At 37.9% G+C, this 72089-nt stretch overlaps 3 protein-coding genes across 4 annotated transcripts; all 3 read right to left on the bottom strand.

Annotated features, from left to right (window-relative positions):
• Nucleotides 1-24887: 24887 nt before the first annotated feature.
• Nucleotides 24888-26599, bottom strand: LOC113279619. Its single transcript, XM_026528297.1, has 3 exons — nucleotides 25567-26599; nucleotides 25308-25479; nucleotides 24888-25182 (listed from the first exon to the last, which is right to left on the bottom strand). The coding sequence occupies exons 1-3, from the start codon at nucleotides 26597-26599 to the stop codon at nucleotides 24888-24890; spliced, it is 1500 nt and encodes a 499-aa protein (XP_026384082.1).
• Nucleotides 26600-34300: 7701 nt separating this feature from the next.
• Nucleotides 34301-38288, bottom strand: LOC113282753 (bifunctional purple acid phosphatase 26-like). The gene is made up of 10 exons (XM_026531820.1): nucleotides 38080-38288; nucleotides 37762-37964; nucleotides 37406-37606; nucleotides 37159-37270; nucleotides 36676-36902; nucleotides 36460-36598; nucleotides 36096-36316; nucleotides 35842-35963; nucleotides 35542-35703; nucleotides 34301-34586 (listed from the first exon to the last, which is right to left on the bottom strand). Exons 2-10 carry the CDS (start codon nucleotides 37951-37953, stop codon nucleotides 34535-34537), a joined length of 1428 nt encoding a protein of 475 aa, XP_026387605.1. The 5' UTR covers nucleotides 37954-37964; nucleotides 38080-38288; the 3' UTR covers nucleotides 34301-34534.
• A 2824-nt stretch (nucleotides 38289-41112) lies between these two features.
• On the bottom strand, nucleotides 41113-45867 carry LOC113282752 (bifunctional purple acid phosphatase 26-like). 2 transcript variants are annotated; one of them, XM_026531819.1, is made up of 10 exons: nucleotides 45723-45867; nucleotides 45080-45282; nucleotides 44692-44892; nucleotides 44315-44426; nucleotides 43831-44057; nucleotides 43274-43412; nucleotides 42353-42573; nucleotides 41993-42114; nucleotides 41694-41855; nucleotides 41113-41590 (listed from the first exon to the last, which is right to left on the bottom strand). In XM_026531819.1, the coding sequence occupies exons 2-10, from the start codon at nucleotides 45269-45271 to the stop codon at nucleotides 41518-41520; spliced, it is 1449 nt and encodes a 482-aa protein (XP_026387604.1). In that variant the 5' UTR covers nucleotides 45272-45282; nucleotides 45723-45867; the 3' UTR covers nucleotides 41113-41517. The 2 variants fall into 2 exon arrangements, with proteins under 2 accessions (XP_026387604.1, XP_026387603.1); XM_026531818.1 differs by having other exon boundaries at nucleotides 45590-45733.
• Nucleotides 45868-72089: the final 26222 nt, after the last annotated feature.

The raw sequence follows: 72089 nt of genomic DNA, 5'->3' as shown, positions 1-72089 counted from the left end.
AACAGAAACGGTCCGTTGCAGGCAGTGGCTCAACTGAATCTCTTGGGTCGTGACACCAGTGAAGACAGGAAGTTGGAGCTCGAGCAGATGCATGAGATGTAACTAATGTGAGTTAAGGCGTTAGCTCGTGATGATGTTCGAAGGAGAAGAACTCGTGCTCGATGCTGAAAAGTATATGGAAGTATCGCTGGAAGAAGCTCGTCTTTGAGCTTGGCACTAGCTAGGGGAGTTCTGAATTGAAGATTGGCAGCGGCAAAGCCAGTTGTAATAGAAGAGACTTGAAGTTTGCACTGGCGAGAAGGTGATGGAGCTTATCGGAGTTCAGGTTGTTAGAACAAATTGGGTGTTCTCGGTTTGATCTGAAACTGGAACTTGAAGCAATGGCGTTGGATGAGAAGAAGAATGGGTGCTGGTTTCTTTTGATCTTGAGCAGAATTTGGTAGTAGGAGGTCGGAGAAGGCGATTACTGCAGCAACAATGAGCAGCTGATGTTGCAATCAGCGGAGATGGATTGTCTACAAGGAAGTGCTAGCTGTAGGGTTGTACTTTGAAGTTGGATTTCATTGCTGGCCAAGCTTGGACGAGTTGATACTGCCGGTCGAGAAGGTTCAGAATAGAAATGGGTGTTATGTGACGTTTTCAGTTGCAATGATGGTGGTTATGTGATAAAATTGCAGACGGACTGAAGATGAAACCAGGCTTGGAATCTAACTGGCGATGCTATATAGGAATTGGTGGCAAGAAGGACATAGATTAGTTCTGCGATCAATGAGTTGGGGTTGTCGTGGTTGAATGGAACTGCAGTTAGAGTTCACTATTTCTGGCCGGAGTTGGAGATGTTCAGTACTTTGGCTCGAGTCTGGAAGACGCGGATGGTGAAGATGGATTGCAGCGTGTGGAATTTGGGGTCTCTGAATATCGAGTGTAATGTGGAGATGTTGGACCTGAGGCTAGTTGGACCATGATGGACTGGGCCTAGGTAATTCTACTAGGTCTTAGTCGGACTCCTTCGCAGCACTAAATTATAAATGAATGAGAAGCAACAGAATGAGTGGCGGCTCCGCCGGTTTTGAGTGGCGGCTACAGAGCCGAAACCACATAAGAGAAAAAGAGATGACGTAGCAGCAGTTCGAACAGCCGTGAAGGCGAGAACGGAAGGACAAGAGATCGAAGGGGAAAGGAGACGATTCGGTGACAAGGGTTTAATCTTTTCCTCTATTTTCTGGACAAGAGATCGAAGGGGGAAGGAGACGATTCGGTGACAAGGGTTTAATCTTTTCCTCTATTTTCTTGTAATCATTTTATTTGGGTTTTTAAGAAACTCATAATCATGTGTTGCTAGATTTTCGTAACTAGGGTTTATGTTGAAACTACTTTGGGTATTAGGCTACTTTGATTGATTATATAGCAATAGACCATTATGATTTGAATAGATTGATTTTCGAATATTGTTTATTGATTTATTGAAAAAATGAGTTGTTGCTCTACCGGTCTAGTAATAACCTTTGTGCGTAATTGGATAGTTTTACAAATAGGTTTGGTCTCATTATTTCATAGTTCATGCTTGGGTTGAGTCCTTTTGTGGGTTATACTTAGAAGAGCCAGATGCAATTTGTGAATCAATAATTTAGTTTCGTATAACTTTCTCGCTAACACAATTTGATGGTGCTTGCTTGGGTTTAGTCTTTTGATGTGCCATGCTTAGGGTATCCCAGTGATATTTGCGACTCTAATACATATAATAGGTGGTGTCGATAGAACGAACAATGAACATATATTTGCAATCATGTTTCATTTCAGTAATTAAATAGAGATAGTAGTGGATACCATGAAATCCTGGTTGCCGACTTTTCCTTTGGATTTACTCTATTAGTTTAGTTTAATTTTATTATTTCATTCTTAATCCTAAAAATTCCAAAAGTATTGTTTTTCGATTAGAGATATATTAGTTATCGGTATTTTCACCGCTCCTTGTGGGTTCGACCCGTACTTGCCGTTGTCTACTAGTTGGACACCGTGCGATTGCGGTTATTATAATATAGGGTATTCCCATATCCTATCAATCAGTGTGTTCCAACCATTCGGAGAAGGAAGCTATCAGTTGATCAACTCAGGACTCATTTGGATCATACCCACGTGGATGGGAGTAGCTACTGGTTTCCTGGTTCTGATAGATTCGCCTATGTAACCCCAGGTTATGTAGAGTTCTGGGATCAACAACTTGGGCGTTTACGTGGCTTTGTAAGATTTCCCAGATCTCCATTCAAGGATCTTCCTTCGACTGAGATGATTTGCAGTCGACCAAGATTGAAGTATCTTTCTGGTGATAAACGAAATTCGTCTCCAGGATGCTCTCAGGTATGTTTTTTTTTCTTTATATAATCTTCCCGAAATTATAAGAACTGTATTCTGATTATATTACTGGATTTCACCACAGGACGGTCGTAATATACGATCTCGAATCGGTGTATATTTTTCAGAGACTGAGGCGGTTATTCATGGCAGAGAAGGAAGGCATAAAGGTTACAAGCTGTTACCTAACACCGTAAAGTCCCGAGTTGGTGCTTTGGTGAGTTCCCAATATTTCTCACCGTGACTTTCATTGCTATTAACATTAGAATCATGAAGCCAATGTTGTTAATTTTGTTGCAGAATTTTACTCCATCGAGTCTTGAAGGTCTTCAATTCTCTGCTACTGAACAAGCAATTGCTGATTTGAGTGACGAGGAAACTGTAAGTATTTCTTCACATGTTCAAATGTGGTGCTTCATGGATGGAAATATTGATTGTAAAGGACGTGTACAGGAGTATGTCGCCATGGATATGGAGAATTCTGTAACTCAATCATCCTCTGGGAAGGGGAATGGAGGTAATTCCCAAGATTCGGAACCGGATGGAAGTGATGTTCCTCTTGTCGTTGATGTGGACAATTCCAACCCTTGGACACTTTGGAGACTCCTCAAGTAAGTATATATCCTGTATATTCTTCATAGAAGTATAAAAGTGCTGACCTGTGAATGAATGAATGAGAACCCATGTGAATATATGAAAACTTAGTCGAACCTCGTCGTCAGAAAATTCAGAACCCAGCTTTTAGTAAAAACGCTGTAGAATCTTCGTCCAGAGTCGGATTTTGATGATCTGCATGTGCAAATTCAGGCCCGGAAAATTTCCAAGCTTTATCAAAGAAGCTTTTTAAGTTTTGAGCACGTTCAAAGCTTGAACAAGGCGAAATAGTAAACTTCCAGGAGACTTCCAGAACTTTTTCAGATTGCGCATCACTTGATATTTTAGCCACATCTACCCTCTCGTTCATCGGATTGTCATGAAATGTTTACACGTCATAGAGGACATCCATACGAAGAGAATGGCATATGACCCACCCTCATATTCCTTGTATATTTCTCCCAGTCCGTCTCTTAGTACAGGGCATAGTTCAGTTTCTTCAGACGGACTCATCGTAAACGTGTTTTCATGACTTTCATGCTATTTGCTCGTGTTTTGAATGTAGTATGACGAAATTTGATGATTTTTCCTTGCGGGTATACTGTGTTTCATAATCTCCTTTGGCTTCGTGACTCTAACCTCATGTAATCTTCGTATTAGGTGCTAAATACCGAAGTTGAGGATACTGGAGCCAATGATGATAACTCTAACCCTTCCGAAGTTATTGATGAAGAGACGGACATGCCTGCACGTCGAGGCCATGAGAAGGTCGCTGCTGATGTTATGGAAAACCAGATGGTTGTTGCCTCAGTGATAGAAGAAACCGAGATAGCAGCGGAGAATACCGAAGGGACTGTTGCTTTGGTCGTAGAAGCCGCTCCAGTGATTGAGAACCGTATAATAGTGTATGAATATCCAACTGCAGGGGTTGCTTTCGATCCTCCCTTTAACACTTCACTCACGTATCATGAACTGGTCAGTGGATTCAGCGTTCCCATTGGATATGCATGCTTGTACGAGACGATATGGAAGAAGTTCGGTCACATGATCGTTGACAGTAACCTTGGGCTTGCTTATGCTTTAACCATGCAAGTAGGCGTTATCTTGCGTGTCGTGAGTGATATGCATACGAGACCCAGGAATACCGTGACTCCATATATACTCTTTGATTTGGAGTTTAACTTGGAGAATTCAGAAAGACTTGGCCTCAACGTGAAATGGCTTCGTAAGCAAATAAACGTTATCAAGGATTCATGTGAGAAGAACATACCCTTTCCAAACGATGCTGTGAGGGAGAAGGAGGACAAGATTTCCAAGCTGACGAGGAGTTGAACAAGGACAAGGCGACTTTGCAAATCTTGAAGGATGCTAATGAGCGAAATCCTTTTCTTGTTGATCTCTTGAACTTCTGAACTTCTGAGAGATGTGAGGTTTATACTTGGGTTTTGATATTTAAATGGTTTTGGATTGACTGATGGTTAAGGATTTTCTTGTAGATTTGATTGAGATTTTCTTTTACGAAATCTGAACTGAATTTTGATAAATTGCTGAATTCAAATACTGATTGCAAGTATTGCAAATGTTTTGGAGGAATTGAAATACAAATGAAAGAAAATCCTAAATGTTAAATCACAACGCCATGAGTGCTTCAAACGCCCAATACCTTAAATATCCAATAATTTCAGATAAACTCCTTGAGCCAATTTTCGTGAATTACTAGTAGGGTTCTGCCATCTGTGTTGGTCAATTTTTAGTATCCTTCGTCCACGGACTCAGCGACCATGAATGGTCCTTCCCAATTGGAGTTCCTTGTAAAATGAAGACCGCGTTGAACTTCTTTGAGAACCAGGTCCCCTTCATGAAACTTTTTGGGCTTGGTCGATCGTGCCTTGAATATCTTTTGTTGATTCGGAATTCCTGTTTGATGGAATTCCACGATTGTGGCCCGTATGGACACTCGCGCGGAAGAGAGTATCCAACATAGTGTTGATCATGCTTAGCCAAGTCTTCAGCAATAAACCTCTCGATAGAGTGACCGATTTGAAGAAGTTCTGAACCCAACCATTGAGTGTAATATTGCTGAGGTGATGTTACCCACCCGTAGCTTTTGATGACTGCTAAATTATTCATGGGGAGAAGTCCCTGGACCATAGTAGCGTATTTGAACATTGGTAATATTGGAGCAAGAGGAGGAATAAGACTTTCCTGAGCTCGAAACCTTCTGAAAAAGGTGTGCGGATTATCTCCAAGTTCCTGCGTAAGTCCCATCAGAGTTTTTACTTCTTCCAGATTCTCAAACGGTGGTGCGTCCTCTGCTTCGTCTTCCGACTCGGAATCCTTGTCGATGATAGGATGTGTTGAAGGCATCGTTGTCCTTTCAGCATGAATCCAAGTTCTCCCAAGGACCATGTCGTATCCAGGGTCTTCCCGGAATATGAAAAACTTGGCCTCAGTGCAGATCGATCTTTCCATAACTTTGAGAGTGATGAAGCCGTATGCGTTTCTGGAGATTCCTTCGTGGTCCCTGATTGCTATGGGAGCGTGGGTGGCTTCCCGTCGAGTAATACCAGCAGCTCTGAGAGTTTTCAAAGGGATGATGTTGATGGCGGTACCAACATCGATGAACGCCCTCTTGAACTCATTTTCTTTAATGTGCACTATGGTGAGCAGTCCCCGTTCATACATTTATGTTTCGGTGGCTGAAGGTCCGGTGGTAGTCTCTTGGATCAGCGGACGTCTTCCGGACATGATGTGGTTCAGTGCAGCAAACATGTTTTTCCTTTGAGCTTTCGAAAGATACAACAGCTCGCAGACATGTTCGATCAGATATTGGACCGTTTCCTTGACAGGGGGTTCGGAGATGGTAAAAGTTCTGACTGGGAGGGGGTTTTTGTGCACCCCCTCAGTCCCCAGTTTGAGCTCTCCTGATTCGACCTTTTCTTTGAATATGCGCTTCAAATCTTTGCAATCACTCGTGGGATGGCTGACGTATCTATGGAAGCGACAATACCGAGGATTTTCCATGGCCTCTTCAGTTGGTTCCTTCTTGACATAAGGAAATTTGATTGCGCCGTCTTGAATCCAGGTATCGAGTAGTTCATTAACTTCTTCCATTGAACAGGGAAAATCAGGTGCTTCTGGATCTTCCGTATGCTGAGGAGGGATTTTAGAATTCTCCTTCTTGTGTGTCTTTGAAGGGGTGGAGGAAGTCTTCTTGTGTTGTGGTTATGCTTTTCGCTTACTCCCTTCCGCGACAACATTTGTTGAAGGTTGCAGGTTATACTGCTTGTTGATCAGACGCCTGCTTCCTCGAGTGTCTTTTGAATCTTCGGTCTTTGTAGACTTTGCTCTTTCCAAAAGAGCGGGTGCAGTGGTTGCCGACCTCTTCGTAGATTCGTGAAGCTCTGAGAAAGTCTTGAATCGAAGGTTTTCTATCAAGGCCCTGTATACCGGGAGCATGCCGTTGATGCACAAGTCCACCAGTTGTTGTTCCGTGACGTTTTGGTCATGACAATCCAGGGTTTGGACTCTGAACCTTTTCACATAATCATTGGGATTTTCACTGACCCTTTGAAACATTCTTCCAAGGTCGGAGAGGGTGACTTGTTCTGACACGAAGAAGTATTTCCTGTAAAATGCGTAAACCATTTCTCCCCAATTGTTGATGGTCCCTGGTGTGATGCTGTTATACCAGGTGTATGCCTTGACTTTCAGAGATTTTAAGAATTCCTTGAGACGGACGACATGATTATGTTCATGTTTTCCGAAGGCTTAGAGAAAACGAGAGACATGTTCCCGAGCATTGCCAGTTCCATCATACAAGGTGAAAGTTGGAGAAACGTAACCTTTGGGGAGTGGAATCCTCTGCGTAGCGGCAGGATAAGGAGGTTGATGACGATGGTCATGCGGTGTCTTGCATTTTCCATGGTTCTCTAAGAGGTGCTCCAGATCCTCGCGAGTGATGAAATTCGGTGATCCCTTCGCTGATGAGTTGTCTGCAGCAGTTTTGTGGACTTCGTCGTCTTCTACTGTATGGATTGGAATTACTTCAGGACCGTCGTCCGGGGATTTCTCCTTCTACTTTCCCTTCTCTTGAGTCTTCTCTGACATATTTTCAGTAAGAGTTTTAAGATAATTACACAGCTCCTTCTGTGTAGCAGCCATGTCAGTATGGTTCTTTGCAAGAGTCTCATGCGCTTTGATAAGATCAGCAATGGTAGGCGATGGACCTCCTCTAACTTCTTCAGGGTGTCGTCCGGACAGTGTATGACCTTCGGCGTGAGGAGGATTAGTGTCACCACCATCAGTGTTGGAGGTCGGAATTGTCTCCGGGATATTCTGATTGTTGTTGTTTCTAGTGCTAGCACGGTTTGTGTTAGGATTCGTAACTGAACCTGACCTGAGATCAACCATCTTGTGAAATTGTGATATTGCAACCGAGAGAATGATCTCCCACTGTGGTCGCCAATCTGTAGATGGGGCAAAATGATTTGCTGGTTTTTTAAGGAATTGAGGAGACGACCGTACAGAGGAGACTCCTCGAACCGAGCGAAATTTTAAACCTCACACAGATGCACCGCTGCAAAGGGGGTGCTTTAGATTCGATAGATCAATCTGTAGTACTCCGGCCTAAATCAAGACAATGACCGTTCCAGAGTAAATTCGGTCACAAGATAGGATGGGTTGATCTGTAGGAGGGAAGATGAGAAATGTGTGGAATCAATGGTAATCAAAGATTGTGGGTGTGTGTATTCTGAATACGATAAGCTCTGAATGATTGAAATTGCTCAATTGAGAGTAGTTGCTCAATTGATGAGTTGATGATCTCGTATTATCAGTTTGACGTGAGATTGATGATACTAATGATGATGATTCAATCATGATTCAGAGACTTATTTATATTGCTGGAATTGTAGACACCATGATTCCATGAAGTGTGACAGTTGATGGAATAAAGGAGTGGGGAAGTGGAGATCGTGTTTGAAACCAGTTGCTCAACGTGTGGAGATTTGGTCGATTTTCCACCCACTACCTCGTTAATTCCTTCAACTGATTGCACGACTTGCTCACATTCCATCGTGTGTTTGAACACACGTGTCGTAGACCGCCAGACCAAAACCCTAAGTGATATCCCCCCAAGTGACACGATTGACATCTCGTGGTTTGTTAGTCAATTGATGAATTCGTGGTTTGATGGGATGATGAGTCCATGTAGTTGTTGAGTTGAACATGATGTTCTGAAACTCATGAATTGAACATGTCATGAGACAGAAGTATAGTTCTTATGATGAAGTGAGAAAGTATTGCTCATTCGATGGATCGTTGAATATTGATTGTTGAACCAATATTCCTTGGTTTGAGCAAATATTTATCATCTGAGCAAGTGTTGCTCATGTGATGAATTTTTGAATATTTGATCGTCTGAGCAAGTGTTGCTCATCTGATGGATTATTGGAAGCGTGACCAAAATATTAATTAAAGTACTGGTTGTTGAACCGATCATAATTAATAAGATTAATGATCATGAGGTCGTCGTAAAATTATTAAGGTTGGAATCTGGAATGATGATCCTTGGATTCAGAAACCCTAATTTGATCAATTGATGATCAATTCATGGTTCGTCAGAATTTTAACCATGGGTAGAAGGAGGGAGCGACTACATAGGACCGTGGATCAACCATGTAGTGTCCATACGCTCACGTGGGAAAATACAAAGAACTCCTGAAGAGTTGACGATTTTTTGGTGAAAGAATAATCAAAAGCTGGTTTAATCATTTATTCGAAAATGCTCGTCTGAGCCTTAGGTGAGAAAACCTAATCAATTATGACGAGGCGAGGGACCGAACATGGAGTCATGAAACCGGCCCTGGGTTGTCACGTGACCGCCTGACGATCACTTCATGAAAATCCAAAGTGTTTGGAAGAGTTTTGGACCTAATACGAGCAATTGTGCAAATTAGGTCAAAACTGTGAAAATTGATGGGACCGGATTCCGTGAGCAAAGAGCCAATCTTGGTCGGTCAAGATAGCGTGCTCATGTCCCCAAGGTGTCCGCGTCTCAGTCTTGAGAATTTTGATAATTTATGGCGTGCAATTGAGCATTCATTCGAGAAAATATGCCAAAATTAGGGTTTCGACGAAACTGAGGAAAACACCATGAGATGATGAAAAATAATTATAAAATAAGGAATGAGGAGGCGTGGGACCGCCGTGGTCAAGGCATGGTTGGCCGGTCGTGACCACGGTCACGTGGTGCCTTTTTCTTAATTTTATAATATTTTGATGATTTTATGAAAAATTCATGAATTTTGAGAAATTTGATGAATTTAGGGAGTTTCCATGAATTGAAGGAGTTTTCATGAGTTCAGGGAAGCAAAAATATTAAAATAATAAAAAACAAGGGCGTGTGGGACCGTGGAAGGCATGGCAGGCCGGCTAGGGCCCGGTCCCACGAGTTTTCCTAATTTTTTAATATTTTTAGGTATTTTGATGATTTGAGGGAATTTTTCCTAATTTGAGAGAAATACCATGAAATCAAGGAATTTGATGAGTTCAAGGAAAACTAATAATAATAAAATAATAAAACAAAGGGGCGTGTGGGACCGTCTAGGGCATGACCGGCCGGCCAAGGCCCGGTCCCACAAGTTTTCATAATTTTTTTTATTTTATTATTATTTGATGATTTGTGCAAAAATACCATGAAATCAATGAGTTTTTCATGAAATTAGAGAAATAATAATAATAAAATAATAAGGAACCGTGGGGTGTGGGGCCGGTCGGGACCAAGGCATGGTCAGTTGGCTAATGGTCACGCCTCACACTCCTTTCCTTAATTTTATATTATTTTTTATGGATTTATGGAAGTACCATGAAACCGAGGAGTTTCCTCGAGACGAAGAAAATTTGATAAAATTAGAGAATTTTCATCAAATCATGAAAAATAATAAAAATGCATTAAAAATATAAAACTGGCGTGGGATTGACCACGACACGGTCGGTCGGTCGTATGTCCCTGCTCCCAGCACCTTGTCAATATTTTTGATTATTTATTATTTTCTTCTCTATTTTGTATAGGTTCATCGTTTCGTTGTATTTTTGAAATACTCGTTCGTGCGGTGACTGTTAATGTATCGTCGTTGAATACACCTTCACCATTTGAATCATGGCTTAATTATAGGTAGCTCAGACGCCCGGTTGTGGATTATTCATTACTAATTGTGGAATTCGGTGGAGAATAATTCACAAAACTGAGTAATAAAATGTTTATTATTAATTCATATGATCAGCTGAGGATTCGACTATGAATTCAGAATAATAAAGTGAGCATTACCATTCCATGGGATCATAGATTCGACCATAGAATCAGAGTAATTAAGATTTATCTATTACCATTTATGAGACCAGTTGTGGATACGATCATGAAATCGGAGTAATGAGATAATATAGTTATCGCTATTCTATGAGATCAAGTGGTGGATTCGATCATAGAATCAGAAAAATTGTTATTGCCATTCCAGGTGACCAGTCGTGGATTCGACCATGGAATAGGAGCAATTGTTATTGCCATTCCATGGGACCAATCGTGGATTCGACCATGGAATAAGAGCAATAATAGATTATTCTGGGAATTCAGTAGTGAATGTCACGGCAGAATCAATCTTAATTAGGAATAATTAACTTTGTGGCTCTATACTAGCAGAGCAAGCTGTCTAGGAGCATTAATTATCCCGATATGAGCTTGTCGGTAAGTCATATCCTTTATATAGTCAGGGTAAACTCTTTGTTTGTTCCTGAAGATGTTATCGCTCGATACTAGCAGAGCAAGCTGTCTAGGAGCTGTCCATCTCGTGATGCTATATAGAAATAATCACTGAAAGTATTCAATATTCATGAGATATGATGTTGTCCAGTCGTGATACTGCATATCTACATGTAATCTTAGATAAAGTACTCTCTATTGAGAATTCGATGAGAGACTCATGTCTCGATACTCACGAACGATTGCTGAATCAGAGTTTCGTATAATTATGAGTTCACGAATTTAGCCTTTTTCGAAAATCCACCATCTACACCATGTATTTTGTCTAGGCAAGACTTACTCGGTTTTCTGGATCTGCTAACGAAAAATGAGTCAGGTGCAAGTCTGAGTTTTGTGGGAAGCACCGCGATTGTGGAAAGTCCCCAGTCGTCCCTGAGTCACTTGATAATCAAGTCGTCGATCCCTAGGCGGATCGTTTGCTTTTAACCTCTGGGAAGTCCCCAGTCTCCCCTTGCAGTGTCATGACTGGTAATCGGGTCATCTGGTAACTGAGTCGTCGATCCCTGAGCGGATCGTATCGGGCTGTCTGGTAGCTGAGTCGTCGATCCCTGAGCGGATCGTATCGGGTCGTCTGGTAGCTGAGTCATCGATCCCTGAGCGGATCTTTTGCCTCTACCATCCTGACGTCTGGGTCGAAGTATGAGATCGAGGATTGAAAATTGACATTGTAACCGAAAGATCAATCTCCCATTGTGGTCACCAATTGTTTTAGGGTGAAAACGATTTCTGCTGATTTCGGTAATTTTCGGGTGTGTGGGTGAGAAACGAGTTTAAACCCTAAACAATGTACTGCAAGGGATTACTTTAGATTCGAGAGATCAATCTGTACAAATCCGGCCTAAACCAAGAAATGGCCGTTCCAGACTTGCTGCGGTCACAAAGTGAAGGAGAATGGGTTGGTTTTGGGGAGGGAAGCGAAGAAAGTGTTGAGACCATGTCGATTCTGGAAGAGTAGTTGTTTCACGACTTGTATCAGAAAGTAGGGAACTAACAGATGGAAATCTAGCAAAAAAATTCTAAGTGTTGTATGTTCCTGAGTGAACCTGTTGTTTGGTGGAAATAGGTAAGACCTATTTATACAAGTCGAAGTGAAACGTACTCTGGTCTCATTAAGAAATGGTAAATGGGTGAGTAAATGGGAGGAGGTGATGACCGGTCACGCTTGGAATTGATGTTCCATAAAAGAAAGCGTTTCACCATTACTTCCCATGTTTACTAACCGCCTCATTATTATTACACTTTCTTATAACGGGCATAGTGTACGCCGCACGCTGTAAACAGCCAAACCAATACCCAAAGAGAATCCCCCAGTTTGTGACATGTGTTTAATGTCTCGAATGTTTTTGTGGAAAACATGCAGCATGTTGTTGTTTTTCGGAAAGTTGAGCTTTGGCTTGCCGGCTCGGTCGTGACCTTCGACGGTCGAGATTTTGAATCTTGAGAAGAAGGGTAGCCGTCGATTATCACAACCCTTTGCTTGGTACCCCGTGGCATGAAAGTATGATCAGTATGGCTTTAATATGATCTGGTTTAGGCGCGGCCAAAAGTTAGGGTTTTGGATTTGTTAGGCGCGACCAAGCAGGGGCCAAAGTTCGTCATGCATTGGCTGGTAGCCTTGGACGGCTAAGATTTGCATTTAGGATAGAAGGGGGACCGTTGATTGTCGCACGCCTTTGTTTTGGTAGCCGCATAGGGAAGTCCAATATGGTGCGGCATGGTGGGGCCAAGGGTTTGGCATGCAATTGGCGCATGGTGCGGCTAGCATGGTTGGGGACCAAGGCTGGGTGGTTGGCGCGGCATGCCTTGGCGTGGTTTGGGTTATAGAAAGAGGACCGTTGATTGTCACACGCCTTCGTTTTGGTAGCCGCATAGGGAAGGCCAGCATGGCATGGGACCAAGGCAAACAGCGCGTACGGTCTTGGCATGTGGCGCGGATGGCTTGGCATGGCGGGGCCAAGGCCATGGTGCGGTCGGTCTTGGCATGTCGCGCGGATGGCTTGGCATGGAGGGGCCAAGGCCATGGCGCGGTCGTTTGGCTTTGTGGGGCTAAGGAAAGGTGGCGTGGATGGCATGGAGGGGCCAAAGCCATGGCGCGTACGTTTGGCACGGTGGGGTCAAGTGTTTGGGCGTGACCAAACTAGGGTTTGGTGTTGAGCCAAAGATTACCACGCGTTTCATGGCGACCTTGGATGGCTAGGATTTGCTCATGGGATGAAAAGATGACCGTAGATGGCTGCATGCCTTCGATTGGCGCAAGGTAGTTAGCGCGGCAAGGTGATTGGCGCAGCATGCCTTGGCGTGGTTTTGGCGTGACCAAACAAGGGATTGGGCCAAAGGTTGCCATGTGTTGGCTGGCGACCTTGGACGGCTAGGATTTTCTCCCAGGATTGATAGATGTCCATTGATTGTTGCAAGCCTTTGTTTTAGCAGCCGTGAATGGAAGGCCAGCTTGGCATGGGGACAAGGCAAATGGCGCGGACGTTTGGCACAGTGGGGCCAATTGTTTGGTCATGCCGTGGGCGCATGGTGTGGCTAGTATGCTTAAGGCCAAGGCAAGGTGCGGTTGTCTTGGCATGGTGGGGCCAAGGGTTTGGCATGCCATTGGCGTATGATGCAGCTAGCATGGTTGACATGCCCTGACACGGTAATGTGGCTGGCACGGTTTGCCATTGGCACAGTGGTGCGGCTGGCATGGCTGGTATGCCTTGGCGCGGTAGACGTGGCCGGCATGGTTTTCCATTGGCACAGTGGTGCGGATGGCATGGCTGGCATGCCTTGGCGCGGTAGACGTGGCTGGCCCGGTTTTTCATTGGCACAGTGGTGCGGCTAGCATGGTTGGCATGCCTTGGCGAGGTAGATGTGGCTGGCACGGTTTGCCATTGGCACAGTGATGCGGCTGGCATGGTTGGCATGCCTTGGTGCGGTAGATGTGGCCGACATGGTTTTCCATTTGCACAGTGGTGCGGCTGGCATGGTTGGCATGCCTTGGCGCGGTAGATGTGGTCGGCACGGTTTGCCATTGGCACAGTGGTGGGGATGGCATGGTTGGCATGCCTTGGCGCGGTAGATGTGGATGGCACGGTTTTCCATTGGCACAGTGGTGCGGCTGGCATGGTTGGCATGCCTTAGCGCGGTAGAATGAGAATTAGGGTTTAGGTGATGTTAGTCAATGTTAAGGGTTCTGCCGTGGAACATGACCCGTGTAGAAAAAAGAAACTCAGGTAATTCTTACGTAAGTGTGCTGATTGATTCAATAAATGTACTAATGGTCATAGTGACGTCATGTCGGATGTACAGTTTTACGATTTTAACCCTAAGCTAAAAACCACCATCAACAATAGGTTAAAATCTTTTGTTTGCAAGGATTATGTCGTTATGCGAATAGTGATGGAAGATAGAATGAATCCTTGTGTATTCCGCAGTATTGATCTTCCCTGATCCATATTTTATGTATTACTGTGAGGCTCCGTAAAGTGTCTTATGTTGAGCACTAAACGACCAAGTTGATTATTTTTATGATTAGCTATGTTTTTGTTCCGTGAGGTACTTTATGTCGAGCATATTCAACTAAATTAATCATCTTGTTTGGTTATTTAGTTGTTGCTCCGTAAATTTTCTTATGTTGAGCATGACCAATTAAATTGATTACTTTTGTGATTAGTTTGATTGTATATTTCGATTAGATTAATTATGGGTTCTCTTGTGATTAATCTAATTGCATGTTTTTAAGTCTCCATAAGTTCACTTATGTTGAGCATTTGTCGATTAAATTAATCATGGGTTCTCTTGTGGTTAGTTTAATTGAATATTTTTGGATTCAAATTCATACTTATATGTGATTTGTTATGTCCAAATAAATCCTTCTTTTCTTTCGAAATTAAGGTCGCTCTTGTTGTTCTTTCGGGAATGACATTTTATGGGGGAGAGTTTTTAATTGAACTTGTGCTTAATTGCCAAATCTTAGTGGGGAGTGCGACTGTGGAATATTATAGGGGTTATCTTGTGTCTTTACAAACTCCTTGATGAATGCATTTAGTTTCGGCTTTATTATTGCATCTAAATAAGATGATATATTTTTGCTTTCTTTTGGTCAAGAAATGCCTCTTTCGGAAATTTCATTAGGATCCCGTTCTTGTACCTTTGCCAATTTTATTGACAAAAAGGAAGAGAATTAATATGTAGTTCACACTACAGATACATGTGGTTTTCGGATCATTATGTAAGGGGGAGTGGTTTCCATGTGAGACGGAGTATTGACTAAGGGGGAGTGATACATATCACCATAATATTGTTGTTGAAGTTGTGATACAATTAAATTTTGACGCTGTGTAATGATACTACGACACTGTATAACAATGATTGAGAACTCTTTTTTTCTCGTTGTTATAGCTATGGATTTTCAACAACGATGATGTTGAACTTAAAAGCTTTGGGATCATTGGAGTACTTGGAAGTGACGAAGATTCCAAGTAATGTTGAAGATTAGGCGTATGGAATAGGAGCTACAAAAGTTAATTTATTTATTTTTTTGTATTCCATATGTATTGATAGTTTTGTCACTAAAATTGAAAAAGGGGGAGATTGTTAGAGCATTTCTCGGTCGAATTCGCATGAGTTGCTATCTCAAGCATGTTTGTCAATGTTAGTGATCAAAACATAAGTCTTGATTTCTAGTCTACTATAGCTAAGATCTCGGACTAGGATAGAAAGTGTAGTTGAGCTCAAGAACTCCATGGCAATCATCATACAAAACGAATGACTACTCAAGGAACCGGTGGATCTTCATCGACTAAAAGGTATGTGGAGACTTGAACTTTTCTATCACTCAAAAGTCTATTTATCTCCTATCTTGAGACAAAAGCCGTTTTTCTATATAGACTTAGATTATACACATTTGCTATTTCGAGCCGAGTTTATCTCACCTATCTATTTCTTGAAATATGTGTTGGTAAGCTTTCGCTTTAACCAAGTTCATCTTTACCTAGTGACGAAATTCATGACAAGTTTCAATCACTTTGGAAATTGCTTACTTTGACGAAAAATAGTTTGTGAATAACAACTATAGAATATGAACGTCCTCTAAGAATGTTCCAATGATTGAAATGAGAGTTTAGATTATATAAAAATTGGAGGATATAAGCATTATTGTGGAAACACATATATGTATAAGTTCTTATTCCTTGAACCGAAGTTTGTGAACTTTGTTGATCAAGAGAACCGTCATGGTGGGAGCCAAGTCCGCGAACTCGGTACGCGAACCGGAGGAAGTTCTTGTCCCGAGAATTTCTGCTGGAGTTTGTGAACTCCGTCCGGGAACTTGAGTAGGTTATATCTAAAAACGATGTTTGTGAACTTATTCTTATATAAACTAAGGAATGCAAATTGCAAACTGTGGATGTATAGTTCATGAACCGATTCGAGTGAATCAAAATCGTTTTTGCTTCGATTGTGTCTTGTGTAGTTACATAAGATTTCCTTGAAATTGAACAACTCTCTAACTAGTTCATTTGAGTCACTTGAACTAGTTATGGTGAAGAAGAATATGGTTGATATGAAAGTGATCATATGGCTAACCATTTGGTTGACTATTGTTGAACCAACAAATGTACAAGTTTGGGTATGGTTACACAAGCCTAGAAACGTGCATTTCATTTGTATGTAACAAGCTAGTTTTCGATCTAACGGTTGAAAGATATTAGCTTGAATCTAGATCAGGTTTTCATCTAACGGTGAATATTGAATGCTTTGTTACCAAGCTAACATTGATTGCAAACCCTGATTTCAAAGACTATATAAGGGAAAACTCTAGCAACTGGGAAACCTAATCCGCACACCTTGTGTGTGATACTAGTTGTGCTAAGCTAGAGTTAATTCTCCTTTAACCTTTTATTTATTCTTCTAAACCAGGTTAACGACTTAAAGACTTCATTGGGATTGTGAAGCCAGACCAATACTACTTTCTCGTAGTTGTGCATGTGATCTGATCTTGTTGTTTCTATCGTACGAGTACAATTGTAATAATTGGCTTGAGATTGATATCTCGGACAGGCAAGATATAAAAGAAATCATAAACACTTCGTCTCATAGTTTGTGATTCCACAATATCTTTTTTCGTTGCGTCAATTAGGATTATTGTGAGGTGATTGATAATACTAGGTTGTTCTTCGGGAATATAAGTCTGGTTTATCAATTGGTTCCTGTTCACCTTGATTTATCAAAAGACGGAACAAAACTCGTAGGTATATTCGTGGGAGACGGATTTATCTATTACCGTAGACTTTTCTGTGTGATACAGATTTGTTTATTAAAGTCTTCGACTTTGGGTCGTAGCATCTCTTAGTTGTGGGTGAGATCAGCTAAGGGAATCAAATACGTAGTATCCTGCTGGGATCAGAGACGTAGGAGCATAACTCTACCTTGGATCAGTGTGAGATTGATTGGGGTTCAACTACAGTCCAGACCAAAATTAATTTGGAGTAGGCTAGTGTCTGTAGCGGATTAATACAATGTGTGTTCAATCTGGACTAGGTCCCGGGGTTTTTCTGCGTTTGCGGTTTCCTCGTTAACAAAATTCTGGTGAATGTGTTATTTCTTTCTGCATTATATTTTGTTATATAATTGAAATATCACAGGTTGTGCGTTGTTCAATCAATTAGAATATCCGACCTTTTGGTTGTTGATTTAAATTGATTGACACTTGGATATTGGTCTTTGGTACCATCCAAGTTATCTCTCTAGTATTTGATAAAGACTCGCAGATTTCTATTTTCTTGAGTATATATCAAATCGAGAGATTGAGATATAAACTCTTTGATATACTTTTTTATCTAGATTGAGTCTGACTGTCTAGTTGATTCTCTAGAAAGTATATTGGAGTTTGTCCATATAGATTGCTAAGTGAAATATTGGGTGTGGTTGTTGTACCCCCAGTTTTTCACATATGACTAACCATTGGTTAACTATTGTTGAACCAACTAAGTGTACACGTTTAGGTATGGTTACCTTTATCTAAATTATGGTACATTTCATTTGTGTATAACAAGCTAAGTTCGATCTAATGATTGAAAGATATTAGCTTGATTCTAATCAGGTTTTCATCTAACGGTGAATATTGAATGCTTTGTTACGAAGGTAGGAATGATTGCAAACCCTGATTGAAGACCATATAAAGGACAAATCTAGTAACTGGGAAACCTAATACCCACACCTCTTGTGTGATACTAGTTGCGACTAGAGTCGATTCTCCTTTAACCTTAGGTTATTTCCATAACACTGTAAGTTAACGACTTAACAAATTCATTGAGATTGTGAAGCCAGACCCAACTATTTTTCTGTAATTGCCTGTTCTGATCTTGTTGTTTTCTATTGTGATTGAGTATTATCTTCTTTAAGATTTGCTCGAGATTTATCTCCGATATGCAAGATTGAAAAGTAGTCACAAACATCTTCGTCTTATCGTTTGTGATTCCACAATATCTTCTTTCGTTAATAGATTAAGATTATTGTGAGGTGATTGATAATACTAGGCTGTTCTTCGAGAATATAAGTCTGGTTTATCAATTGGTTCTTGTTCACCTTGATTTATCAAAAGACGGAACAAAACTCGTAAGGATATTTGTGGGAGACATATTTATCTATTCAATAGACTTTTATGTGTGAGACAGATTTGTTTATCAAGTCTTCGATTTTGGGTTGTAGAAATTCTTAGTTTTGGGTGAGATCATCTAAGGGAATCAAGTGCGCAGAATCCGTTGTGGTTCAAGAGGCGTAAGGAACACGTCTGTACCTTGATCAATGTGAAATTGGTTAGGGATCAACTATATTCCAGTCTGAAGTTAACTGGTAGTAGGATAGTGTCTGTAGCGGCTTAATATAGTGTGGTTTTCAAATCTAGACTAGGTCCTGGGGTTTTTCGGCATTTGTGGTTTCCTTATTAACGAAATTTCTGGTGTCTGTGTTATTTCTTTTCCGCATTATATTTGTTTATATAATTGAAATATCACAGGTTGTGCGTAAGTTCAATCAATTGTGAATCCAACCTTTGGTTGTTGATTAAATTGATTGACACTTGAATATTGATTTTTGATACCGTCCAAGTTATTTCTTATATTTAATCGGGCTCGCAAATTCCTATTTTTTTGATTGCAGATTGAATTGAGAAATTGAGATATAACTTTTTGATATAATTTTCTTAAGATTGATTCTGACTGTCTAGTTGATTCTCTTGAAAATATATTGGAGTTAATCCATACAGATATCCAAGCGAAATATTGGGTGTGGTTGTTAGACTCCCGCTTTTTCAATTGGTATCAGAGCAGGCAAACACGTTTAAGACCTTATAAGTCTGTGTTTTTAGCGATCTGACTCTATGGACAATAGTATTATCTCTGAAAATCGCACCACCAGAGACAAAAAATTTGTTTCGATAAAATCTTGTGAAGAGAAAGACTTGTCTATCTCACATAAAGATGAACATTTTGTTCCTACGAAACAGACAACTATTGATATGTGTTACCCTGTTTTTCTTACTGACGAATCTGATTCTAAAGTAGAAAAGGAAGCATCCCGAGAAAGTGCAGCAATTCTAAAACGGTTTAGAATCCGGGTTGTTGAAATCAACAGGTTGAAACACAAGGTCGATACAATGGTTGGTATGATAAAAGATCGTGATTCCCAACTGCGAGTTCTTCATGAGGAAAATGATGTAGGGTGTTCATCACGAACCTCACTCGAGGTTTAACTCAAAGAAGATGCCAGTAAAATTGAAAGACTTTTGAGTAATCTCGCTATTCAAGATAAAAGTAATTCTTGGGAGTCTATCATACCAAATACTTCTGACTCTGATGTGGTATCTGAAAACATGACTAAGTTTAATCGTGTTTCTCAAATGAAAACAACTTCAGAAGCAAAATTGCAAACCCTTCCTATTAATAAAGAAGTGTGTGGTTCTTCCACTGATCATGGATTTACCTCGTCTCATGGAAGGAAGAAATCTTCTAACAATGCTACACACTCTAATCACTCTAAAGATCAGAAAGTATGTCTTTTTTGTAACTCAAAAGGACAAGTTCAACGGAAGAGCAAACTGAAGATGAATGACAATCACCTTGGTTACCTTCAGCATACCTTGGATTTGATTCTCAAAGGTGCAACCGACATTCGGATGTATAAACCTATTGGTTTTAGTACTCTCCCTGTGAATTCTTACAGGAATGTCAGTTCAAATTGCTTATCGAACGTTCGAACCAATTGTAGCATTAATACAAATTGTTCAAGGAGATTTCAGAAAAGGTTCTCTCAACCTAATGTGATGAATGATATTCAAGATGTGAAAAAAATTCTTGTAGATGGAAGCAATAGTGGAGTTATGAAAGACAACCTAAATCTGATAATTGAAGGATACAAGGATCTTATCAACAGGCTGTCAAAATCCTTTGAACTAACTTCTTCTGGTACGGACTCAAACTATGTCACGTATTTTAATGACAGCAAGTTTTATGATAATTTTTCACATCAAACTGGGTTCTTTCCTAGAAAAAGGGAACTTAACCGTAAACATCATTTATTTAATGAGCTTAAAGCTCATACTTGTGCTAATTAATCACAAGGTTGAAATCTCACTCACAAAAATCCTGGTTGAGTGAGATATGGTCAGGTATACTTTTGGCTATATGCTTTCTGATTAGTTGAGCTATTTTCTTATCGTTCATAGCTAAACTATTGTCCACATTCAACTTTACTAAGTATTCTTTGTGTCTTGAGAGTCTCTTTATTTTTTTTTATTATTCTTTAATTTCGAAGAAGTTTTTTTGTTGCAACTATGTTGCATGCTAATCTTTCGCTCTAAAATGTTTCTCTGAGGAGATATAAAATTTATTGAGCCAAAATTTTGTGAAAGGAAATCTCCACGTAGCAAAATTATATTGTTTTGCCTTTCCTTTTAAAAAGGTACGTTACAGTGCTGGTTTTGTTTTTATTTTGGGTTCAGGCTGAGTTCGTACGGGTACCCATAACTTACTTGTCACGACTGTCTTTAGAAACCCTAAATGTGTACTCCCTAAGAAACTATTTAAATACCTAACCTATTGAATCACGTACGTATACTCTAGGTTATTTTTGTTTAGAATGTCTTCACCTTCTCGCACTGGTGGTTTTGCAAGAGGTTTTCTTGATAAAGGTATTAGTTTCGAGTCCAAAGGGAGGAAGAAAATAACCCTAGTAGAAGATGATAATCCTAATGCCTCATGTTACTATGCCTATACACATCAGGATGTTGAGAATGAGGATATGGTTTCTGCTGAAGTGGTTCATGATTTTCTTAAATACTTTGAGGAAACAAAACTGCAACTCGTTGATACTATGAAGAGTCTGATGTGTTAAGAACTGAGTTGGAAAAGGTTAATTCTGACCTTGTTCTCATGAAGACACATGTTAAATATCTTCTCAATGAGGATATCTTCTCTGAAGAATCAATAGATGCTGTCAATCACAAGCTCAAAGGTCTCAAGGCTCGTTAGGATTCCGGAAAAGCTAATTGATTTCAGTTCATGTTTTTTTTTTGACGGTTTAGGAATCTTTCTTTGTTTAGTTCATGTAGACTCAGAATGTTTCGTATTGATCATTTGATCACTTGAAAATTGCTTTGAAGCTAATAGTTTGTGTGAGACAGCTATTATCGTCTTCCAAGAATGTGTCAATGATTGAATGAGGGTTTAGAACATGTAACCATGATTGGATATAGACATATTGCGCATTCACATTTGTGTAAAGTCCAAAATCGGGAACCATGGTATGCGTACCCGGTACGCGTACTGGTTGGTTGTTGGAAGTCCGGAAACTAAGTATGCGTACCCGTACGCGTACTGGCGGAGGTTCAAGTTACGTGAATTTCTGCTGGAGTTTGGAAGAGTAATATGGTATGCGTACCCGTACAAGTACTGGCGTAACCAAACTCAGTCTGGCTACTTAGGTATGCGTACCCGTTTTCATACTTAAGTAGGTTATGTTCTAAAATCGGTTTGTTCATGAACTAATACATTTATATAATAAAGAATGCAATCTCTTGCAACCCGTGGCTATAATGTTCATAAAATGATTCGAGTCAATCAAAATCGATTTTGCTTCAATTGTGTCTTGTATACTTCTATGATAATATAAACAATTGAACAACTCTCTAACTAGTTTCATTTGAGTCATTTGAACTAGTTATGATAAAGATGAATAAGGTTGATATGAAAGTGCTCATATGGCTAACCATTGGTTAACTATTGTTGAACCAACTAAGTGTACACGTTTAGGTACAGGTACCTTTATCTAAATGATGGTACATTTCATTCGTGTATAACAAGCTAAGTTTGATCTAACAGTTGAAAGATATTAGATTGAATCTAATCAGGTTTTCATTTAACGGTAAATATTGAATGCTTTGTTACCAAGGTAGCATTGATTGCAAAGCCTGATTTGAAGACTATATAAAAGAGAAGTCTAGCAACTGGGAAACCTAATCCCCACACCTCATGTGTGATACTAGTTGCAACTAGAGTCAATTCTCCTTTAACCTTAGTTTTTTTCCAAAACCCTGTAGGTTAACGACTTGAAGAATTCATTGGGATTGTGAAGCCAGACTCAACTATTTTCTCTATAGTTGCGTGTTCTGATCTTGTTGTTTTCTATTGTGATTAAGTACTATCTTCTTTAAGATTTGCTCGAGATTTATCTCCGATAGGCAAGATTGAAAAGTAGTCACAAACATCTTCGTCTCATCATTTGTGATTCCACAATATCTTGTTTCGTTAATCGATTAAGATTATTGTGAGGTGATTGATAATACTAGGTTGTTCTTCGGGAATATAAGTCTGGTTTATCAATCTGTTCCTGTTCACCTTGATTTATCAAAAGACGGAACAAAACTCGTAGGTACATGAGAAGAACTTAATATTTCTTACCCACGGCCAGTAGAGTAGACTTTAAAAGAACACAGAAACTTAGAACAAACTTATAATTCTCATAGATAATCAAACTAATAACACTAGACCTTCTTATATAGGCCACTGAACTATAAAATTAAGGAAAGGTAACCTAGAAAGGAAGTTACTTCTATAACTAGGAATCTAAAATAAAATTCTTAAAACAGAACAATTTCCAAAAATAAACTAATGCCTAAAACAAGAGATTTAGGGATTTCTAACCCCTAACCCTAGTTTTAATTAAGAATTCTAAGTAATTGGGGATTTCTTATCATTCCCTCCCCCTTAAGATTTTCCTTGACCTCAAGGATCAGTTCAACCATGGAGATTACTGGATCAACCTCATCTTCTTCTTCTGGTATATTATCCCCAACAGCTGTGTTAGGAAACAAAGCCTTCTTCAGAAACGATACATGAAATACCGAATGTATCTTTGACTCCTTAGGAAAGTCCAATCGATAATCCACTGGTCCTATACGCTCCAAAATCTTATAAGGTCCAAAATATCGTGGAGATAATTTTTGGTTCTTCCTTTGCACATTAGAATTTTGCCGATATGGCTGCAACTTCATATACACATAATCCCCAACTTGATATACAACGTCCCGACGTCCTTCATCTGCCCTTAGCTTCATTTTATTCTGCACCACTTGAAGTTGATCCTTAAGCATTGATAAAACTTCATTCCTCTTGGTTATTGCCTCATCCAAAGTTGTGGTTTTCGCTTCTCCAGGTAAATAAGTTGATAATACCGTAGGAGGAATGCCATACAAAGCCTCAAACGATTTAGTATTAGTTGAAGTATGATAGGATGTATTATACCAATACTCTGCCCATGATAACCAAGATGACCATCCTTTTGGTTTATTTCCAGCGAAACACCGTGAGTAACCTTCCAAACATATGTTAACCACTTCAGTTTGACCGTCGGTATGCGGATGATAGGAGGAACTCATTCTTAATTGAGTTCCATGTAGGCGAAACAACTCTTGCCAAAAATTACTTGTAAATACAGCATCCCTATCAGAAACTATAGATTGAGGAAATCCATGAAGTTTGATGACTGTTTCTAAAAACTTCTGGGCTATCGATGTGGCTGTATATGGATGTTTTAATGCAAGAAAATGTGCATATTTAGTTAGTCGATCCACCACTACAAGAATCACAGTTTTCCCTTTAGACTTTGGCAACCCTTCAACAAAATCCATGGATATATCTGTCCATACTGTAGTAGGAATCGGTAATGGTTGAAGATATCCTGCTGGAGAAAGAGTACTATATTTATTCCTTTGGCAAACATCACAGCAAGCAATGTAGTCTCTCACCTCTTTATGCATTCTATACCTGTAGAACAACTTAGATAAACGTTAGACTGTCTTCAAATATCTGGCATGACCAGCAATTGGAGAGTCATGAAAACTCAGCTAGTAGTAGTGCCTTCCACCTTGAAGTAGGACTTATCACTAGTTGATGTTGTTTATAGTAAACTAAACCATCTCGTACGGTAAAGTTATTCTTGCCGAAAGAAGGCTGACTCACTTTAAAGATGAAATCTTTGATCCACAGATATGTTTTTAGTTCATCCAATAGGTCTTCCATCCAAGCACAACTAACATAAATTACGGAACAAATTTCACCGTTTTCAAATTTTCGAGAAAGTGCATCAGCAACCTTGTTAGACGATCCCTTCTTGTACTCAATCGCGTAGTCATAGCCTAATAATTTTGTTAACCATTTTTGTTGTGCCGGTGTTACAGCTCTAGCGTCCAAAAAATACTTCAAACTTTGTTGGTCTACCCGAATAAGAAATCTTATCCCAATTAGATAAGGTCGCCATTTAGTAACCGCATGAACTACTGCTAACAACTCTTTCTCATAAGTTGACAAACCCATATGACGAGGTCCAAGTGGCTTACTTGTGAAAGCAATTGACCTACCTTCTTGCATCAAAACCGCACCTATTTCTACTCCACAAGCATCACTTTCAATAATGAAGGTCTTTGTAAAGTCAGGTAATGCTAGCACGGGTGTGGATGTCATTACACTTTTCAATTTAACAAATGTGTTTGTTGCTTCATCTGTCCACAAAAAAGCCGTCTTTTTTTAGCAATTTTGTAAGTGGTGCTGCAATATTAGCATAACCATGTACAAATTTCCTATAATATCCTGTCAAACCTAGGAATTCGTAATGCCTTGACAGTTCTTGGTAACGGCCAGTCCAACATATCCCGTATCTTGCTAGGATCAGCTTCCACTCCTCCTCTTGAGATGATATGACCCAAATACTCAACCCTCTCAGTACCAAAAGAACATTTACTTAATTTGACCTTAAGTTGATGGCTTTCTAATATCAGGAATACTTCACGAAGGTGCAATAAATGTGCTTCCCAGGTAGGACTATAGATCAGAATATCATCAAAGAAAACCAAGACAGATTTTCTTAATTGATTTCTGAACACATCATTCATAAGATGTTGAAATGTAGATGGAGCATTAGTTAATCCAAACGGCATCACTAGGAATTCATAATGTCCGTCATGGGTTCGAAAATATGTTTTGTAGATATCTTGTCATACATCCTAATTTGATGATAACCCGATCTTAAATCTAGCTTCGAAAAGAATAAAGATCCATGTAGTTCATCTAATAACTCATCAATGACTGGAATAGGAAACTTATCCTTGACAGTAGCCTGGTTTAAAGCTCTATAATCAACACACATACACCAAGTGCCATCTTTTTTCTTAACTAAAAAAACAGGAGAAGAGAAAGGACTCGTGCTTGGACTAACTAATCCTGAGTCTACCAACTCTTTAACAATCTTTTAGATCTCACCTTTCTGGTAATGTGCGTACCTGTAAGGTCGTACATTGATTGGAGCACTCCCAGGTTGTAACGTTATGCGGTGATCATGGTTTCTCACAGGTGGCAGCATTGTGGGTACCGAGAACACCTCACCAAACTTTTCAATTAATTCTTGTATCTCCCCTGGTGTTTCTTGACTAATTTGTGCTTCTATACATTGGTTGATTTTGCAAAAGAACCCAGTTGATCCCTTATTTAAGAGTTTCTGGATGCTATTGATGTTGGCTAACTTTACTTTATTTTTCTTATCTCCTTCTAGTCGAATACGTTCACCATCCCTCTTAAAATCCATGGTTAAATGTCTGAAATCCCAAGTTATGGGACCCAACGTTTCTAACCATTGGGCTCCCAGAACCACATCGCATCCCCCAAGTGGCAATACATAAAAATTTCCTTTGAACCCATATTTATTTAACTTATAATCCATATCCAAGCATCTTCCGTCACAAGTCATTCTAGCACCATTAGCTACCAACACCTCAAAAGTCTCATCTTTAATTATCTTAATTCCCATTCTTTTAGGTATCGCAGAATCAACAAAATTATGGGTACTTCCAGAATCGATAAGTATGGTAACTTTAGCCTTCTTAATTTCTCCTTGTACCCACATGGTTTGTGGAGCTAATGATCCATCAAGTGCATGCATAGAAATCTCGACAGCTTCTTTTTCAGATTCTTCTTCTATAGCAACTTCATCTGTACCATTATCTTCATCCTGATTGTCATATCTATCAATTAAGAACAATGTATGAGTTTTACAGCGATGACCTCGGTGCCACTTTTCATCACAGTTATAACATAGTTGTTGCTTTCTTCTTTCTTCAGCTTCAGCCTGAGTTAATCTTCTAACAACTGGAGTTTCTGTCATGGGTTTTGAAGATGATATAGGTTCTCTAGAATTAAAAGGTCTACTAGTATTAACAATACTAGGTGTATTTGGTGCTATTCTATATGATTGTTTTCGCAATGTTACCTTCTCATCTTGTAACCTTCCAATTGCCATTGCATCATGTAAATTAATAAGAGTGTGCGATTGAGTTTCTAGTCTTACCTCGTCTTTTTCTCCACTTAGAAAACATCTCACTAATCTTCAGGTAAATTATCCACCAAATTTGATAATCGTTCAAATTCTTCACAATATTCTACATATGAACCTGACTGCTTAATTTTAGCGAGTTTTGCTCCTGCATCTTCATATGAAGTAATACCGAAACGACTAATAATGGCTTTCTCAAATTCTCCCCAAGTAACTACAGGTTTAGTTCTCTTCAACCACCTATACCATTGTAAAGCTTTACCATCTAAATTACATGTTGCCAACTTGATTTTCTGATTCGCAGGTGTTTCATAATACTCAAAATATTGTGCAGCCTTAAAGAGCCAACCTTCTACATCAGATCCATCAAACTTGGAAAAATATAATCGCTCACCTCCTCTTTTTGATTGCTTTTGTCCCTCATTATTCCCATCTGCTTTGCTTTCCATAAGATGGTCGATCCTCTCAATTAACAAAGCTTGATTTGATGTCATCTCAGCCATCTTCTCCGTTAGCTCACCTAATTGCTTCTCCATAATTACTTGTTTTTGTTTTCGAGTTTTAGTCATAAACAGGATACGCCTGCTCTAATACCAATTGATAAGAACTTAATAGTTCTTACCCACGGCCAGCAGAGTAGACTTTAAAAGAACACGGAAACTTAGAACAAACTTATAATTCTCATAGATAATCAAACTAATAACACTAGACCTTCTTATATAGGCCACTGAACTATAAATTAAGGAAAGGTAACCTAGAAAGGAAACTACTTCTATAACTAGGAATCTAAAATAAAATTCTTAAAACAGAACAATTTCCAAAAATAAACTAATGCCTAAAACAAGAGAATTTAGGGATTTCTAACCCTAACCCTAGTTTTAATTAAGAATTCTAAGTAATTGGAGATTTCTTATCAGTACGTCTGTGGGAGACAGATTTATCTATTCAATAAATTTTTCTGTGTGAGACAGATTTGTTTATCAAGTCTTCGACTTTGGTTCGTAGCAACTCTTAGTTGTGGGTGAGATCAACTAAGTGAATCGATGCGCAAAATCAGGCGTGGTTCACGTGACTATACCTTGATCAGTGTGAGATTGGTTAGGGCTCAACTACATTCCAGTCCGAAGTTAAATGGTAGTAGTCTAGTGTATGTAGCGACTTAATACAGTGTGGTGTTCAAATCTGGACTAGGTCCCGAGGTTTTTCTGCATTTTTGGTTCCTCGTTAACAAAATTTCTGGTGTTTGTGTTATTTCTTTTCCGCATCATATTTGTTTATATAATTGAAATATCACAGGTTGTGCGTAAGTTCAATCAACTGTGGATCCAACCTTCGGTTGTTAATTAAATTGATTGACACTTGGATATTGGTTTTTGATACCGTCCAAGTTATTTTTTATATTCATTCGGGATCGCAAATACTTATTTGTTTGATTGCAGATTGAATTGAGAAATTGAGATATAACTCTTCGATATACTTTTCTTAAGATTGAGTCTGACTGTCTAGTTGATTCTCTTGAAAGTATATTGGAGTTAGTCCATACGGATTGCTAAGCGAAATATTGGGTGTGGTTGTTAGACTCCGCTTCTTCAATTGGTATACGATTTATTTATTTTGGAAAGATGAGTATGCCTCAAGAAGAATGGATGTACACGACGCTCAATTGCTCTTATTACAAACTTAAATTATAATTTGTATTAATTATTTGATAAGTTTTTGACTACTACTCGTTTATCGTTATTAGATTAATCTTTATTCAAATGAATTTGTAATGTAGTTGTTGTTTCAATTAATGAAAATTTTAAGTTGGAAGAATTTGCTTGGTGCAATAACTTCTAAAGTTAAATTTGTTTGAGGATAAAAATCAAAATTGAAAAATGCAGTAGAACCACCTTTGAGTAGAGAAAAAACTTTTTGATCGCACGCGAAATGCCACTCGGAACACCTTCAAGATCAAATGAGGAAAATGCAACCCTTAATTCTTTGAGTGAAGATGGAGATAGAGGAAAAAATAAGGAAAAATGTGAACTTTTCAATAAAAAAATCCTTCAGGATGGATGTGCATTTTCGTTTAGTCAAAGTCAAAACTCTACGTTGTCTGGCCGGAAACCTTGGTCCGACCTCCAAATAGACTGGCGCCATAATGGTTGCATTTCTAATGATGTTATTCATATGTAGAAAAAAATGTAATCTTTTAACCGAAAGTCATTCCAAATGGCAATATCCCACTCTTTCCGCTTCACATGTATGGCAGAATTTTAAAATTTTGATGTACAATTAGATAGGCCACTCCAATTTCAAGTTTCGGACTGGATAAAGTATAAATTATAGAGCAAATTTTTTACTATTTTTATAAAGACCAAGTAATTACTTTTCGATATAGAATAATATATACGTCTTCCCTATATTTTAAGGACGAAGGGATTAATATCTTAGAAGACTTATTCAAATTCATGCATTCCCCCTAAAGTTGGTGCATAAATAGGTGTGTAAATTGGGCCTAGTTAGGAAATTTGTCATGTTTCCTAATCCTAATCCAGGACAGTCCAGATGGGCCTATATTCAACTACCCAAAAGGCATGTCAAACCAGGTAGGCCAGACAAAAACACTTACTTTGAGATACAAAGCATGTCCAAAGATCATTCCATTAACTAGGAAGACCAAACATGTTACGGTCTTTATGCACCAATGGAGTCCTCTGTAACTGATTCAATTCCCGGTTACATTTGGAGATTGAATGAACTATCGTATATAACAAGCTAAGAAACTAATCTTCAAAAATAAAAAATAGAAACGAAATTAATAAGAATTCAAATTTAAAATATAACCAAAACACCAAACAATTTAGTCCAACGTAAAACTAAAACTAAAACTCAAGAGTCAGAGATGAAAAGAAACTCAAATCTTGCAGAACAACAATCATAACATAAAATTTTTGTTAACTTGCCCAAAATTTTGAGTTGTATTACCAAAAATAAAATAAAATAAATATAAATATTTTCATCCTAAGACATTCAAAGAAAAATATCATGTTTCTCTAGATATATTCTCATGGTGAATATGTTCAGGGATTATGTATGTCAAGACGATTCAAAAGGGTACCAAAACTGAGGCGGGCATCAAGCCAGACTATTAACATTTAGGGAAAGTCTGATCCCTCCCTTTTATGCTAACCAGGTCATGCCAAGTAACACGTAACGGGATGTAACAGGATTTGGACTCCTACGGGTACAGAAAGGCTCGGGCAGGTACATACCTGCCAAGTATTTTTGGGTAAAAATATTGTTCTTTCCCTGATCATATCTATTATGAAGTATCTATCAATTTTATACTCCATACTTCGCATAATTCAAGAGTTGTTACTTCAAATATTTCGGAATTCTTATTTTATATTTCTCGCGCGATACTTCTTACTTTGCTAACTTATACTTCGAGGATTGAGGATTGGTACTTCTTAAAGGATACTTCGTATACTTCAAGGATTTATACTTCGGATTTCGTACAAGACTTCATACATCAAAACTTTGAAACTTCGCGAAAGAATAGAGGCAAGTATATACTTTAAAGTAAAGGGTATCCATTCGCGTAGTTTCTTCACTAACAAAGATCAATACTTCAAGGATGCTTCGTGTTTCCCATTACCATACTTCAAAACGAGGGAGAGGCAGCAAGTTATTTTTGCTTCGGCAAGTTTTAGTTCCTTCATCTTCCCGAAGGAAAAGGAGGCATACCACATGAGAAGTTGAGGAAACAACACCATCGCAGAAGGAAAAAATTTTCAAGCAAGTTTGTGTTCTTTATCTTCTTGGTCAAGTTGTTTCCGACTCCAAAGAAATTTCTCGCTCAAGAACAACAGAACAAAGGATATGAAGCAAAAGTTATCTCGCATTAAATCCAAGTAGCCATCGCGATAATTCAACACGATCCAAGCTATTCCATCGCCACACATTTCTTGCCAAGAACTACACCAAGACGCATTTTTCCTTGAATATCGCTCTTCAAGTAATATTCAAGAAAAAAGAGGCAAAATGTGGGGGTGAAATATCCCACAACTTATGTAAAATGGATCAAGGATATATAATAGTTAAGAGAAGAAGGATATAGCAAGGGAGCGACGAATTGGTGTCCAACTCAATGTGTGGTGCGACATGAAAGACGAAGCAACCTCAAGCACGAAGATACAATAATCATTAGAAAAAAAGGCGAAGCGCGGAGAGCCAAATGACAACACGACAGATATAGACCGTTTCTGAAAAATAAACTAATAAGACAAACAGGGTCAGTTGATAGTATTCCACCATGTGAGTCTTGGTTGTCTTATACTATGTAAACACCTATATAAAAATAAAGGCAGGAGAGAAAGGGGATACATAATATCTCCTACTCATTATCTTTCATCCTCCATCACCACTTAGATCTAGAGCTCCACAAAAACTATCTAATGGAGTTTCCATGTAAACTTAAATGTAATTTCATACTCATAGTGAAGAACCATGGATGTAGATCACATTGATCGAACCACGTAAAAAATCCTCGTGTCAATCTACATTTCTTGCACCTTCTTCTTACCTTTTATGGATGAAATATACTCAAACCTACATAATTAGAAATGGGTGTAGTTGTGGGATTTTCCACAACTACATCTCTATCATGTTACCCTGGAACTATGGAATGCTTATATTTGGGTTTTTTTTTTGTCGTAATACAGCTTCATCAGTTTACTCATGGGACAGATCTTCATCGATCTTATGCCATGTTAGTTCATATATTTCATTAAACGTGCCTCTAGAAGTTCATCTTTCTTACTACTTATGCCAACCACACTTTATTTCTCGCTTCTCCAAGTAACTAAATCTTCCCATACGTACGTTCATTAACAAGAAATTGACCTTTTATCTTCGGTAGAACTATCCAAATTCCCATATGTAAAAGCTATAATTCCCCTTTGATCATTCTTCTTAAATAACAAGCTTCGTCCGGGAGATCTTTTCAAATATCTCACAATCTGGTAAACCGCATTTAGATGCGCTTTACATGGAGAATGCATGAATTGACACACCTGGATAACAACCAAATTAACGTCAAGGCGGTTATGCAACAAATAAACCAATTTCCCTACGAGAATTTGGTACCGAAATGTGTCAACCGGTTGATTTTCTTTATGAAATGTGGTTTTGGAAGTGGAACCCACGTCGTAATAGGGTGACGATACCTCCGGACGTGTTCAAAAGATTCAAACTGGAAATTCTTTGCCCTATAAAGGACATTGTCATATTAACGATGTCCTCACTATTCCCTCTTGATTAACAAAGAATGTGTCATGGAGCTTCCACTAACTTCTATGGCTTTGTGTTTGGTGTGGTGGGTGTTACTGCGAGAACCATTTTCGCCAGAGGATTGGCGCGTTTAGAACTCTAAAGCTAGAGGTGTAAAATGGGCCCGTTTAGCACAGCCCACGAAATCACATGCTTGGTATGCTGTGCGTTGGCCTGGGTTATGCCAGAGATTCAGACTTGTTGTGCCATGTTAAATAGCGTGTTGTTCTGTCCCAAAAAATTAATCGTGATGTGTCGTGTTGTGCTAGCTCATATATTTTATGTTTTTCAAAGTAAATAAGTTTTATATATTTTAATTAGTATATATATTATAATAAAAATAAATTGGTATAACGAAAATAAAATGCAAAATCTGACTAAAATAAGGATGTTTTTGCGAAATATGCATGAAATTGTGTTATGTAGTATTTTATGCATATTATGACGTGCTTTCTTCATGTGACGCGTTGTGTTGTACCATGTGCTTATACGTGCCATGTATTGTGACGTGTTGATGTGCTTGTCTGGCACCATACAACACACTAAGATAAAGAGTTGTGCTTGTGTCGTGTGAAGTCACGTGCTGCGTTGTGTTATAAACGTGCTAGTCCGACCCAATTTACAATCATAAGGTATCTCTAAAGTAGATCGCAACTGAGAGAGTAACAAGGGGGTAGTTAAATGAGATTTCTATAGACTTTATATTTGAGTGACTCTCAGAGATTCTCTGAAAATGTAGGGATTTCTAGTGATTCTATGAGAGTATTTTAGAGAGTTTTTGTAAGAGTTTGTATGTGATTCATAGAGACAAAAAAATGTATAATACATAATTAAAATATTCAAAACATCTACCAATTTTTTATTATGCACGTTATAATATCAATAAAAGTATCATGAATACCTAGTAAAACATATATTAGTTTTAAAAATAAATCTCAATGTTGTCCTATGCCTAAATTTCCATTCTCTTTATTCCACTCATCCTACGTTTTATTTGCTATGCTATCTCATCACTGGTTAGCATCTTCTCGTTTATGCTTTGAGCTCGATTTTGGGAAAGGCAGTCTCGTATGAAAATAGATTACTGAACTTCCTAAGGTTGGGAAAGACAAGAGCGTTTTGAAGTGGCAAAAAGAAAGCTCGTTATACACGAGGGAAAAGAAGGAGAACGCGGATATGTTCAATGTATTCAAATGAGGTCGGCCGGGAAAATGATCCGTTCCTTGATTATCAGCTAGAACAAAAAAAGTGCAAAAAAATGGTCCTACGCTTTTGTTTTTTTGATGCAAAAAAAAAAATGGTCCTACTCTCATAAACAAATACTCCCCAAATTTCCAAGTCTCCCAAAATATCACCTCTTGAAGGGAGATTTGTATCATGTCTATTTTCCTAAAAAAATCTCCTCAAAAATCTATGAAAACCAACAAACCAATGACTTTCAACTCTCCTTCGAATAATAGGGATGTTGGAGTGATTCCTATGAAATCTTAATCCAACAACATAGAGTTTCAGAGAATTCAAACTGCCTAAAAAAGATCTTTAACCACTAACAAGAGACTCTCCAAAAATCTCTATGGATTACATTTGCCTACCCCTCTAATTCTTGATCATAATTTCCGGTATGCGTGCTGCGTCCACCATAAAATTTGTGAGTAGTAGTAAAACATCGATTAATCGTCGGCCCACCACCAAGTCTCGTTTGGAACTTTGAACACGTTCTATAGAGAGACGCAGTCAATCAGACATACATTTTAGTCTTCTTACAGTTGACTGGGTCAACCATTTTTACCGTTTTTAGGAACGAAAAAGAAAAATATGGACCGTCACTTTTATCCTCGCTCGACAAACAACATTAGTACCACCACTTCTAAGTCCACTACCACCAGATAACACCCCAAGCACCACAACCTCCAAATAACAACATCGCCGCAGCCGGTGTTGAGATTATAATCCCATATTATATGGGTTATCTAAGATCCTTCGGTTTATAATTCTTTAGGGCCTTTCCACTCATTGTCAATTAGTTTTGAGTTGGATACTCGTATTCTAACATGGTATCAGAGGAGGCTATTTGTGTCGAGTCATTTGACCGCACCTTTACGCCGCATCACCCGATTTATTGTACACGTGTTAGACCCAACAAGACTACACGTGAGGGGGCGTGTTGTCCACGTATTAGATCCAACAAGACTACACGTGAGGGGGCGTGTTGAGATTATAGTCCCCATTGTATGGGTTATCTAAGATCCTGTGATTTATAATTCCTTAGGCCTCTCCACTGATTGCCAATTCTTCGAAATATATGTTTTCTTTGTTATGACTTGCATGGTAAGCACATTAAACTAGTTATCTTCGAAAAAAGAACCACATAAAATAATGGTAGAAGCTGTATGTTTCTCTATAAGCATAAGAGTATGTACAAGATATCCACACACTATTAAGTTAAACTGGATTTATAACGCTGATACAACACTCAAATTCAATCATCGGAGAAAAATGTTTCCCAATGTGGTGATGTATTTTATTTTCTTCTCTTCCTCTTCTGTCTCCAGGAAACCTCACATTAATAAGAGGCAATGAAGCTTTTCAAAGTTCTTTTGCCAAGTCTTCTTCTTCTCTCATTTGCAATTTGCTTTCCCTACAATGCGATCCGATTGCAATTTTGTTATATGTTAAAGAAAGACTAACACCTTGTTTGTTTATTCCTAACTCGTATGAATCTGAATCGTCTAGATTTGGGTGAAATCACCTGACTCATCTGGATCTAACTCGTTTAGGACCTTGTTTGTTTGCAGCTGACTCGGTGTTTGGGTCTGAGTCAACCCCTGACTCGCGCCGAGTCAGCTGTCAGACCGTTTGTTTTCTATTTTGAGTCAGATCTGATTCAGACCTAACCGATGTTCGGACCCATTTGAGTCAGGTGACAAAATACCCCTGACTCATGGAATCAAAACACTGACTCACATATTTTTGAATCAGTTGAGTCTGATCTGTCTCAAAAACAAACATATTGAGTCAGATCCAGATGAGTCGGTGATTTCAGTCAGATGCAGACGACTCAGATTAGTCAGGAGTAAACAAACATGGTGTAGATCTGAGTGAAATCACCTAACCCATATGGGCATGACTCAATATATTAGTTTTTGAGTCAGATCTGACTCAACTTACTCAAAAATATGTGAGTCCGTGGCTTGGTCTTATGAGTCGGGGATATTTTGCTACCTAACTCGAACAAGACCGAGTCAGGGATTTGACCTAAGTCATGTAGCGAGTCAGATTTGACTCAATTTTATAAAACAGACGGTCTAACGACTTACTTCAAAAAAAAAAAAAATGCTCTACATCTGACTTTGTGCGAGACATGGTTGACTCGGATCCAGATTGCGAGACAGATGCAAACAAACATGGTGTAATCCAGACTTGGTGCTAAATATAATTTCTAGCATGGTTCAGTATCCCATGTGCATAATTCAATACCGATGAGACTGTGACACCACGTTAGTAAGCATCGAAGGCATGATAAAGAGTTGGTTTCTCTTAAGGGTGGTGTCTAGAGTAGAATGACCATAACTGGTGATATGCATAGTACTTACGAGTACTGATTGAGGAACATAACAGAATCTGCTGTTACTTTATTGCTATCATCATTGCGGTGCCAATGGTACAACGCGTGCGTACGATTCATTATCTCCAGAGTAGAATGACCATAACTGGCTTCCCTGAATGCAGAGTATTCCGGCTGTGGATCCATAAACCTACAAGTGTCAAGAACAGTTGTTAACATGAGATATCATGAACAAGAGGATGTGAAAGAAAGAAAGAGGAGAAAAAAACTTGAAAGTCTATCAGAACATATATAACCAAAGCTTTTTCTTTACGAAGGCTTAGCTTACGTTGAAGCAAGACCTTCCTGATTTCCTCCATCACCAACTGTTAAATAAACAGGAGCCGACTTGTCAGGCACCGGATAAGCATCACCAGCTGAGACATTGTAGTGTATGTTGGAAATACGGTGCTGCAGATCAAAAAAATTTCATTAAGAGAAATTCAGATGAACAAGTACGGTTAACTTTGAGTAGCCTGCACAGTATAATATAGTTAACCAAGATACGTGGACCAAGATAAGAAAAGAATAGATTAGACATACTGATCTTTCGTACGCATGAACATGGCCGGACAAGATGAAATCAACTTTATATTGTACAAACCAACTCTCAAATGCAACACGCATGCTTTCACCCTCCATGAAATGTGCTTCGTTACTGTTGTAAAGCGGGACATGCATGAGAACAATAAGCCAAGGTGTTTTCTCTCTGTCCACTTTGGTAAGCTCTTCGCGGAGCCACCTCCATTGAGGGGTGTACGTCACTGATAAGAATTTTAATGGTCTCAAAGTTAGAAAAACATATACAAGAAATGCAATCTCCACGATTCTGAGGAAAAACAAAATAAACATATATCGAAAATCACATATTGAAGAGCAGTCACAAAAACTAGAGTTGAGATATTACCAAATGGAGAGTAGCTTGATAGTACTATAATATGAGCAGAAGCACGCCGGATTGCATACCAAACAGGATCGCTACTCTTCGAAGCCAGGAAAGGTGTAGCGTACCGATGGATAAAATTTTTGAAAGGGAGAACTTCTCCCTGCACATATATGGCAAGTCAAACACTGTGTATCATTTCATTAGTACCATAAAATAAAAATCAAACAAGGAAAGTACCAGCTCAGGCATATAATCAATTTCATGGTTCCCAACTGTCCAAATCCAAGGCTGATATGCAGCGCTACGTTCAGCAAAGCGGCCCCATGAGTCCCACCTAATACCAATGTCGTTCTTTGTGTATCTATCTGCATAAGAAAGATCTCCAAGAAACAGAACTGCTTGTCCTTTACTTTGCATATAATGCTCCAGGGTTGAAAGAGAATTATAGGTCTGGCCTAAATCACCTGAACAACAAAAGAAATATGGGAATTATAACTTTCTAAGTAATATCGGAAAAACTTTAAGAAGAGACTAAAAGAACAGAACAAATTAGTACTCTCTCAGTTTCTAGAAAGAGTTACTATTACTTTTTTCAATTTGGCCTATTTTATACTAAAATGAAAAAGTGATAGTACCTTTTTTCTTGAAATGGAGGTAATAATGAAGATAGATGTTGGTACAGGGGCAACTGCTTAAGAAAAATTAGAGGAACCAAGTTACCAATAATTCCGAAAGTGTAAGCAGCATCTGGATCAATCTTTGGAGGTGTGTGAAACCAAAATGTTCGAGCAGAATCGCCCATTCCAATCTTGTAGTAGTATTTGGTGTCATACTAAGAACAGGAAACTCATTTTGTATCAGGATAGGGAATAAGATATGTGCTGGATAATATTACTAGTTTCATCAGCAGTCAGATGCAAAAAGAGTAAGCAAACAAATCCCATTTGCGTAATGTGACGAAAAATACCTCAAGACCATCGACAAGGCAATGGTGAATGTAGCCAGATTTATACTCGTAAAATGTGTAATTTGTGATTGTTCCCTCAGCACTCCATTGGTATTGATGCTCAGACTTTCCATACTGCACTTTGCTTGGTCCAGGAATTTCAGTTGTAACCCACGAAACTATGACAGCTTTCCCATCATAATCACCTTGTGTAATATGCACCTGATAAAGAAGTTAATTCGGTAAGTAAATATATGAAGTATAACATCACATCTGAAATCATATACAAGTAAATCCCCTATCTCTCGCATACATAGACAATCTCATAGACTCATGAAACCTTTTCCTGACAGGAAGTGAAAGTTACAGTGGCTTACTTGTTGAGGCGCATTATGACCGGTAGGAACAGCAAATACTTTATTATCAAGAGGAATGTCTGTTGACGGCCATAGCTGACGTATAAAAGAACTAGTAAGCCCTGCCTTGCTATCCTCCGCACAGCTCAATAGAACTAAACATATGAGTAAAAACTGAAATGACCAATTCCGGGCACCCATACACTTAAACATGATTCCTTAGCCTGAAACAACATCCATTACTCAAAGGTTAACAATTTTACACAATCCAAACACCAAACAATGAAATTACTGAAAACATTGTGAAATGAAGAACTGAATCTGAGAGAGAGAAAGAACCTGAGCTGAGAGCTGGTCGTTGACTTCTGGATGGTTGCAGTGATCGCAGTATGTTGTTGGTTGCTTAAACAGAAAGATATAAATAGGTTCATCCTATCATTATGACAAATCATGCTACCCATGAATCCATGATCGGATTAGTATATTACTAATCTTGTTTGAGCACGAATCACAGGCTGCCAGTCAATGATGCTCCTAAAGATTCTCATCCATGGAGCTTTCAGTATTCAAGACATTTGCTGCATGGGCCATTAAATTATTAGAAAGAGAAAAAGAACAAAAAAATCTAAGGCCCAACACTCCCTCACCCCAATCATCAAGAAACCTATTTTGAGGCATACTGAATTTTTTAGAGGCGTATTAAATAATGTCAAAATAGAGTCACTAAATAAAAAGCAACATCACCTCCTATCCATCCTTTTTGATAATGGCATAACTACCCTTACATAATTGGTGTTAATGATTATGATTAGATTTGATAGTTAGGAATTTTAAGGATTGATTAAAAATTAAATTATTAGTGGTGAATTAGTAGATAAATCAAATTTATGTGAGAGAGTTGGGATTTTGAGAGGAAGAAGAAGAAGTGAAAAAAAATTGGGTTTTGAATTTTGAGATTTTAGTGATTAGAAGTGACCAAAATGTGTGATTCAAATCATAGGTAGACTTCTATACGAGGTTTAATTTCTTTTTATAAGTTGAAACTGTCAAAAAATTGAATTTTTAAAACCCAGATCTACTGACCAGATGAACAGTTCGGCTGAAAAGTTATCAGCCGAACTTCACTCTGTAACTGACGAATTTTGGTTCGTCAGTTAGCCGAACAAAATCTAGCAAAGTCGCATTAGCCGAACATAGTGTTTCTCTAAATCATACACTAGGTTCGGCTCAAAATTGATACTCCAAGATCAGCCGAACTGATCTTCTGAAAACCTAATTTCTTCTTTGAAATCATATTCTATCGATCAAACAAAATAAAATCAATCAAAGACAAGATGGGTTTGTTACACATACATTCCAAAATACATCTAAGAGCAATTGAGATTTGGATTTCGCGCTCCAACATCTCTCACTTCGATTCGTGTTTGCTTTGCTTGATCAATTTCTTGATTGAATTGGAGTCCAAGATGTTTGAGTTTAAAGTTTATTTTGATTTTTGATTTTAGGTTTTTGAGGATAAGGGCACTCTAGTAATTTAAATTGTTTAAGGATATATAGGTAATTGCACTACCTTTAGACACTCCTTATAAACCCACCCTAAATGGTATAATGAATGAGTATGCCTCAAAACATGTTTCATCATCACTGTCATAATAAAACAAAATAGGGAACAACTATTCCCTTCTGATTCCTTATAATCAACTTCGGAGTTGGGGCTGACATTATATGACACATCTACACATCTACAAATGGAATGACGAGCTCTATCAAGTTGAGGAGGCTTTTGTATGGGCTGTCATAGGCACAACAAATTAATAAAGATATTTTCCACTAATTAACTGGTAATATAGCGGTGGTAAGAGATCGTTCCCACATAGAGTTGTGTAATTGATAGGTTATTTGTATTAGCAAAATAAAGTAAATAACAAAGGGGATTTTGGTTATGAGATAATTATGAAGACAATAATAAAGAAAATAGATGATTAAGGAATCATTCGCTGTTACCAAGCGATAGCTGGATTAGCATATTTATCTATCGTTCGTAAAAACCATTCATCACCAACCGTAGAATAACAGCTAGATCAGTGTTATTCCCAAAACTCCTTCAATCACTAGATACGGAAGTTCTCGACTACCAGATTCTGTTCAACGAACCACCAAGTAGTAGATCACTCAAGGTGTAATCCAATCGAACGCTTTAAGCTTTGTGAATTTAGGTTGATCCCAGTAGTTAAACTCTTAGATCAAGGTTTACTTGCTGGTGTTGTCTTCACACACGATTGCTCCACAAAATCCCTCTGTAAGGTCTCGCGGTTTCTACTTGTGTAGAGAGTTAATCGACGGTTACTTATCTCATAACTTCTACTAGCGATAGAACAATCAATAGACTAATCTAGTATGCATCCCAAATCAATCTAAGAATCACTCATAAACCCTAAATATGGTAAAAATAAACAACGATGATAAAAACTCTCAATAGATTTGTATTATTAATAAAGCTTCACGCTTAGAACATTGAATTCATCCTTAATCGACAAAAGTTTAGTTTCTCATGATTACACAATTACCCGGTTTCCCCCTAAAGGGGTAAACCCTAAAATATTAATGAAGAACAAAAGTATAATATGAGATGATGATATGTGAAAGGCCTAATACCTATTTATAGGTTTACATTGCTTGGCCATCAAGTATTTAGTTCGGTTCAAGAACCCGACCCGAAATAACAAAATAACAAATCCAAACGTGCCCTTAGGCTTTCCAAGGTATTAATACACGTTTTCCACTTGCCAAGTTCGCAAACCCAGTCCGCGAACTTCAAATTCCAGCAGAAATTTTCGGAATTAAAGTATGAAATCCGTCTGCGAACTTTAATGTATTCAATAAAAGCTTGTTTTGGCCACAACTTCTTCATCCGAACTCGGAATGACCTCATTCTTTTTGCATTCTTTTTATCTTTCAATTCTCTTCAAGATGATGATGAGAAATTCTTAATTTGAATGAGTTAAGATCGCTCTTTGGCCCTTCTCTTGATTTTGAGCGTTTTGCTCCTTTTCGTCGCACTTCTTCCACTTCTCTTGGACTTTGGCACTTGGATGCTTGGAATACTTCTCTTCTTAGCTCTTTTCAACACTTTGTAACTCTTTTTTGGATGATTCACCTATTAGAGGCAAATAAGAGAAAACAATAGTAATAATACGAATACATGCAAGAATAATAGCTAAAACAAGTATGGAATTGATATTAAAATCATATGAATGATAGCCTTTTATGAAGTCGCACTGGGAGCTAGTGCTTGCTATCTAAGAATTTCAGAGGAACGGGCTTCATTTCTTAAGCTTCTTGCTACCTGCAGGAGTCATGTGATAACAAATATTCGCCACCATCAATAGCATCATGTGATTCATGTTCACATAAAACAATTTCTTATTCAGAATACTTCAATCACAAATACATAAATGCACAACATATTTTGGACCTAACGGACTCCTTAAAGAACTGAAGACTACTGATCTACAAGGAAAGTACATTAAACTAGTTTGCAATATTATCGGGGAACCCACAAGGATTTTGCAATCCTATAAGCAGAAGAGCAGGTAGAGGATATCCACACACAAACTTCAGAGGATTTATAACATGATACAACATCCAGATTCAATTATTTCCATCAATTGGAAAAAACATGTTGCTCAGTATGCAAATGTATTTATGCTCTTCTTCTTCCACCACTAGCAAACCAAATTATAACCTTCTGGAGTAGACCATGTTAAGATTGCTGTATTAATATGAGGCAGTGAAGCTTTTCAAACCTCTTTTCTCGAGTCTCCTTCTTCTCCTATGCAAATGGCTTGCCCTACATAAATGATCCGAGTGCAAAAATTAATTCCTTTCGAAATGCTAGTGACACAACATTAGGAGGTGTGGCGCGCACACAAACTTTATACATTAGTACTTACCAGTACTGATTGAGGAACATAACAGTATCTGTTGTTACTTTTTGGCCGTCATCATTGCGGTTCCAATGGTACAATGCGTGCGTACGATTCTTTATCTCCAAAGTAGCATGACCATAACTGGCTTCCCTGAATGCAGAATATTCTGGTTGTGGATCCTTATACCTGTAAGTGTCAGGCATAGTTGTAAACATGAGATATCCGTATCAAGAGGATGTGAAAAAATGAAAGAGGACATAAACAACTTGAAGCTCTATCAGCACATATAATCAGAGCAAAGCTTTTATGAAATCTAGGCTTACCTTGATGCAAGACCTTCTTGATTTCCTCCATCACCAACGGTTAAGTAAACAGGAGCTGACTTGTCAGGCACGGGATAAGGATCACCAGCTGATACATTGTAGTTGATGTTGGAAATTCGATACTGCAAATCAAATTTTGTTATCAATAGAAATTCAGACAAAGAAGTACCGTTAAATCTGAGTAGCTTGTAAAGTATGAGTGGCTCATTGAATGTAATAAACAGGAAATCTTGGGTAGATATGGAGCAAAAGGTATTGAAATTTCCCCACCAGGTATGTATACATATTAGCCTGTTTATAAGTTAATGAGGTATGATATTATTGACCAAGATACATAGACAAAGAAAAGAAAAGACGTACTGATCTTTCGTAAGCATGAACATGGCCGGAAAAGATGAAATCAACTCTATATTGTACAAACCAACTCTCAAACGCGACACGCATACTTTCACCCTCCATGAAGTGCGCTTCATTACTGTTGTAAAGAGGTACATGCATAAGAACAATAAGCCAAGGTGTCTTCTCTCTGTCCACTCTGGCAAGTTCTTCTTGGAGCCACCACCATTGAGGGGTGTACTTCACTGATACGAATTTCAACAGTATCGAGGTTAGAAAAACATATAGAAACACAATCTCCACAATTCTAACGAAAAACAGATTAAACCCCAACAATACTTAGAAATCAGATGGACTAGGAGTCTAACACAGAACTTAATATTTCACCCAGAAAGAATAATGGCGTAATTAAGTTTTTAAAAATGGCAGATGGAACAATTGGAATTGGGTAAGTTTTTGAAAATGGCAGATTGAACAATTGGAATTGGGTGCGCATGTGATTAGAAATGACTGACAGCCGAAGCTATAGTTTTTTCCAAGAAAAAATCATCTCAATTTAACACCTGAGCAGGATAAGAAGAACCTGAGATGATCCCTCTAAGTTAACATTGTATTTTGAGATAGAGATATAAATCTCATAGTTCCTTGGTATCCTGTCACCATTCTTAAGTGGTCATGTTCTTTATTCAACAAATATGTTTTTTTATCGGGTACTTATGATCCCATATGAAGTTTATTCAACAGATATGTTTTTTTCCAATGAAACTCAAAACATATGAAGTGATCATTAATTGCTACTACCAAACCAAAAGTGAGAAAACAGTGAGGACTATGAAAAGTCGTCGTCCAAGGAACTTGGTTACACACAAATAGATCCTCCAAATATGACAATCATATACTGAAGAAATTATCGAGCGCTCACAGAATATAGAGTTGAGATATTACCGAATGGAGAATAGCTTGATAGTACTATAATATGAGCAGAAGCACGTCGGATTGCATACCAAAGAGGCTCGCTACTCTTTGAAGCCAGGAAAGGTGTAGTGTATCTATGCATAAAATTCTTGAAAGAGCGAACTTCTCCCTGCATAAATATTTCCAGTCAAACATTGTGTATCATTTCATTAGTACCATAGAAAAAATCTAGTTCGCAAAGAAATTATTTACGTGGATTAGACAATGACGCAGTGGATAAGACAATGACGAAGAAATCTCAATTGCTTCCGTTTCATGTATGTAATCAGAGAACAAAATAAGAGTACTGTAACTACAGAAACAAAATTGTTTTCTTCACTTTAATTAACACTTAGACAGTTCTGCCCTTCTTTAATTAATACATGCATCGCCCCAAACGTACCAATCTGGAACCAAAAAACACTAAGCCTTCCACTAATGAGATAAGAAATGACTAGAAAGACTCAAGGAAACAAAAGGGATGTTAAGTGAAAATGATGAAATGAAACCAAAAAATATGTCCATGTGAAATCAAATAAGAAACATACCAGCTCAGGCATGTAATCGATTTCGTGGTTTCCAACTGTCCAAATCCATGGCTGATATGCAGCGACACGCTCAGCAAAGCGGCCCCATGAGTCCCACCTGATACCAATGTCGTTCTTTGTATATCTATCCGCATAAGAAAGATCTCCAAGAAATAGCACTGCCTGTCCTTTACTTTGCATATAATGCTCGAGGGTTGAAAGAGAATTATAGGTCTGGCCTAAATCACCTGAATACACAAAACAGGGAAGAGATGGGAATTCTACTCACGAACTACAAACTTTTCTAAGTAATATCAGCAAAACTTTAAGAAAAGACTAAGACTAGATAGCTTCTGGTTATTTGTTTGTATCAGTGACCATCAAGATCTCATATCTGTGTGTGCGTCTTAGTGTGATTAGCGGTGGTATTCTTTTCTTGCATTTAGAAGCCCTACAGAGCGTACAGGGCCAAGAGCTTAAGAGAATAGAGGAGGGATCAACTTACCAATAATTCCAAAAGTGTAAGCAGCATCTGGATCAATCTTTGGAGGTGTGTGAAACCAAAATTTTCGAGCAGAATCACCCATTCCAATCTTGTAGTAGTATTTGGTGTCATACTAAGAACAAGAAACACATTGTGTATCAGTATAATGAACAAGATATGTGCTGGAAAATCACTAGTTTCATCAGCAGTCATATGTAGTAAGAGTTAGCAAACAAATCTTGATTGCTAGAGTTTGGTTATAGGCCAATGATGTAATAATAAACTGAAGTTTATATTAGTAATTATAATGTGAGGTAGGACCAAACCCTCACACGTTTGTAACAAGTAACAGCACAATCAAAATCTTTGGCCTAATGTCACAAGTTTATGAAAAATACCTCAAGACCATCGACAAGGCAATGATGAATGTAGCCAGATTTATACTGGTAAAATGTGTAGTTTGTGATTGTTCCCTCAGCACTCCACTGGAGTTGTTCCTCAGACTTCCCATATTGCACTTTGCTTGGTCCAGGAATTTCAGTTGTAACCCATGAAACTATGACTGCCCTCCCATCATAATCACCTTGGGTAATATGCACCTAGTAAAGAAGTTAATTAGGTAAGTAATGTATGAATTATAACATCACACCTGAAAGCATTTACAAGTAAATCCCCCTTCTCTCATATACATAAATAACATTTTGCTCATTATTCGAACACTATATTAATCATTAGACTCGTAAAACTCTCTTTTCCTTATAGCAATTGAAAGATACAGTTGCTTACTTGTTGAGGCGCATTATGACCTTTAGGAACTGCAAATACTTCATTATCAAGAGGAATGTCTTTAGACGGCCATTGCTTACGTATAAAAGTACTAGTAAGCCCTGCTTTGCTATCCTCCGTACAGCTCAATAAAACTGCACAAACGAGTAAAAGCTGCAATGACAAAGTCCATCCACTCGTACTCCCAAACATGATTCCTTAGCCTGAAACAACAACCATTAATCAGAGGTTAACGATTATACAGAAATCTAAAATTACAGACCATACTAACCTAAATAATCAGGTCGTTGAACTAAAATGCTTGTGCTGAATACTTAAAATTCCTCTTAATCTAAGTATAAAATTGAACTTCTCCGATACAAAATCTAACTAGCTCAAATCATCAAATTTCATTCAATTTCCAGCTTCTAAATATTCAAGAATCAGATTAATCAAACACGATCCATACAATCTAAACCTTTATTAAAACAAAGACTCAATTCAAAAATTGTAGGAAAAAATCATTCTCACCCAAATTCTTTTTCAGTTCAATTAAATTACAAAGACACTAGCAATGAAATTACAGTAAACATTGTGAAATCAACGAAGAACTGAATCTGAGATAACGTTCGAGAGAGAGGGGGAGGAAGGAGGGAGAGAGAACCTGAGCTGAGAGGTGGTTTGTGGACAGTTGTGGTGGTGGTGGCGATTTATGCAGTAAGTTGTTGGTTGCTTTAACCGAAAGAAGATATAAACTGGTTCATATCATCATCATCAATCATGTTACCCACCCACAGATTAATTTTGTTTGTGTTTTTAAACCGTAGGATGGGTTTTCGGCGGGTCCAGTAAAAACATCAACGATTTAAAATGATTGGAGTTACCTTACGTTAACTGAAACGTGAAGTTGGTGGGAGGTGGCGATCATCTGTCCACAAAGCCTTCTCAGATGTGTCATAAAGACAGCCCCAACTTGGTAAAAAGGGCATGGGACTTGGGAACATGCATCTGTTAGCATTCGCAGTCCATAATATATAGTTTTCTTTTGACATAGATCGGGTGAGAGGATGTGTGAGAGTTGGATTTTTTTAGTTTTTCTAATAATTGATTGAGTCAGTGTGAGCCAATCCATTGTCAGTGGCGCATGCCTGACATAATAACTACTACAACTCAATGGCCGAGAGAATCAAGGTTTTTAATGGTGGGTTGCCAGGTTTAGTGGGGTATATCAAGCCAAGATAAAAACTGCTTTGTCCTATATAAAAATCTGTTTTGTCTTATTATAATTTTGGTACACCCCCACTTAACTTGGTACCCCCTATTAGCAATGTTGGAGAAAATCTTGAGGAGCATTTCTGATAAGAGTAACTTGAACTGTTGTATATCCAGTTATCCACAGCAAACTGAATTGGAAGAATGAAAGCATCGACTTAGACCTATGCTTCAATAGGAAGGACAATACGCTTCAATAGGAAGGATGATGAAAGTAAGCACTTTTAACCACGGCTGCAAATTGGGTACTAGGTTAAGTGAGGGTTGTTAGAACTATTGTTGATCTCACTCCTGCAAAACAAAGGTTAAACACAAAAATTGGATTGCGGCTGAGTCACGACCAGGTCGCTCTCTTTAAGACGTTTCGTGGCTCTGCCTTGAGTTTTGTGCAAGCAGTCTTTCCTTGTCACAACGTCCCCAGGATAAAACAGCCGAGAAAAACTCTCGTCGATCTCTCACGCACACAGTGAGAAATCGATCACTTTCACTCTTTTAATCTTGCTCAGAAAAAACTTGGTCTCTTGATTCACAAAAACAGTATATGGAAAACTCTTGCTTTTCTGTTTCTCAAAACTGGCTTATTATAACCTTCGCAATTAAGACAAAATTAATGGGAATAAATTTTGGTTTTAATTGTCTCCATAAAATCCTGTGTAACAGTTCAAAAACGGTCAAGTAATTTATGCCAGAATAAATACTATTTAATCTGTAATTAAAACCTGTTAAAACGTTTTGAAAATTTTTTTTAAAAGGAGCAAAAACTACTTTCCAAATTCAAGAGACCTCCCAAGACCCCCAAAGCCCCGCTCCCAGACTAATGTTATATATATTATTTATATATATACAACCATCAGTAGGGGGAGGGATTCGATCCTGAAACCTATCCCTCCGGGCCCAAAATGCTTAACCACTAGGCCAAGCTTGAATGGTTGATATAAATGTACCAAATAATTATTTTAAAACATATATCCCAACAATCCCCCACTTATATTTTTTTAAAATCATTGAGCAAGATCCGTATAGTTATGTGCATAAGCAAGGATACCTTTCGGTTTTGAACCTTTACATAGTATTAAATTCTTCGAACTCTGACACAGAGTGAACATATGTCTTTGAACACTATGAAGAGAACGAATTACTTAATACACACACAACTATACTAAGATTAAAGTCCTAAATGCCAGCACATTACGGCCTTGTGCCTATCCTAGTTTCAATGAATGTTCTAGAGAACTTCCCATGTTCTCATAGAAAGCGGACACACTTTCTCATTCATATAGGTGAGTCTATCAAAAGTACTCCCGTAGCTTGGTACCCCACTCTATACAGAACTATAGACTTCATTAAGAGTTAAAGAACTCAACCTTAACCCGCTTCAGGATATCATGCCACGAGAAAGATGCATGATTCTATCTCCATATCATTTGTGAATCGTTATTCCCTTTGAACCTATTTCTAGGTGGGTATCCATCACAAAATGACTCAACCTCTAGTGGGCAAAAGTCCCATGCCTTTAGAGGTATATAATACCTTTTCTCTAGCTAATCCTTTCGTCAAAGAATCAGCTAAGTTCTCTTCCGACCTAATATGGTCCACACGTACAATACTAGTTGTGAGAAACTCTCTAATTGTGTTGTGCTTTCGACGCATTTGTCGATTCTTACTATAAAAACAGTTCTGTAATTTTGCAATTGCCGCTTCATTATCACAATGGATCATAATAGCTGGTACCGGTCTATCCCATACAGGAATTTGGGAAAGCAAGTTTCTCAACCATCCTGCTTCTTCACTAGCTGCTGCTAGTGCTCTCAATTCAGACTCCATCGTAGATTGAGCCAGAATTGTCTGTTTCTTTGACTTCCAAGACACAGCGCCACCAGCAATATTAAACAAATACCCGCCAGTAGACTTGGAGTCATCTGAAAGAGAGTTCCAATCAGCATCGCTGTATCCTTCAAGGACTGCAGGAAATCTCTTATACTGTAATCCTAGGTTAACGGTCTTTTTAAGATACCGCATAACCCTCTCAAATGCATTCCAGTGTTCCAAACCAGGACAACTGGTAAACCTGCATAAAAACCCCACTGCATATGCAATGTCTGGTCTGGTGCAATCAGTTGCATAACGAAGACTACCAATTATGCTAGCATATTCAGGTTGTCTAATACTATCACCATTATTCTTAAAAAGTTTAACACTAGCATCAAAAGGAGTACTCACAGGTTTACAATCAAAATAGTTGTACTTCTTTAACATCTTTTCGATATAATGAGACTGATCCAAAGAAATGCCATCATTAGTTCTAGTAATCTTAATTCCCAGAATTGCACTAGCTTCACCCCAAATCTTTCATTTCAAAGTTAGACTTAAGTATATTCTTAGTTTCTTCAACCATAGACAAGTTTGAACCAAAAATCAGCAAATCATCCACATACAAACAAATCATGATGCATGTATTATTTTCAAACTTATAGTATATGCATTTGTCACTTTTATTAATTTTGAAACCATGTGAAGTCATCAAGTTATCAAAATTTTCATGTCATTGCTTAGGAGCTTGTTTCAGACCATACAGTGACTTATCTAACTTACACACTTTATGTTCTTGACCAGGAACAACAAAACCTTCAGGTTGTTCCATGTAAATTTCTTCTTCTAATTCACCATTCAAAAAAGTTGTTTTGACATTCATTTGATGAACAACAAGATTATGCACAGCAGCAACAGCAATCAAAACACGAATAGAAGTCAATCTTGTAACAGGAGAATAACTATCAAAGAAATCTACATCTTCTCTTTGTCTATATCCTTTAGCTACCAACCTAGCTTTGTGTTTGTCTACTGAACCATCAGGGTTCAACTTCCTTTTAAGTACCCATTTACAACCTATTGCTTTGCAACCAGGGGGTAAATCTGCTAGGTGCCAAGTTCCATTAAGATTATGGGAGTCCATTTCATTATCTATGGCTTCTTGCCAAAAACCGGATTCAGGAGAATTAAGTGCCTCTTGAAGACTAGAAGGGTCTTCCTCTAGGGTATAGACTTCAAAGTCAGACCCATAATCTGTCGCAATCCTAGCCCTTTTGCTACGCCTAGGTTCAATTTCAGCGTCTCTAGTTTCTGCAGTTCTATGTTCTTCTATTCTAAGTTCAGAACTCGTACTAGGTAGAGAACCCCCACTATTTCTAGATTTAAAAGGAAATCTATCTTCAAAGAAATCAACATCAATAGATTCAATAATAACTTTATTATTAAGATCAAAAAATCTATAAGCTTTATTGTTTTGAGCATACCCAACAAAACACATTCATAAGCTTTACTAGCTAGTTTTGATCTTTTAGGATCTGGAATACGAACATAAGCCAAAAAACCCCATACTTTAAAATAAGAAACATTTGGTTTTCTGTTTTTCCAAAGTTCATATGGTGAAAATTTAGTTTTTGAATTTGTAATACGATTCAAAACATAACAAACTGTCAACGAAATTTCTCCCCACCAATGAGGGGCAGCACCAGAACTCAACAAACATGCAGTCACAAGAGTAGTAAAAGTACGATTATTTCTTTCAGCTTTTCCATTCATTTCAGGGTAATAAGGAGCAGTTTTTTCATGTATAATTCCAGAAGATTCATAAATTTCAATGAATGGTTTAGAATCATACTCAGTTCCTCTATCACTACGAAATCTCTTAATTTTCCTACCAAATTGATTTTCAACTTCAGCAATAAAGACCTTGAATTTTTTAATAACTTCATTCTTATGACTTAGCAAGTAAACAATGGTATAATTAGAATAATCATCAATGAAAGTCATCACATATCTTTTTCCATTTTTGGTTAATATACCTTCACATTCACACAAATCAGAATGCATTAACTCTAAAGGCTCAGATTCTCTAACAACAGATTTATGGGAACTCTTGGTTATTTTTGCTTGACTACAAGATTCACATTTTTCAAAATCATACATGGAAAGTTTTGGAATAAGACCTGCTTGCTCATGGTATCTACTGATCTACTGTTCACATGACAAAGTCTAGCATGCCAAACATTAAAAGTACACACCATATAAGAAGAAGATGTAATTTTATTCATTTCAACATTCCATCAGCAGCATAACCCTTTCCTACAAACACTCTGTTTTTAGTAATTGTGTAAACATCAGATCCAATAGTTTGATACAACCCAGCCTTGTTGAGAAGATAACCGGAAACAAGATTCTTTCTCATTTCTAGAGTGTGGAGGACATCTTTCAACATAATTGTCTTCCCAGAATAAACTTCAGTTCCACCGTACCAGAACCTTTCACATTAGTGGTATGGGAGTCTCCCAACAACACTTTCTTATCCTTGATTTCTGCATAGCTCTTAAATAGGGACCTATCAAAACAACAATGGCGCGAAGCACCACTATCTATCCACCACACATCGGTTCCACCAACCATGTGAATCTCTGGATTAAAAACCATGGCAATTATAACGCTTTCAGCAGCATTAGTTTTTGCTTTATTCTTTCCTTTGTTATTCCTGCAATCCCTAGCCATGTGGTTTGGTTTACCGTGGGCATAACAAAGGAACTCAGAATCAGAATTCTGGAATCTCTTAGATGGGTGTGGGTTCTTGTTTTGATTAGGTTTTCCTTTCCTTTGGTTCTGGTCAGGTTTCATTGGTTTTTTCTTAGGTTTCAAACTCGGTTGAGTCTGATTCTTATTGTTGGAAACGATAAGAATCTCTTCCTTTCTGTCTTGTTTCCGTGCTTCCTCTTCAACCCTGAGCTTAGAAATCAAACTTTCAAGAGAAAACTCCTTAGTTTCATGACGCAAAGTATTACGAAAATCTTTCCAAGATGGGGGTAATTTATCAATCAATACAGATACTTGAAATTGTTCATCAGTTTTCATACCTTCCGTCATAATTTCATGAGTTATTTTCTGAAGTTCATGAGCCTGAGCAACGACTGATTTTTCATCCACCATTTGATATCTCAGGTAGCGGCTTACAACATATTTCTTTGATCCGGCTTCTTCAGTATCGTATTTCTTCTGTAAGGCATCCCACACATCTTTAGCAGTATCAAATGTAGAGTAATATTCGTATAAATCGTCAGACAAAGCATTCAAAATATAGTTTTTGCAATCAAAGTCATTATCAATCCATTTTTCATAGGCTTTTTGTTTTTCTTCAGCAGTTTGGGTCTCAACAGGTTCTTCAGTTGGTTGAGGAGTTGCAATTGTTGCGGCTGGAGTTGCTTTTTTGCGCTCTGCATCTTGTGGATTAGCTGGTTTGATGGAGTCCACCATCATGTGCAACTTCATCAGTTTGAGGTAGAAAAACAACTTTAGCTTCCATCTTCTGAAATGAAGTCCTTCAAACTTGAACGGCTTGTTGATATCAGCAACGGTTTTTTTTCAGATTCCATGGCAGAAAGATACGTCTTAAAATTGTTAGAACTATTTTGATTTCACTCCTGCAAAACAAAGGTTAAACACAAAAATGGATTGCGGCTGAGTCACGACCAGGTCGCTCTCTTTAAGACGTTTCGTGGCTCTGCCTTGAGTTTTGTGCAAGCAGTCTTTCTTTGTCACAACGTCCCCAGGATAAAACATCCAAGAAAAACTCTCGTCGATCTCTCACGCACATAGTGAGAAATCGATCACTTTCACTCTTTTAATCTTGCTCAGAAAAAACTTGGTCTCTTGATTCACAAAAACAGTATATGGAAAACTCTTGCTTTTCTGTTTCTCAAAACTGGCTTATTATAGCCTTCACAATTAAGACAAAATTAATGGGAATAAATTTTGGTTTTAATTGTCTCCATAAAATCCTGTGTAACAGTCCAAAAACGGTCAAGTAATTTATGCCAGAATAAATACTATTTAATCTGTAATTAAAACCTGTGAAAACGTTTTGAAAAAAAAAACTTTTTAAAAGGAGCAAAAACTACTTTCCAAATTCAAGAGACCTCCAAGGCACCGCTCCCGGACTAATGTTATATATATTATTTATATATATACACCCATCAGTAGGGGGAAGGATTCGATCCTGAGACCTATCCCTCCGGGCCCAAAATGCTTAACCAATAGGCCAAGCTTGAATTGTTGATATAAATGTACAAAATAATTATTTTAAAACATATTCCCAACAATCCCCCACTTATATATTTTAAAATCATTGAGCAAGATCCGTGTAGTTATGTGCATAAGCAAAGGTACCTTTCGGTTTTGAACCTTTAAATAGTATTAAATTCTCCGAACTCTGACACAGAGTGAACATATGTCTTTGAACTCTATGAAGAGTACTAATTACTTAATACACACACAACTATAGTAAGATTAAAGTCCTAAATGCCAGCACATTACAGACTTGTGCCTATCCCAGTTTCAATGAATGTTCTAGAGAACTGCCCATGTTCTCATAGAAAGCGGCCACACTTTCTCATTCACATAGGTGATTCTATCAAAAGTACTCATGTATCTTGGTACCTCACTCTATACAGAGCTATAGACTTCATTAAGAGTTAAAGAACTCAACCTTAACCCGCTTCAGGATATCATGCCATGGGAAAGATGCATGATTCTATCTCCATATCATTTGTGAATCGTTATTCCCTTTGAACCTATTTCTAGGTGGGTATTCATCACAAAATGACTCAACTTCTAGTGGGAAAATGTCCCATGCATTTAGAGGTATATAATACCTTTTCCCTAGCTAATCCTTTCGTCAAAGGATCGGCTAAGTTCTCTTCCGACCAAACATGGTCCACACGTACAGCACTAGTTGTGAGAAACTCCCTAATTGTTGGTAGGCGAATATAGATGTGTAAATAAGATTAATAAATGGATGCCTACAGTGATACCGCAAGTGCACGGTGTTGTTGCAGTGAGTGCACAAGTACGGGTCGAATCCACAGGGACTTGGGGTGTTATGAAGTTTTCCTAGCTAAGCTAATTCTATATGCAAGGCAGTGACAATGAGGGATAGGCCAAGGCAGGGAAACAAGGCTACAATGCATATGTACAACGATAGTGGCAATGGTATATACAAAGGTAGCAAAGGTATGTACAAGGCAACAAGAAATCCAGGATGCATATCTACAATGACAGTGAAGGTGATATATTTACAGTGAGGTAGTGATATAGTAACAATGTGACAAAACAAAGACAATGGCCAAGGGCCAAAGGCAGTGACAGGGAAACAAAGTGGAAAAGTAGTGAAGAAAATGAAAACAGTGGGAATGGAAGTATATGGAGATGGATGAGAATTCTCTTTCACCTAGCTAGTTAGCCTGGGATAAATCCTTGTCCCTAATGGACAAGAGGGTCTAGTTCAAGCTAGTCTCTTGGCCAGGGAAATTCATGTGGCAAGTTATCTAACCTAAAATCCTTAGATTAACCCCTAGCATTGCCTATCTGATTAAAGCATAAACAATCACAGGTCATTTAGGTTTCTAGGTCTCTAACTAATATGGCTGGTTAATCCCTTAGAACTACCACTAACCCCTAGCATTAGTGGTCTTTTTACAGCACCACTAATCACAAGTCAGTGAGGCTTTTAGGAATTTAGCTAGCCTAAACTATTTTGAGTTCTACAAGAATCAACCTAAAGGCTAACCAACAAAGCTTAAGGGTCTTCTCACCCTAGTGGTGGATTTAGAACATGCTGAAGCTAGGAGTTTTCATGTTTGTCAAGCATTAAGACTCAAAACAAGAACATGTGAGTCAAACAGGGGAATTACATGAACATTAACGTACACAAGAACATGAACATAACATCAGAACAAAGTTTAGAACACAAGAACAAAATTTAACAGTGAAGAACATGTACTGATAGTATTATGAAATTGAAATTGAAATTAAACATGAAATTAACCCAATTAGGGGGTATCTCGGATGACCCAAGAACCCCTTTTGCATTCTCTACAGCTTCCCTTTTATAGTTTTTCAAAAATACAAAACCCTAATTCGAAACCCTAATTTTTTTGAGGAAAATCAAATTCTCTCACCAATTTCCTGAATTGAGCTCGACCCATGCTTTGGGTATGTCCCCTCTGCTCTTCAGAAGCTTTTCCTGCCCTCAATTTTGTCTTCTCCTCGCTGTTGGTGAAACCCTAGCTCGAGCTTTCTTGTCAAACCCACACCTAGGGTTCAGAGATGTGAATTTGGAAAGAAGTCTAGGCTAGGGAGAGATGTCGTGGTGTTGTCGGTGGTTGTGTGGTTCGAGAAGAAGGTGTAGCTGGTGGAGGTGATGGAGTTGCAGAACTGTGGAGCAGCTCTCTGCAGTTTGGGGAAGATGAGAAGAAGAACTCGATGGAGAAGAAGGGTCCGTTTGGTTAGGGGTATAGGGTTCTGATGCTAGGGTGTGAGGCAGGTGTATCAAAGGTTGATGTCAGCGACTGAAAAGCGACGGATCAACAAACTAGATGGAATCGAACGGCATTAAGGATACGGGATTAAGCGACCGTTGGATTGCGAGATACAACGAAGCTAACAACTCCAGATGGGGTTAGGTACTATGGTGTTTGACAGGAGCTTTGGATTTTGATGCACAATGATGAGGTGGCCGTTGGATGATGAGATGGATCCAATCTGACGGCTCTCATGGAAATGGGTATGGATAATGGAAATGGATTTGGGTAAGGGTTTTGGGCCTTGGGTATTCCAAGCCCATATCTTCTTTAAGAACAATTCTTCCTCTTCAAGCCCACTTCTAATTGATCCGGCTCTTGCAAACATCATTCTTCGCTTCCTCCTAGCGAGAGTCTTTGCCGTTTCTTTGCTCTTTTTGCTCCATGAGTTAACCAGGCTTTATTTAGTACCTAAAAATGCAAAATTAATTAAGAAAAGTATTTATTCTTGAAAACAACGAAAACACAGAATATGGGATAAAATGTAGAATTAATGCACAAAAGATGAGTTAAATGCCAAGAAAAATATATAGAAATATGCACTTTTTAGCACTCATCAAATACCCCCAAACCTGAATTTTACTTGTCCTCAAGTAAAACAAAACTAAGGAAATCCTACCTATACCACTGTCGCTGGTCTCTCGATTGCATTTAGCGAATGCAATATGCCTTTTAAACCACTAAGTGTCCCTAGTGGACGAGTGAAGTCTCGTGAAGGTTTGCTTAGAACGTACCTACAAAGTTCTAGGACAAAATATAAGCTCAGATTCCATCAAATGTGATATGTGCAAGTCAGTTTAAGCTCACAGCAAAATGGAGATGTCAATCTAGCTATCAAAGGCACAATCCTAGCACTGATAACAAATAAAGACATGTGATAAGAGTGTAAAGTGTATCTACACATGTGTAAAGAAAGATCGGATGTTATGACTACTAATCACCAAGAGATAGTTTCTCAGGCTAAGAATCGAGGTCGAAATCTAGCTAGCTGTCCGGACTTTACGAGAATTGTGAATGAGTTGGAGGTATTTCACAATTACTCGCGTTGTACATCAATGGCATACACCCTTCCTTGCTTATTATAATACAACAAAAGATGACTCTTTACATGACTCTTATTTACATAGACTACTCTCTTTTATTTTTGGAACAAGAGAGGATGGAATTGATAAATACTTGATTTTTTTTTTTTTCTGAATTTTTCATCATTTTTTTTTTTTTTTTTTTTTCAACAAACAATTCTTTTGATACATATACAAAAGGAAAAAAAAAAATTACATGACTCTTAGCAAGAGGTAGCCCTTTTTGATGCACCCAGTTAAATTCGATGGTTGTCTTTCTTAATGTAACCTCCACCTTCTATCCCAACCAACCAAAGAACAAGCTAATCAAGTTTCGTTCAGTATTCTAAAGTGATTGGCAACTAAAACTTCCGATAGAACACCTCAAGGATGAGGCTATACATGTATTGGTAGATCGTGCGCGTGCAAATTTCTTATCACTATGTGAATTGTGCCAGAATCAGGGTGCCTAAATATCTAGACTAAGACTCCTAAAAATTACATATTTGCACAAGAGTCAACATTTCAAGGTAAATGAGCTCCATTTTTATGTTTTTTTCAATTTTTAATTTTTTATTTTGATTTTTCGTTTTTTTTCATTTTTTTCAAAAAGAAGGAGTTCTTGTTTTCAATTATGGCATATTATCAAAGTATCTACTTTTCACCCCCAAACCTAAACTAAACATTGTCCTCAATGTTTCAAAATATGAACAAAATTATAATACAACATATGAAGAGGATCATGTTGAGTAGAGAAAAAGGAAAGAGAATACCCGATTTCGGCGAAAGCAATATTAGAACTCCGTTATTCAAGGCAAGAATCCAACATATGTCAGCCGAGATCATATTGGATTAGCAAAATATATACAAAAGGAACAAAAAGGTTTTTAAGAAATTTTATCTACTGGATTATATACAAAAATTCACCATACACTAACAATCTAAAGAGTTGAGGATCAACCCAAAAGACAAAGTGTAGAGGTTTCAACAGCTTCACACAAATATAACAAGAAATAAACGCATAAAACAAAATGAGCTACCCCCAAACCTGGATTTTTCAACGGATAAAATTTTGGAAACAAAATCTCGCAGTTTTGGGGGTTCATCATGCACAAGGTCTAGCTCGAAATGAACTTTGCTAGGGACGGGCAAACATGCTAATTCCAATTGTGGCTCCTCAAAGATATTATACTTAGATGCAAAATAGTCCAAAAGGACTTGGGAAGCACACAGTTCCAAACCTAGATTAGGGACTCTCAGAAAAGTCGGTTTGACAATATGGGTACAAACCAAATCTAGGTTGGGTGGAAGGCCATCAGATTGTGACTTATGTAGGACGATAAGCACATCATTACTAATCACATCAACATATCCTAAGTCTTCTACACGTGTCACAACATGCTCACAATCATCAAACAAATTATCAAGTCCACAATCAGAATCATCATCATCAGAAGAATTATTCTCATGCATCGGCAAATCAGGAGAAATATTACAATGTGACCTAGGTAGAGAATCAGACACATCAATTATATTTTCATGCATAATAACATTAGTGTCTACAGAAGATTCAACCATTCATATGTCATGCTCATCTTCACAGAATAATTGTACGAATCCCATGTCAATATCAAAATCATATGAATTACAATGAGTATTAGAAAAAAAAACATTCATGAAGGTCGAGGGCGAGAAGCCATATGTTATTGAACCAACAGGTTCCACAATATTTTCATGTTCTTCTAACATATCATCATAATCATCATCATGGTAGCATGCATATTGGTCCTCATTAACAGTGGTGGTGTCATTAGTCGATTCATGTTCCTCTAAATTAGGTTCATATTCAACATCATTTACATGAATGGGACTAGACACTTCATTAGGGACAACATACAATTCCTCATGAATTTCCTCATTTTGTAGGTGAAGCAAAATCTGATCTAAATATGCATGAATTCGTGATGTAGATCTATCAAAGTTTTGCTTACTGAGTCTTAAAGCTTCTGTGGTGGAGTCTAAATTCATGGGAGTACAAAATTCTTCAGGTTCAAATTGTGGTGAATGGTACATGTGTGCATGGTCATTAGGATTTACAAAACATTGATCGCAACCCTCAAAGGATTGATTATGGTCCCAATGACTACCATTCTCACAATTTATGGGCATTTCATACCTTGGATTTTCTCTAGATTGCCTAAAATTATGCAAAATATGACAATTCTCAACAGGGTGGTCTAAACTACCACATGCGGGACATGCATAGATTTCAGGGTGCCTAAGAAAATTAGATGTGACAGATTCCTCATGTGATTGCATTTCTAAAGCTGTGATTCGAGCTTCTAATTGATCGATCAGTGATGATTGTGTGAGTGAGGCACTAGAAAAATGTTCATTTTCACGTTTTGATGAATGATGCATGTGTGAATAGTCATTAGGGTTCATGTATTGAGGCTCGGGACTTTGAAAATGTCCATAATAATTCCTATAACTATTGACATCATGGTCTATGGGAGGTTCATAACGTGGAGTATGTCCATACGCAAGTTCTCTAAGGGATTTGTTGTATTCCCCAACTGTAGACCAAGATCCAGACATGTTTTGGCTCAAAAGCTAAGTAACTATGTTACAAAGCCCAAAATTTGGTTTTTAATGGGTTTGGATTTTTGGGAAAAATTTGGTTTTTATGGGTAACATTTGGTTTTGTCGGGTTTTGGAAAAAATTTGGACTATAATGGGTTCGAAGAACTTTGGTTTATTGGGTTTTGAAAACTTTGGTTTTAGACTTTGAAGACAAAGCCCATTTGGGAGCTTTTGGTTTTGATGGGAGCAAATTTGGTTTTTATGGGTTTAAAAATTTGGTTCTTATTGGGATAAGGAAACACTTTGGTTTATTGGGTTTTGAAAACTTTGGTTTTATGGGATAAAAGGCCAAGCCCACTGTTGGGTTTTGGAAAAATTGTTGTGAAACAGAGCCCAACTTTCGGCCTAGAGTTTGGGTACACGGCCCACTAACGACTTCAGCAAGCCCATAAACTAACGAAGCCCAGCTGAGTTGGTAGGTTCAGTTAAACTTGTTTAGGTTGTTTGTTGGGTTTTTGAAACCCAAAATTTTGATAGGGACAATCCCACAGTTAAGCTCAAATACAAACCCAAAAGTTAACTTAAATTACAAGCCCAACAAAAAAATGGAAAAAATTATTACAAGCCCACAAATTAAAAATGGAAGCCCACAGGTTGGGTTCTCTTAATGGGTTTAGGCTTACTTGCTTAAGCACAGCCCAGCTGCTCAGTTTGGTTGCAAAAGCCCAGTTGGGCTTTGGATCACAGCAACAGCAGCTCCAGCAGGAGGTAGCAGCAGGAGAAGCAGCTCAGCAACAACAGCAGCACCACAAGTTCAGCAGCACCACAAGCAGTAGCTGAACAGGGGCAATGTTGCAGGCTTGGCAGCAGCAGCTCTACAGGTTCAGCACAGAAGCAAGCTGCACAGGCCAGCAGCACAGGGAAGAGGAAGAAAGTAGCATCAAGTGGCAGGCCCAGCTGCAACTCAATCAACAGCAACAACAAGGGCTTAGTCAAGCAAAACAGAGTCACAACAGCACAGCAACAGGAGCACCTGGAAAGCTCAACAGAAGCTGTCAAAAACAGCAAGAACAGCAAGGGAAAATGATGCAAAGATGAAAAATTATGCAAAGATGAAAATGCAAGTTATGATGCACTAAATGCTTATACTAAGATGCAAAGACTTCACTACACGACACCAAGTCCCCGGCAGCGGCGCCAAAAACTTGGTAGGCGAATATAGATGTGTAAATAAGATGAATAAATGGATGCCTACAGTGATACCGCAAGTGCACGGTGTTGTTGCAGTGAGTGCACAAGTACGGGTCGAATCCACAGGGACTTGGGGTGTTATGAAGTTTTCCTAGCTAAGCTAATTCTATATGCAAGGCAGTGACAATGAGGGATAGGCCAAGGCAGGGAAACAAGGCTACAATGCATATGTACAACGACAGTGGCAATGGTATATACAAAGGTAGCAAAGGTATGTACAAGGCAACAAGAAATCCAGGATGCATATCTACAATGACAGTGAAGGTGATATATTTACAGTGAGGTAGTGATATAGTAACAATGTGACAAAACAAAGACAATGGCCAAGGGCCAAAGGCAGTGACAGGGAAACAAAGTGGAAAAGTAGTGAAGAAAATGAAAACAGTGGGAATGGAAGTGTATGGAGATGGATGAGAATTCTCTTTCACCTAGCTAGTTAGCCTGGGATAAATCCTTGTCCCTAATGGACAAGAGGGTCTAGTTCAAGCTAGTCTTTTGGCCAGGGCAATTCATGTGGCAAGTTATCTAACCTAAAATCCTTAGATTAACCCCTAGCATTGCCTATCTGATTAAAGCATAAACAATCACAGGTCATTTAGGTTTCTAGGTCTCTAACTAATATGGCTGGTTAATCCCTTAGAACTACCACTAACCCCTAGCATTAGTGGTCTTTTTACAGCACCACTAATCACAAGTCAGTGAGGCTTTTAGGAATTTAGCTAGCCTAAACTATTTTGAGTTCTACAAGAATCAACCTAAAGGCTAACCAACAAAGCTTAAGGGTCTTCTCACCCTAGTGGTGGATTTAGAACATGCTGAAGTTAGGAGTTTTCATGTTTGTCAAGCATTAAGACTCAAAACAAGAACATGTGAGTCAAACAGGGGAATTACATGAACATTAACGTACACAAGAACATGAACATAACATCAGAACAAAGTTTAGAACACAAGAACAAAATTTAACAGTGAAGAACATGTACTGATAGTATTATGAAATTGAAATTGAAATTAAACATGAAATTAACCCAATTAGGGGGTATCTCGGATGACCCAAGAACCCCTTTTGCATTCTCTACAGCTTCCCTTTTATAGTTTTTCAAAAATACAAAACCCTAATTCGAAACCCTAATTTTTTTGGGGAAAATCAAATTCTCTCACCAATTTCCTGAATTGAGCTCGACCCATGCTTTGGGTATGTCCCCTCTGCTCTTCTGAAGCTTTTCCTTCCCTCAATTTTGTCTTCTCCTCGCTGTTGGTGAAACCCTAGCTCGAGCTTTCTTGTCAAACCCACACCTAGGGTTCAGAGATGTGAATTTGGAAAGAAGTCTAGGCTAGGGAGAGATGTCGTGGTGTTGTCGGTGGTTGTGTGGTTCGAGAAGAAGGTGTAGCTGGTGGAGGTGATGGAGTTGCAGAACTGTGGAGCAGCTCTCTGCAGTTTGGGGAAGATGAGAAGAATAACTCGATGGAGAAGAAGGGTCCGTTTGGTTAGGGGTATAGGGTTCTGATGCTAGGGTGTGAGGCGGGTGTATCAAAGGTTGATGTCAGCGACTGAAAAGCGACGGATCAACAAACTAGATGGAATCGAACGACATCAAGGATACGGGATTAAGCGACCGTTGGATTGCGAGATACAACGAAGCTAACGACTCTAGATGGGGTTAGGTACTATGGTGTTTGACAGGAGCTTTGGATTTTGATGCACAATGATGAGGTGGCCGTTGGATGATGAGATGGATCCAATCTGACGGCTCTCATGGAAATGGGTATGGATAATGGAAATGGATTTGGGTAAGGGTTTTGGGCCTTGGGTATGCCAAGCCCATATCTTCTTTAAGAACAATTCTTCTTCTTCAAGCCCACTTCTAATTGATCCGGCTCTTGCAAACATCATTCTTCGCTTCCTCCTAGCGAGAGTCTTTGCCGTTTCTTTGCTCTTTTTGCTCCGTGAGTTTACCAGGCTTTATTTAGTACCTAAAAATGCAAAATTAATTAAGAAAAGTATTTATTCTTGAAAACAACGAAAACACAGAATATGGGATAAAATGTAGAATTAATGCACAAAAGATGAGTTAAATGCCAAGAAAAATATATAGAAATATTCACTTTTTAGCACTCATCAATTGTGTTGTGCTTTCGACGCATTTGTCGATTCTTACCGTTATAAAAAAAAGGTCTGAACTTTTGCAATTGCCGCGTCATTATCACAATGGATCATAATAGCTGGAACCGGTCTATCCCATACAGGAATTTGAGAAAGCAAGTTTCTCAACCATCCTGCTTCTTCACTAGCTGCTGAGTGCTATCAATTCAGACTCCATCGTAGATTGAGCCAGGATTATCTGTTTCTTTGACTTCCAAGACACAGGGCCACCAGCAATATTAAACAAATATCCGCCAGTAGACTTGGAGTCATCTGAAAGAGAGTTCCAATCAGCATCGCTGTATCCTTCAAGGGCTGTAGGAAATCTCTTATAGTGTAATCCTAGTTTAACGGTCTTTTTAAGATACCGCATAACCCGCTCAACTGCATTCCAGTGTTCCAAACCAGGACAACTGGTAAACCTGCATAAAACCCCCACTGCATATGCAATGTCTGGTCTGGTACAATCAGTTGCATAACGAAGACTACCAATTATGCTAGCATATTCGGATTGTCTAATGCTATCACCATTATTCTTAAAAAGTTTAACACTAGCATCAAAAGGAGTACTCACAGGTTTACAATCAAAATAGTTGTAATTCTTTAAAATCCTTTCAATATAATGAGACTGATCCAAAGAAATGCCATCATTAGTTCTAGTAATCTTAATTCCCAGAATTACACTAGCTTCACCCAAATCTTTCATTTCAAAGTTAGACTTAAGCATATTCTTAGTTTCTTCAACCACAAACAAGTTTGAACCAAAAATCAGCAAATCATCCACATACAAACAAATCATGATGCATGTATTATTTTCAAACTTATAGTATATGCATTTGTCACTTTCATTAATTCTGAAACCATGTGAAGTCATCAAGTTATCAAATTTTTCATGCCATTGCTTAGGAGCTTATTTCAGACCATACAATGACTTATCTAACCTACACACTTTATGTTCTTGACCAGGAACAACAAAACCTTCAGGTTGTTCCATGTAAATTTATTCTTGTAATTCACCATTCAAAAAAGCTGTTTTAACATCCATTTGATGAACAACAAGATTATGCACAGCAACAACAGCAATCAAAACACGAACAGAAGTCAATCTTGTAACAGGAGAATAAGTATCAAAGAAATCTACATCTTCTCTTTGTCTATATCCTTTTGCTACCAACCTAGCTTTGTGTTTGTATACTGTACCATCAGGGTTCAACTTCCTTTTAAGTACCCATTTACAACCTATTGCTTTGCAACCAGGGGGTAAATCTCCTAGGTTCCAAGTTCCATTAAGATTATGGGAGTCCATTTCATTATCTATGGCATCTTGCCGAAAACCGGATTCAGGAGAATTAAGTGCCTCTTGAAGACTAGAAGGTACTTCCTCTAGGGTATATACTTCAAAGTCAGAACCATAATTTGTCGCAATCCTAGCCCTTTTGCTACGCCTAGGTTCAATTTCAGCATCTCTAGTTTCTGCAGTTCTATGTTCTTCTATTCTAAGTTCAGAACTCGTACTAGGTAGAGAACCCCCACTATTTCTAGATTTAAAAGGAAATCTATCTTCAAAGAAATCAACATCAATAGATTCAATAATAACTTTATTATTAAGATCAAAAAATCTATAATCTTTACTGTTTTGAGCATACCCTACAAAAACACATTCATAAGCTTTACTAGATAGTTTTGATCTTTTAGGATCAGGAATACGAACATAAGCCAAACAACCCCATACTTTAAAATAAGATACATTTGGTTTTCTGTTTTTCCAAAGTTCATATGGTGAAATTTTAGTTTTTGAATTTGTAATACGATTCAAAACATAACAAACTGTCCCCACCAATGAGGGGCAGCACCAGAACTCAACAAACATGCAGTCACAAGAGTAGTAAAAGTACGATTCTTTCTTTCAGCTTTTCCATTCATTTCAGGGGAATAAGGAGCAGTTTTTTCATGTACAATTCAAGAAGATTCATAAATTTCAGTGAATGGTTTAGAATCATATTCAATTCCTCTATCACTACGAAATCTCTTAATTTTCCTACCAAATTGATTTTCAACTTCAGCAATAAAGACCTTGAATTTTTCAATAACTTCATTCTTATGACTTAGCAAGTAAACATAGGTATAATTAGAATAATCATCAATGAAAGTCATCACATATCTTTTTCCACCTTCACATTCACACGAATCAGAATGCACTAACTCTAAAGGCTCAGATTCTCTAACAACAGATTTATGGGAACTCTTGGTTATTTTTGCTTGACTACAAGATTCACATTTTTCAAAATCATGCATGGAAAGTTTTGGAATCTGACCTTGCTTGCTCATGGTATCTACTGATCTACTGTTCACATGACAAAGTCTGGCATGCCAAACATTAAAAGTACACACCATATAAGAAGAAGATGTAATTTTATTCATTTCAACATTAAGCTTAACCATTCCATCAGCAGCATAACCCTTTCCTACAAACACTCTGTTTTTAGTAATTGTGTAAACATCAGATCCAATAGTTTGATACAACCCATCCTTATTGAGAAGATAGCCGGAAACAAGATTCTTTCTCATTTCTAGAGTGTGGTGGACATCTTTCAACATAATTGTCTTCCCAGAATAAACTTCAGTTCTACCGTACCAGAACCTTTCACATTAGTGGTATGGGAGTCTCCCAACAACACTTTCTTATCCTTGATTTCTGCATAGCTCTTAAATAGGGACCTATCAAAACAACAATGGCGCGAAGCACCACTGTCTATCCACCACCCATCGGTTCCACCAACCATGTGAATCTCTGGATCAGAAACCATGGAAATTATAACGCTTTCAGCAACATTAGCTTGTGCGTTATTCATTCCTTTGTTATTCCTGCAATCCCTAGCCATGTGGTTTGGTTTACCGCGGGCATAACAAAGGAACTCAGAATCAGAATTCTAAAATCTCTTGGATGGGTGTGGGTTCTTGTTTTGATTAGGTTTTCCTTTCCTTTGGTTCTGGTCAGGTTTCATTGGTTTTTTCTTAGGTTTCAAACTCGGTTGAGTCTGATTCTTATTGTTGGAAACGATATGAATCTCTTCCTTTATGTCTTGTTTCCGTGCTTCCTCTTCAACCCTGAGCTTAGAAATCAAACTTTCAAGAGAAAACTCCTTAGTTTTATGACGCAAAGTATTACGAAAATCTTTCCAAGATGGGGGTAATTTATCAATCAATACAGATATTTGAAATTGTTCATCAGTTTTCATACCTTCCGTCATAATTTCATGAGCTATTTTCTGAAGTTCATGAGCCTGAAAAACGACTGATTTTTCATCCACCATTTGATATCTTAGGTAGCGGCTTACAGCATATTTCTTTAGGAGTATCATATTTCTTATGTAAGGCATCCCACACATCTTTAGCAGTATCAAATGTAGAGTAATATTCGTATAAATCGTCAGACAAAGCATTCAAAATATAGTTTTTGCAATCAAAGTCATTATCATCCCATTTTTCATAGGTTTTTTGTTTTTCTTCAGCAGTTTGGGTCTCAACAGGTTCTTCAGTTAGTTGAGGAGTTGCAACTGTTGCGGCTGGAGTTGTTTTTTTCACATCTTCTGCATCTTGTGGATTAGCTGGTTTGATGGAGTCCACCATCATGTGCAACTTCATCAGTTTGAGGTAGAAAAACAACTTTAGCTTCCATCTTCTGAAATGGAGTCCTTCAAACTTGAACGACTTGTTGATATCAGCAACGGTTTTCTTTTCAGATTCCATGGCAGAAAGATACGTCTTAAAATTGTTAGAACTATTTTTGATTTCACTCCTGCAAAACAAAGGTTAAACACAAAAAATGGATTGCGGCTGAGTCACAACCAGGTCGCTCTCTTTAAGACGTTTCGTGGCTCTGCCTTGAGTTTTGTGCAAGCAGTCTTTCTTTGTCACAACGTCCCAGGATAAAACATCCAAGAAAAACTCTCGTCGATATCTCACGCACATAGTGAGAAATCGATCACTTTCACTCTTTTAATCTTGCTCAGAAAAAACTTGGTCTCTTGATTCACAAAAACAGTATATGGAAAACTCTTGCTTTTCTGTTTCTCAAAACTGGCTTATTATAGCCTTCACAATTAAGACAAAATTAATGGGAATAAATTTTGGTTTTAATTGTCTCCATAAAATCCTGTGTAACAGTCCAAAAACGGTCAAGTAATTTATGCCAGAATAAATACTATTTAATCTGTAATTAAAACCTGTGAAAACGTTTTGAAAAAAAAAAATTTTAAAAGGAGCAAAAACTACTTTCCAAATTCAAGAGACCTCCAAGGCACCGCTCCCGGACTAATGTTATATATATTATTTATATATATACACCCATCAGTAGGGGGAAGGATTCGATCCTGAGACCTATCCCTCCGGGCCCAAAATGCTTAACCAATAGGCCAAGCTTGAATTGTTGATATAAATGTACAAAATAATTATTTTAAAACATATTCCCAACAATCCCCCACTTATATATTTTAAAATCATTGAGCAAGATCCGTGTAGTTATGTGCATAAGCAAAGGTACCTTTCGGTTTTGAACCTTTAAATAGTATTAAATTCTCCGAACTCTGACACAGAGTGAACATATGTCTTTGAACTCTATGAAGAGAACGAATTACTTAATACACACACAATTATACTAAGAGTAAAGTCCTAAATGCCAGCACATTACGGCCTTGTGCCAATCCCAGTTTCAATGAATGTTCTAGAGAACTGCCCATGTTATCATAGAAAGCGGCCACACTTTCTCATTCACGTAGGTGAGTCCATCAAAAGTACTCCTGTAGCTTGGTACCCCACTCTATACATAGCTATAGACTTCATTAAGAGTTAAAGAACTCAACCTTAACCCGCTTCAGGATATCATGCCATGGGAAAGATGCATGATTCTATCTCCATATCATTTGTGAATCGTTATTCCCTTTGAACCTATTTCTAGGTGGGTATCCATCACAAAATGACTCAACTTCTAGTGGGAAAAAGTCCCATGCCTGTAGAGGTATGTAATACCTTTTCCCTAGCTAATCCTTTCATCAAAGGATCCGCTAAGTTCTCTTCCGACCTAACATGGTCCACACGTACAACACTAGTTGTGAGAAACTCCCTAATTGTGTTGTGCTTTCGACGCATTTGTCAATTCTTACCGTTATAAAAACAGTTATGTCCTTTTGCAATTGCCGCTTCATTATCACAATGGATCATAATAGCTGGTACCGGTCTATCCCATACAGGAATTTGAGAAAGCAAGTTTCTCAACCATCCTGCTTCTTAACTAGCTGGTGCTAGTGCTATCAATTCAGACTCCATCATAGATTGAGCCAGAATTGCCTGTTTCTTTGACTTCCAAGACACAGTGCCACCAACAATAATAAACAAATATCCGCCAGTGGACTTGGAGTCATCTGAAAGAAAGTTCCAATCAGCATCGTTGTATCCTTCAAGGACTGCAGGAAATCTCTTATAGTGTAATCCTAGGTTAACGGTCTTTTTAAGATACCGCATAACCCTCTCAACTGCATTCCAGTGTTCCAAACCAGGACAACTGGTAAACCTGCATAAAACCCCCACTGCATATGCAATGTCTGGTCTGGTACAATCAGTTGCATGACGAAGAATACCAATTATGCTAGCATATTCAGATTGTCTAATGCTATCACCAGTATTCTTAAAAAGTTTAACACTAGCATCAAAAGGAGTGCTCACAGGTTTACAATCAAAATAGTTGTACTTCTTTAAAATCTTTTCAATATAATGAGACTGATCCAAAGAAATGCCATCATTAGTTCTAGTAATCTTAATTCCCAGAATTACACTAGCTTCACCCAAATATTTCATTTCAAAGTTAGACTTAAGCATATTCTTAGTTTCTTCAACCACAGACAAGTTTGAACCAAAAATCAGCAAATCATCCACATACAAACAAATCATGATGCATGTATTATTTTCAAACTTATAGTATATGCATTTGTCACTTTCATTAATTCTGAAACCATGTGAAGTCATCAAGTTATCAAATTTTTCATGCCATTGCTTAGGAGCTTGTTTCAGACCATACAGTGACTTATCTAACTTACACACTTTATGTTCTTGACCAGGAACAACAAAACCTTCAGGTTGTTCCATGTAAATTTCTTCTTCTAATTCACCATTCAGAAAAGTTGTTTTAACATCCATTTGATGAACAACAAGATTATGCACAGCAGCAACAACAATCAAAACACAAATAAAAGTCAATCTTGTAACAGGAGAATAAGTATCAAAGAAATCTACATCTTCTCTTTGTCTATATCCTTTAGCTACCAACCTAGCTTTGTGTTTGTCTACTGTACCATCAGGGTTCAACTTCCTTTTAAGTACCCATTTACAACCTATTGCTTTGCAACCAGGGGGTAAATCTGCTAGGTGCCAAGTTCCATTAAGATTATGGGAGTCCATTTCATTATCTATGGCTTCTTGCCAAAAACCGGATTCAGGAGAATTAAGTGCCTCTTGAAGACTATAAGGGTCTTCCTCTAGGGTATATACTTCAAAGTCATAACCATAATTTGTCGCAATACTAGCCCTTTTGCTACGCCTAGGTTCAATTTCAGCGTCTCTAGTTTCTGCAGTTCTATGTTCTTCTATTCTAAGTTCAGAACTCGTACTAGGTAGTGAACCCCCACTATTTCTAGATTTAAAAGGAAATCTATCTTCAAAGAAATCAGCATCAATAGATTCAATAATAAATTTATTATTAAGGTCAAAAAATCTATAAGCTTTACTGTTTTGAGCATACCCAACAAAAACACATTCATAAGCTTTACTAGCTAGTTTTGATCTTTTAGGATCAGGAATACGGACATAAGCCAAACAACCCCATACTTTAAAATAAGATACATTTGGTTTTCTGTTTTTCCAAAGTTCATATGGTGAAATTTTAGTTTTTGAATTTGTAACACGATTCAAAACATAACAAAATGTCCCCGCCAATGAGGGACAGCACCAGAACTCAACAAACATGCAGTCACAAGAGTAGTAAAAGTACGATTCTTTCTTTAAGCTTTTCCATTCATTTCAGGGTTATAAGGAGCAGTTTTTTCATGTATAATTCCAGAAGATTCATAAATTTCAGTGAATGGTATAGAATTATATTCAGTTCCTCTATCACTACGAAATCTCTTAATTTTACGACCAAATTGATTTTGAACTTCAGCAATAAAAACCTTGAATTTTTCAATAACTTCATTCTTATGACTTAGAAAGTAAACATAGGTATAATTAGAATAATCATCAATGAAAGTCATCACATATCTTTTTCCATTTCTGGTTAATATACCTTCATATTCACACAAATCAGAATGCACTAACTCTAAAGGCTCAGATTCTCTAACAACAGATTTATGGGAACTCTTGGTTATTTTTGCTTGACTACAAGATTCACATTTTTCAAAATCATGCATGGAAAGTTTTGGAATAAGACCTTGCTTGCTCATGATATCTACTGATCTACTGTTCACATGACAAAGTCTGGCATGCCAAACATTTTTAGCAGTATCAAATTTCTTCTGTAAGGCATCCCACACATCTTTAGCAGTATCAAATGTAAAGTAATATTCGTATAAATCGTCAGACAAAGCATTCAAAATATAGTTTTTGCAATCAAAGTCATTATCATCCCATTTTTCATAGGTTTTTTGTTTTTCTTCAGCAGTTTGGGTCTCAACAGGTTCTTCAGTTAGTTGAGGAGTTGCAACTGTTGCGGCTGGAGTTGTTTTTTTCACATCTTCTGCATCTTGTGGATTAGCTGGTTTGATGGAGTCCACCATCATGTGAAACTTCATCAGTTTGAGGTAGAAAAACAACTTTAGCTTCCATCTTCTGAAATGGAGTCCTTCAAACTTGAATGGCTTGTTGATATCAGCAACGGTTTTCTTTTCAGATTCCATGGCAGAAAGATACGTCTTAAAATTGTTAGAATTATTGATGATTTCACTCCTGCAAAACAAAGGTTAAACACAAAAACTGGATTGCGGCTGAGTCACGACCAGGTCGTTCTCTTTAAGACGTTTTGTGGCTCTGCTTTGAGTTTTGTGCAAGCAGCCTTTCTTTGTTACAACGTCCCCAGGATAAAACATCCGAGAAAAACTCTCGTCGATCTCTCACGCACATAGTGAGAAATCGATCACTTTCACTCTTTTAATCTTGCTCAGAAAAAACTTGGTCTCTTGATTCACAAAAACAGTATATGGAAAACTCTTGCTTTTCTGTTTCTCAAAACTGGCTTATTATAGCCTTCACAATTAAGACAAAATTAATGGGAATAAATTTTGGTTTTAATTGTCTCCATAAAATCCTGTGTAACAGTCCAAAAACGGTCAAGTAATTTATACCAGAATAAATACTATTTAATATGTAGTTAAAACCTGTGAAAACGTTTTGAAAAAAAAACTTTTTAAAAGGAGCAAAAACTACTTTCCAAATTCAAGAGACCTCCCAAGACTTCCAAGGCCCCGCTCCCGGACTAATGTTATATATATTATTTATATATATACACCCATCAGTAGGGGCAGGGATTCGATCCTGAGACCTATCCCTCCGGGCCCAAAATGCTTAACCACTAGGCCAAGCTTGAATTGTTGATATAAATGTACAAAATAATTATTTTAAAACATATATCCCAACAAGGGTGTACCAAGCCAAGGCAAAATTTGTTTTGTCCTATATGAAAACATATTTTGTCTTATTTTAATTTTGGTGCATCCCACTTAATCTGGTACCCTATTAGCAGTCTTGCTTTTAACATCACCAACAAAAGAAGTTGACAAACCAAAGATAGATTAGTTTCTAGAGACAATGAAAGTAAGCACTTATAACATCACCAAAAAGAAGTTGATAAACCAAAGGCAGAGTAGTTTTTAGAGGTTAGATGCAAAAACAAAAAATTGCCTCACAAAACAAGATACTTTTCATTTTTAAAAGTCATCTTAAAATTCAATTCACAAGCTAATTTTATTTTTGACTTAATTAAGTTGAGAGGCTACTTCTCATTATGTAGGTATCCTAACACCCTTATGTGGGTATCCTAGTAGCATGTTTAGGTACCATTTAAGATGTTGCTTTTCGACGTCTCGATGCAAAAAAAAGTCGGAAGTTATTTGAGTATAGAATTTCATAATGACTTTTAGAAGCTGAAAAGTTATATTCTGACTTCGGGGGTTGACTTATTCTTCTGGCATCCGAATATCCTCTCAAGAAGTATGTTTTGATACACCTTTAGAACTAACTTTTCAACTTCTAAAAGCAAAAAAGTCAGAACTTAAGTTGGGAATAAAATTTGAGAATGGCTTCTAAAATTGAAAGGTTGATTTTTTTGTAAGGAAAATTTTCTTTGCTTCACTTCTAAAGAAATCTACTTCTGGTATCTAGACACCCTCTGTAGGAACTCTTCACGTGATTGGGTTTGATCAAAAGGAGTGACAAGTCTTCCAACATTCCTATTTTTACAGGTTATGATTTAATGTCGAACTAATATACGTCAATGGTAATGTTAGGAACAGAGTGTTTCACATTATTAAAACCAAATCACTTCTAAGGCTTTGTCTTATGGATCTTCAAATTTTAAAATTCAACATTTGAACCGCAACAAAAGCGTCTCCAAAGCCATGATTCAATATAGCATTCAAGCAACTGCTTGGACGCAATCTTGAATCAACACAAGAGCGACCAATGGTTTGGCGCCCCAGATTATACTTTAGCGCCATATGATTTGTCGTTTAACAAAATATTCCCTATAAAAATTCCAATAAGCGCCTAACCGTTAGTCGCTACCATTATCATCCATTAGATTGAATAATAGATTTCTCAATCTGATGGCGTATAAGATTTTGGGCCCAATAGATTGAATCTTGAATTGTTGAATGTTGAATTTCCATCACAGTTGGTTCGTGATTCAAGATTACGTGGCAACATTGAATCTTGGAAAGCCATAGGACTAATCCTAAGTCTTCCTTAAGGTTAGAAAACAAACATCCATTTTGTAAGACTTATAAGGAACAAAAGAGATGACACCAGATTCTAAAAATGAAGTATACATACCAGATAATCAACAAGAGAAGAAATGGATGAAACCAGAAGTGTGTAAGAATTTGGAATTTCTTCTTGTGTCATAGCTGCGTCAAAAAAAAATCATTACCTAGTTTTGCTCAATCATGCATACGAATGCTCTTATGGGGTATCCATCAAAAAAAGTTCATAAAAAGGTAACCATTCAAATAAGTCTCTTCGAGTGACTAAACCTTGAATTGCGAGTGACTAAAACTTGAAGT

Source organism: Papaver somniferum, chromosome 5, assembly GCF_003573695.1.
Source record: "Papaver somniferum cultivar HN1 chromosome 5, ASM357369v1, whole genome shotgun sequence".
Classification (NCBI taxonomy): Eukaryota; Viridiplantae; Streptophyta; class Magnoliopsida; order Ranunculales; family Papaveraceae; genus Papaver; species Papaver somniferum.
Note: the sequence above shows the minus strand (reverse complement) of the source record. Positions and strands in the feature narration are given on the sequence as shown.

Coding starts and splice junctions, on each gene's coding strand:
- LOC113279619 (XM_026528297.1), bottom strand. CDS start 26,599: ATGGCAATTGGAAGGTTACAAGATGAGAAGGTAACATTGCGAAAACAA. Junction 25,480..25,566: donor GTACGCACATTACCAGAAAG/GTGAGATCTAAA, acceptor CTGTTTTTTTAG/TTAAGAAAAAAGATGGCACT. Junction 25,183..25,307: donor GGTTATCATCAAATTAGGAT/GTATGACAAGAT, acceptor TGATGTGTTCAG/AAATCAATTAAGAAAATCTG.
- LOC113282753 (XM_026531820.1), bottom strand. CDS start 37,953: ATGTTTAAGTGTATGGGTGCCCGGAATTGGTCATTTCAGTTTTTACTC. Junction 37,607..37,761: donor GTCATAATGCGCCTCAACAA/GTAAGCCACTGT, acceptor CTTCTTTATCAG/GTGCATATTACACAAGGTGA. Junction 37,271..37,405: donor GCCTTGTCGATGGTCTTGAG/GTATTTTTCGTC, acceptor TCCTGTTCTTAG/TATGACACCAAATACTACTA.
- LOC113282752 (XM_026531819.1), bottom strand. CDS start 45,271: ATGTTTGGGAGTACGAGTGGATGGACTTTGTCATTGCAGCTTTTACTC. Junction 42,574..43,273: donor ATCAAGCTATTCTCCATTCG/GTAATATCTCAA, acceptor AATTCGTATCAG/TGAAGTACACCCCTCAATGG. Junction 41,856..41,992: donor CAAGAAGGTCTTGCATCAAG/GTAAGCCTAGAT, acceptor TGACACTTACAG/GTATAAGGATCCACAACCAG.